Below are 72,089 nucleotides of genomic sequence, written 5' to 3' on the forward strand. Positions count from 1 at the left end.
AATCACAATATTGATACGTGAGCATTCATATCTTATCTTTTATATATTAATTGTGTATCCATGTCTAGTGCTCGAGTATATATATTTATGCATGCATGTATGCTAAATTTTGTCGTTAAACAGTTTATATTGAATCACGAATTAAATACATATATTACTGGTAAATGGTATATGATATACATGTTTTTGGAAAGCTGGCAAAAAAAAATCAATAACTTTTCATTTAGATATCAAATAATTTCGATGAACGGATTAAAAGATATGATCAACTGAATTATGATTGATGTTAATTGAAATTGCTTTTGAATCTACAATTAAGATTTAAACAACTTGTTTACGAGATTGATAAATTGGATTTTTTGAATATTACCAACCGAGTAAATGAATCCTTATATAAGGTACGTCTCGTTTTGTTAAACAACTGTCAAAATTGACTTTTTGAAACGACTTTGGATAACTTTTGTATGTCGATATCGAGCATTAGGATTGTGATACACTATGACCTGACCTAGCTTATAGACATTTATTGACCAACATATGTTCTCTAGGTTGAGATCTACGGATATTTGGTAATCTGAGTTTCGATCACATTTTGGTGAACGGCTTTATATTCTGCTAAGGTGAGTTTATAGTCTCCCTTTTTAAATACTTTAAATATTTTTGGGCTGAGAATAAATGCAATTTATTTTAAACGCAATGGATACAAGTACATACTAAATTCTACACTGAGTTTGAACCGAAAATCCCTTAGCTTTGGTAACTAGTAGATGCCGGTACATAGGATATGGACTTGTGGGCGTGAATAACAGTATATGGATCCATAGGGATTGACATCCCCGTCCGAGCTAGAGCGCTAGCCTTTTAACGGACGTGTGTTATTTGAGTTTAGGACACGTTGGTTTGCGTGTATTAAATAACCGATGAAGTATTAACTCATTTCCCCTGAAGAAATTTTATGTATATTTAATATATATGAATTTTGAAATCAAAATAAATCTTTTCGTACTAAGCTATTACGTGTGAATCTTAACTGGTAGGTACTACTCGGTTAGTTCATATTACTAATATGCAATGATGTACATCCTTCCTTAACAACTTAACCATTGTTAACTACAATCTCTGTTTCAACTTAATGAATTCCATTTCATAATAAACCAAGTGTATTCAATTACATAATTGATTTTACATTTTCATTTTCGATATACTCGAAACTTTCTAGAAAACATCATTTATATCTTATGAAGTTCATAAGAATTCCACGAGCACTAACATCATTCACCAAGGAAATATCAATAAAAATGAATAACGAAGTATTGATTACATTAGTAAAATACTCCACGAAGATTATGAAATCTTTAATGTTTTAGAGATTATTCATTTCTAATCCAGCCAAAAAAAGTAAATGAGCTTAATATGATATTAACTCATTAAATCTGTGTTACATCTGAAGAAAATATACACACATTTTCATAAAGACGGTAATAAAAATTCTTTTGTACAAAGTATTAATTGTGAAATCTTTAACGGGTAGGTAATACCCGGAAAATATATAAGTTCGCAATTAATATGTTACACTGTACATTCTTCAACTTTGATTCAAAAATTATTAACAATACTCACAACGATATACAATCGTTTTCATACAAATTCAATTACATATTCTGATATTGACGGATCAGAATCCAAGTCATAACTCTGAACCGGTGACATCATTCTTAGTTCTCTACATCTTTCAAATCTATACTTTGGCTTCAAAACTGTGCAAGATCCTTTATCGTTGTTTTTTTTACCGAAAATAACCTTGCAATTTCTTTTTCAAAGTATCCAGTTTTACCCCACTTTCAACCAGTCAATTTTGACTTTTCAGATTAGTCTTATTATAACCTTGACATATACATTTTTGTTACCGGGGAACCTTTTATGTTCCACCACATTAGCAGTAAATTTACCAACAACTTCATTGATCCTTGACCTTCCGAAAAATCCTTATACTCATTGAAACCCTATCATGTACTCATCCACATCTTGTAACGATAATTGCCATACCAACTGCCGGGAATCAGCAATCAGTATTTTGAATCTCGCAGCATTTTCTATGACAACAGTTATATATAGATAACATCTATCTTCTAGACTTACATACTTCGAAGGTGAAGTTTCTGGAAAAACATCCCAAACTATGAACTAGTTCTCTGAAATTGGAACAATGCTGATAATGCAGCAAAAACGGTAAACGACTTTAACAGTCAAAAGTTTGATGATAAAGAATAGTATGGTGGTAAAGCTAAGAAAAAGAGAAGGTTTGGAATTGAAAAACGGATTGAGCAGACCATGAAGGAGGCTGTGGACAAATCACAAAGACTAAATCTACCTTCAAAGAATCCAAATGATTCAGTGTCTGCTGAAATCATTAGCGAATACCTTGCTCTTTACTCTAAAACCTTTGCGGACAATATTCTTCATCATCATCTTATCTTAAATATTCTAAGATATCATCGTATCTCCCATTATAAATATCCTCCATATTTCTGAAGATATTTTTCGAAACCATTCTTACTTGAAATCATTACCTCTTCGCGCTATCTGTGTTACATCATAAAAGAAACTATTTTAGTTTCTAAAATCTGAAAAATTCGAAAAAATGGATGTTTTGAAGTAATGTTGGGAACTGAAGCATGAGTTAGTATAATATAATGACACTTGATCAACGTGATTATATTACAGTAAGTCATGTTGAGTTTCTAATGGAACGTGACAAAGGTTCACAGATCACACCCTCATCATAAACCATATTACATAACTCTTTCATTCTATATAATCTCTAAATATATCAAGAAAATATATTTCTTGATGATTCGGTCTTTTCAGGATATTCTGGTAATTTGACAAATCAAGATCGTGTCATTTCAATTCCTTTCTTAGAACATTAACTATGTTCATTCCGAAATCCATACCTACGAATTCTGGACCATTATTCGCTTGACTTGAAGGCGGGAAGAGAGAACGAAAGCATGAAGCTTCGAAATATAACGGAGAATATAAAGCCCGATAAAAACACAAAAAATACAAACCATGTATGTCAACAAGTATTGCAACATAAAGACACAGGAGAACTAAAAACACTATAAAGCCAAGAGTATAGTAAAAGTGAATAGATTTCTCTGGTGGTAGATGAAAAAGAAGAATGACAGATATGAAAGTTAGGAGTATATCAAGAATCAGAACTGGATGAAGCATTTTCACAATCTTTTAAAAGTATGAATTGAGGAAAAAGATGTAGGAGTGATGAAAGCAATGAAACGGAAGTGGTTAATTTATAGCAAAATATCAGATATGGCAGTCGAGACAGATTACGCGTTTAATCAAAGAAAATCCTAATTTTCGTAAATTCCGAAGAATCAAATCTGGTTTAGATTATGAAGATTTTCTATTCCTTAAATTCCGAAAATCAATCGTTATTACGTCAAGAGATAAGACGCATCTCTATTCTCCATTTCACTCTATTACGATAACTTCCCTCATACGCTTCAAGTAATTGGATTGTTTTATCCATATTATTCAAACGGTGATAAAACTCTATTTACCGACACATATATGTCAGGAAAACATTTTTATTGTTAGCCATGACTACCTCACTCAAATTTCGGGACGAAATTTCTTTAACGGGTAGGTACTGTGATGACCCGGAAATTTCTGACCAATTTAAACTTTATCTTTAAATGATTTAACGTTTCCGACACGATAAGCAAAGTTTGTAAATTTGAATCTCAAAATTCTTGAACTACTCAATTACCCTTCGATTGTTCTCAACGATTCGCGAACAATTATATGTAAATAGATACATATATATATATACTATAACTTGAAAACGTAACAAAGTGTTGTGTATATGATATTGTGCATTAAACTTATTGGTTTGATTATCTGATTGATATAATTAGATAAGTTAACTAGAACGTTTAAGATGAACCAGTAAAACACTAAATTGCTACAGTATTTTCGAATTGCTACAGTACCCGAAAAGCTACAGTGTTTTCGAAAATCACTATTTGCTACAGTAAAAAAACTTTGCTACAGTAAACCACTATTTCAAAATGAAAATGTATATATGTATATGTATATACAACTAGACGATGATTTATAGAAGCAAATAACCAAAACACTTAATTGATTAAAGCTACACTTCGAGTGACATAGTTTATCAATGATTAAGTTTAATTTTTGATAAAGGTACATGTAGCGTAACGAAAAGTACTAGTTTTCTCAGTGTACGAAAGGACGTTCGAAAAACCGGAACCGGGACATAAGTCAAGTGACGACGTACGACTTATCGGAACGAAAATTACAAGTCAACTATGCACGTGAATTTAATATAATATATAATTAATTATATAAATTAAATATATTATAAATATAATTAATAAATATGTCGACGAGGTACACGATAAAACATTGTGAGCTGTAAAACCAATCCATGCGATCGCATGGGAATTGGTCATGGGAGCCATGCGATCGCATGGTGACAGATCCCAGCAAACATCTATAAATTTCGACGATTTTGGTTCATTTGTTGCACAATTACTCCCTCTGTTATATTATTATTATTATTATTATTATTATTATTATTATTATTATTATTATTATTATTATTAAGATTAATATTATTATTAATCTTATTATTATTAGTATTATTAATAATTAGTATTATACATAAAATACTACGACGAGGTTATGAGCGTGTCACTTTCAAAAATGGGTTTTCGAGCGGGATAGAGCTAAGGAAATTATGGGCTATTGCCATGGAGGTTATGGGTAATGTTCATGGGTAATATTTGCAAGTCAAACCTAGTGTTTATCATCTCCGTTACGTCTACGTACTTTCCTGCAATATTGAATCACAATATTGATACGTGAGCATTCATATCTTATCTTTTATATATTAATTGTGTATCCATGTCTAGTGCTCGAGTATATATATTTATGCATGCATGTATGCTAAATTTCATCGTTAAACAGTTTATAATGAATCACGAATTAAATACATATATTACTGGTAAATGGTATATGATATACATGTTTTTGGAAAGCTGGCAAAAAAAAATCAATAACTTTTCATTTAGATATCGAATAATTTCGATGAACGGATTAAAAGATATGATTAACTGAATTATGATTGACGTTAATTGAAATTGCTTTTGAATCTACAATTAAGATTTAAACAACTTGTTTACGAGATTGAAAAATTGGATTTTTTGAATATTACCAACCGAGTAAATGAATCCTTATATAAGGTACGTCTCGTTTTGTTAAACAACTGTCAAAATTGACTTTTTGAAACGACTTTGGATAACTTTTGTATGTCGATATCGAGCATTAGGATTGTGATACACTATGACCTGACCTAGCTTGATTGACATTTATTGACCAACATATGTTCTCTAGGTTGAGATCTACGGATATTTGGTAATCTGAGTTTCGATCACATTTTGGTGAACGACTTTATATGCTGCTAAGGTGAGTTTATAGTCTCCCTTTTTAAATACTTTAAATATTTTTGGGCTGAGAGTACATGCAATTTATTTTAAACGCAATGGATACAAGTACATACTAAATTCTACACTGAGTTTGAACCGAAAATCCCTTAGCTTTGGTAACTAGTAGCTGCCAGTACATAGGATATGGACTGGTGGGCGCGAATAATAGTATATGGATCCATAGGGCTTGACATCCCCATCTGAGCTAGAGCGCTAGCCTTTTAACGGACGTGTGTTATTTGAGTTTAGGACACGTTGGTTTGCGTGTATTAAAACGAATGGGGTATTTATCATTATAACATTAAAGCTTAGTTACCAGGGTGCTCTGTTATGTAGAATCTATTGATAAACGTTTCTGGATGAAACAATTGAAATCTTGTGATCCACCTTTATATACAGATTATATGAAACAATAAAACTATGAACTCACCAACCTTTGTGTTGACACTTGTTAGCATGTTTATTCTCAGGTTCCCTAGAAGTCTTCCGTTGTTTGCTTATATGTTAGACAAGCTATGTGCATGGAGTCTTACATGGCATATTTTTCAAGGAAACGTTGCATTCACCAAATCATCACCATGTATCTTATTTTGACTGCATTGTCAACGGAAGTACTATTGTAAACTATTATTTACGGTGATTGTCTATATGTAGAAATCATCAGCTTTCGGAAACCTTTGATTTAAATATTCATTTATGGTGTGCCTTTTCAAAAGAATGCAATGTTCACAAAACGTATCATATAGAGGTCAAATACCTCTCAATGAAATCAATGAATGACGTGTTCGTCCATATGAATTTGGAGCGATCGTCACAACTTGGCACGATGGCTAGATCACGGAAGGTGATGGAGGTGATGATCGATTTTGATTGGCTGTTTGCTGGAAAAAGCTGCAAGGTATCCGTTGCCTTGTAGCAAATGTATCTGTTGCCCAAATTAATCCGTTGCCCAATTTTATAGTAAAATGAAAACATAAATTTTATAAATAATAAAATTTACCCACCTCTATAAATATTCGTCTCATTTCTCACAACACTTTCATAACACTTCCAACTTTTAACTTACTAAACACTCTCTAATATTCCCACTTTCTTAAACAATGTATCAAAATCCCGAAAATAATGAGCCCGATTCCGGTAATTTATACAACTTCGGGTTACCTAATACTCCCGGTTCGAGCTCAAATTTCCCACAAAATGTTCGGGGTACTTGACCCGTTAGTAATGTTTCACAACATAATCTTTTTAATGATTTAAATAATCATTTGTTTTTTTCTCAATTTCTACATCAACAACAACAACACCAACAACTTCAACAACAACACCAAAACTTCCAACAACAATTTCGACAACCTTATCAACAACAATTACCATCACAATTTTCCAGTTACTCGCAACCCGGTGTTATACCATTTCAACTTCTAAATACGAAACCATGGACACAAACACAACAAACTTTTACACCTTTAGATAACGAAGAAGTAGATGAAGTTCGTGGTGGAAATCAAGAACCACAAGTTCGGGTTCGTTCAAGTCATAAACGAAGAGGCAAAGAGGTTGCGAAAGAACCACAACATAAAAAATTGTGGACTCCAAGTGAAGAAATTTGGTTGGCGTCATGTTGGATTGATTGCTCGGAAGATGGTGTTCATGGTAACTCACAAAGAGGCCCGGCATTTTGGACTAGAATTCGTAATAAGTTTAACGATAACGATCAAGGTTTTTTACGAAATGACGATCAGTTAAGTGGAAAATGGCGTCATTTGGATAAGGCGTGCAAAGATTTTAATGCCTTATACAATGAAGAAGAAGAACGTAACCCAAGACGTAGTGGTCGAAACGAATATGACGTGTATAATTTAACGGTGCAAAAATGGCAAGAACGAGCATCAAAGCCATGGGGTTACAAGGATGTTTGGGAATTCTTGAAGAGGAAGCCGAAGTGGTATACACCACCTGCAATTAGTTAAAGTGGTGTGCGTAGAAGAAGAGGTTCACAACTTCAACTCGAAGATGAAGACGATGATGTGGTTGGCGAAAACCAGATAGTCATGTAACAACCCAACCCGTTATCCAACCGAAAACACTAATTTTTTTTATTATTATTAAACAGCCTAGTTTCAGACATATAGAGTGTAGTGACCCGAACTTTTCCATGTTTATATATATTAATTGAGATTGATATTTACATGATTAAATGTTTCCAACATGTTAAGCAATCAAACTTGTTAAGACTTGATTAATTGAAATAGGTTTCATATAGACAATTGACCACCCAAGTTGACCGGTGATTCACGAACGTTAAAACTTGTAAAAACTGTACGATGACATATATATGGTTAAATATATATTTAACATGATTTTATTATAAGTATGTATCTCATTAGGTATTTTAACAATGAGTTATATACATAAAGATGAGACTATTAATTTAAGAAACTCGAAAACGATATATATAACGATTATCGTTATAACAACGTCTTACTAGATACATATGAATCATATTAAGATATTGATACACTTGGTTAATTATGTTAAATGATAAGTAAATATATTATTAAGTGTATTAACAATGAAATACATATGTAAAAATAAGACTACTAACTTAATGATTTCGAAACGAGACATATATGTAACGATTATCGTTGTAACGACATTTAACTGTATATATATCATACTAAGATATATTATATATCATAATATTATGATAATATAACAATTTAACATCTCATTTGTTATAATAAACAATGGGTTAACAACATTCAACAAGATCGTTAACCTAAAGGTTTCAAAACAACATTTACATGTAACGACTAACGATGACTTAACGACTCAGTTAAAATGTATATACATGTAGTGTTTTAATATGTATTCATACACTTTTGAAAGACTTCAAGACACTTATCAAAATACTTCTACTTAACAAAAATGCTTACAATTACATCCTCGTTCAGTTTCATCAACAATTCTACTCGTATGCACCCGTATTCGTACTCGTACAATACACAGCTTTTAGATGTATGTACTATTGGTATATACACTCCAATGATCAGCTCTTAGCAGCCCATGTGAGTCACCTAACACATGTGGGAACCATCATTTGGCAACTAGCATGAAATATCTCATAAAATTACAAAAATATGAGTAATCATTCATGACTTATTTACATGAAAACAAAATTACATATCCTTTATATCTAATCCATACACCAACGACCAAAAACACCTACAAACACTTTCATTCTTCAATTTTCTTCATCTAATTGATCTCTCTCAAGTTCTATCTTCAAGTTCTAAGTGTTCTTCATAAATTCCAAAAGTTCTAGTTTCATAAAATCAAGAATACTTCCAAAATTGAAAGTTTACTTCCAAGTTTTCTAAATCCATTCCAAGTAATCATCCAAGATCAAGAAACCTTTGTTACTTACAGTAGGTTATCTTTTTAATACAAGGTAATAATCATATTCAAACTTTAATTCAATTTCTATAACTATAACAATCTTATTTCGAGTGGAAATCTTACTTGAAATGGTTTTCGTGTCATGATTCTGCTTCAAGAACTTTCAAGCCATCCAAGGATCCTTTGAAGCTAGATCTATTTTTCTCATTTCCAGTAGGTGTATCCAAGGAACTTGAGGTAGTAATGATGTTCATAACATCATTCGATTCATACATATAAAGCTATCTTATTCGAAGGTTTAAACTTGTAATCACTAGAACATAGTTTAGTTAATTCTAAACTTGTTCGCAAATAAAAGTTAATCCTTCTAACTTGACTTTTAAAATCAACTAAACACATGTTCTATATCTATATGATATGCTAACTTAATGATTTAAAACCTGGAAACACGAAAAATACCGTAAAATCGGATTTACGCCGTCGTAGTAACACCGCGGGCAGTTTTGGGTTAGTTAATTAAAAACTATGATAAACTTTGATTTAAAAGTTGTTATTCTGAGAAAATGATTTTTATTATGAACATGAAACTATATCCAAAAATTATGGTTAAACTCAAAGTGGAAGTATGTTTTCTAAAATGGTCATCTAGACGTCGTTCTTTCGACTGAAATGACTACCTTTACAAAAATGACTTGTAACTTATTTTTCCGACTATAAACCTATACTTTTTCTGTTTAGATTCATAAAATATAGTTCAATATGAAACCATAGCAATTTGATTCACTCAAAGCGGATTTAAAATGAAGAAGTTATGGGTAAAACAAGATTGGATAATTTTTCTCATTTTAGCTACGTGAAAATTGGTAACAAATCTATTCCAACCATAACTTAATCAACTTGTATTGTATATTATGTAATCTGGAGATACCATAGACACGTATACAATATTTCGACCTATCATGTCGACACATCTATATATATTTCGGAACAACCATAGACACTCTATATGTGAATGTTGGAGTTAGCTATACAGGGTTGAGGTTGATTCCAAAATATATATAGTTTGAGTTGTGATCAATACTGAGATACGTATACACTGGGTCGTGGATTGATTCAAGATAATATTTATCGATTTATTTCTGTACATCTAACTGTGGACAACTAGTTGTAGGTTACTAACGAGGACAGCTGACTTAATAAACTTAAAACATCAAAATATATTAAAAGTGTTGTAAATATATTTTGAACATACTTTCATATATATGTATATATTGTTATAGGTTCGTGAATCAACCAGTGGCCAAGTCTTACTTCCCGACGAAGTAAAAATCTGTGAAAGTGAGTTATAGTCCCACTTTTAAAATCTAATATTTTTGGGATGAGAATACATGCAGGTTTTATAAATGATTTACAAAATAGACACAAGTACGTGAAACTACATTCTATGGTTGAATTATTGAAATCGAATATGCCCCTTTTTATTAAGTCTGGTAATCTAAGAATTAGGGAACAGACACCCTAATTGACGCGAATCCTAAAGATAGATCTATTGGGCCTAACAAACCCCATCCAAAGTACCGGATGCTTTAGTACTTCGAAATTTATATCATATCCGAAGGGTGTCCCGGAATGATGGGGATATTCTTATATATGCATCTTGTTAATGTCGATTACCAGGTGTTCACCATATGAATGATTTTTATCTCTATGTATGGGATGTGTATTGAAATATGAAATCTTGTGGTCTATTGTTACGATTTGATATATATAGGTTAAACCTATAACTCACCAACATTTTTGTTGACGTTTAAAGCATGTTTATTCTCAGGTGAATACTAAGAGCTTCCGCTGTTGCATACTAAAATAAGGACAAGATTTGGAGTCCATGTTTGTATGATATTGTGTAAAAACTGCATTCAAGAAACTGATTTCGATGTAACATATTTGTATTGTAAACCATTATGTAATGGTCGTGTGTAAACAGGATATTTTAGATTATCATTATTTGATAATCTACGTAAAGCTTTTTAAACCTGTATTTATGAAATAAAGGTTATGGTTTGTTTTAAAGATGAATGCAGTCTTTGAAAAATGTCTCATATAGAGGTCAAAACCTCGCAACGAAATCAATTAATATGGAACGTTTTTAATCAATAAGAACGGGACATTTCAGTTGGTATCCGAGCGTTGGTCTTAGAGAACCAGAAAATTTGCATTAGTGTGTCTTATCGAGTTTGTTAGGATGCATTAGTGAGTCTGGACTTCGACCGTGTTTTCTTTAAAAATGATTGCTTAACATTTTTGTTGGAAACTATATATTATTAACATGTATATATTATGTGATATATTAATCTCTTAACATGTTTGATATTGTGTGATAGATGTCTACCTCTAGCACAAATCCTATTGACTCACCTAATAATAACGAAGATTCGAATATATATTGGACTGATTCACAAGTTCCCGAAGAAGAACCGGAAGAAGAATCAGAACCGGAAGAAGAATCAGAACCGGAAGAGGAGGAACCGGAGGAGGAAATAGAACCGGTGGGGGAAATAATAAAACGGTTAAGTAAAAGAAAATCCTCAACCAACCGACCAAGGTTAATTATGGTCAATGGTGTTTCCGCCAAGGAAGCAAAATATTGGGAGGATTACCAATTCTCCGATGAATCGGATTCCGACGAGAATTCTGATGATGTTATAAAAATTACCCCAACTGAATTTAAAAAGGCAAAAGAAAATAATAAGGGAAAGGGCATAAAAATAGAGAAATCTAATTCCAACCCCGATGAACTTTATATCTATCGTCAACCCCCGAAGCCCTTAAGTTGTAACAATGACCCGGGAACCTCTAAACCACCAGGTTTTTCTAAACCGTTGTGGAAAACGACAGCTAGTATTAGGGGAACATCATATATCCCTAGAAACTTGGAAAAACGAACCAAAACCGAAGAAGAAGAAACGAGCGAGTTGGAATAAGATAGTTATATTCGTGTGGTGTAATATATGTAATATAGTGTGCTTATGCTTTATGATATATGTAAAAATGGCTTGTATTAATAAGTATTTTTTTTATAAATCTAACTCTTGTCTATTTTACAGTTTAAAAACACAAAATGGATAGACAACCTAATATTTTAAGAAACCTACCCGGAGACATGATTGATGAAATCTTGTCTAGAGTCGGTCAGAATTCCTCGGCACAACTATTTAAGGCGAGATCAGTTTGTAAGACATTTGAAGAACGTTCCAAGAATATCTTGGTTTATAAGGGACTTTCGTTTGAAAGATGGGGGATATCACATTGGGAAACCCATAAGTTACGATGTGTTTACTTTGACGCATATATTGCGGGGAACCCAAATGCTATTTTACGCAACGGGTTAAGAAATTATTTTGACTCAATGTATCCGAATATAGGACTTCATGATTTAGAAAAAGCGGCTAACATGCAACATAAAGAAGCATGCTATGCTTACGGGTTAGTAATGTTCGCTTCTCACCAAAGTGAGAAAAAGAACATCGGGCTACAACTATTAAACAAAACATTCCCACAAGTGACGGAGTCGGTAATTGGGGTAAGAAATGAGGTTTTTAGGTTATTACGAGACTGTTGGTCATTACGTAACCCTCGTCCCTTTGACGACGTTACAACACGCTATCTTATCAACGGCCATAACGGTTATGTTCCATAAGACCAAGGATGGGAAGTAGTCCTAGTAAAACCAGAATGCATGACTTGTTTCTGGACGTATGAATTACATGTCTTTATTGCCTTTGCTGAACGACTTGTGTACTAGCTAGAATTATCTTCACAACTATCTTGTATCAAAGTTATTGTGTGCTATATTTCATGCTTTATGTAAAATAAGCGGTATTGTAGTTTGTAAAATATTGTATAAAAGTTTGAACGCGAAATATTATTATAATCAGTTTTTCATATAGAATTGTAGTAGTTGAATTGTATATTAGCTACTAAGTATGAACTTAACGGGTAGGTACTACCCGAATTTAAACTTATAAAACGCTAATATGAAGAAAAATCTTTTATAAATGAGTTCATATTATGCTACGAAATACTATTAACTACTCTTAATATTATGTATGATTAACTTGTTCCATTTGACTATTTTAAAGGAAATGGCACCGACAACTCGACACACCGTGAATATGAATGAAGAGGAATTCCGTACTTTTCTAGCTTCAAACATAGCCGCAGTACAGGCTGCGCTACATACCAACAATAACCTTGGATCTAGCAGTACAGGAAATCGTGTAGGATGCACCTACAAAGAATTCACTGCCTGCAAACCTTTGGAATTTGATGGAACCGAAGGACCAATTGGATTGAAACGGTGGACCGAGAAGGTCGAATCGGTGTTTTCCATAAGTAAGTGTACTGAAGAGGACAAAGTGAAGTACGCTACGCATACCTTCACATGTTCTGCGTTAACATGGTGGAATACCTATCTAGAGCAAGTAGGACAAGATGATGCGTACGCATTACCGTGGTCAGCATTCAAGCACTTGATGAACGAGAAGTACCGTCCCAGAACCGAGGTCAATAAGCTCAAGACAGAACTTAGAGGGTTACGAACCAAAGGATTTGATATTACCACGTACGAAAGATGATTCACAGAATTATGCCTATTGTGTCCGGGAGCGTTCGAAGATGAGGAAGAGAAGATTGACGCGTTTGTGAAAGGATTACCGGAAAGAATCCAAGAAGATATAAGTTCACACGAGCCCGCCTCCATACAACAGGCATGTAGAATGGCTCACAAACTAGTGAACCAGATTGAGGAAAGAATTAAAGAACAGACGGTTGAAGAGGCTAATGTGAAGCAAGTCAAAAGAAAGTGGGAGGAAAACGGTGATAAGAATCACCAATACAACAACAACAGCAATTACAATAATAATCGCAACAATTATCCCAACAATCGCAACATCAACAAACGGCCCAACAACAACAACAACAACAACAACAACAACAACTACTACAACAATCATCCCAACAACAACAACAATCGCAACAACAACAACAATCAGAAGCAGCTATGCCAAAGGTGTGAAAAGTATCACTCGAGGTTCTGCACCAAATTTTGCAACAAGTGTAAAAGAAATGGTCATAGCGCGGCGAAGTGTGAGGTCTACGGACCAGGGGTTAACAGAACGAAAGGAACAAATGGTGTCGGAACGAGTAATGGCGGAGCAAGTAGTGTCGGAGCAAGTTATGCCAATGTAGTTTGTTATAAATGTGGAAAACCGGGCCACATTATTAGAAATTGTCCGAACCAGGAGAACACGAATGGACAAGGCCGCGGAAGAGTTTTCAATATTAATGCGGTAGAGGCACAGGAAGACCCGGAGCTTGTTACGGGTACGTTTCTTATTGACAATAAATCTGCTTACGTTTTATTTGATTCGGGTGCGGATAGAAGCTATATGAGTAGAGATTTTTGTGCTAAATTAAGTTGTCTATTGACGCCGTTGGATAGTAAATTTTTACTCGAATTAGCAAACGATAAATTAATTTCAGCAGATAATATATGCCGGAATCGAGAAATTAAACTGGGTAGCGAAATATTTAAGATTGATTTGATACCAGTAGAGTTAGGGAGTTTTGATATAATAGTTGGCATGGACTGGCTGAAGAAGGTGAAAGCAGAGATCGTATGTTATAAAAATGCAATTCGCATTATACGAGAAGAAGGAGAACCCTTAATGGTGTACGGAGAAAAGGGCAACATGAAGCTACATCTTATTAGTAATTTGAAGGCACAAAAACTAATAAGAAAAGGTTGCTATACTGTTCTAGCACACGTCGAGAAAGTACAAACTGAAGAAAAGAGCATCAATGATATTCCCGTCGCAAAAGAATTTCCCGATGTATTTCCGAAAGAATTACCGGGACTACCTCCACATCGATCTGTTGAATTTCAAATAGATCTTGTACCAGGAGCTGCACCAATAGCTCATGCTCCTTATAGACTCGCACCCAGCGAGATGAAAAAATTGCAAAGCCAACTGCAAGAACTATTAGAACGTGGTTTCATTCGACCAAGCACATCACCATGGGGAGCTCCTGTTTTGTTTGTCAAGAAGAAGGATGGTACATTTAGGTTGTGTATTGACTACAGAGAGTTGAACAAACTTACCATCAAAAATCGTTATCCACTGCCGAGAATTGACGACTTATTTGATCAACTACAAGGCTCGTCGGTTTATTCAAAGATCGATTTACGTTCTGGATATCATCAAATGCGAGTAAAGGATGATGATATTCCAAAAACTGCTTTTAGGACGCGTTACGGTCATTACGAGTTTATGGTTATGCCGTTTGGATTGACTAACGCACCAGCTGTGTTCATGGACCTTATGAACCGAGTGTGTGGGCCATATCTTGACAAGTTTGTCATTGTTTTCATCGATGACATACTTATTTACTCAAAGAATGATCAAGAGCACGAAGAACATTTGAGAAAAGTGCTAGAAGTATTGAGGAAAGAAAAACTGTACGCTAAGTTTTCAAAGTGTGCATTTTGGTTGGAAGAAGTTCAATTCCTCGGTCACATAGTGAACAAAGAAGGTATCCAGGTGGACCCGGCAAAGATCGAAACCGTTGAAAAGTGGGAAACCCCAAAAACTCCGAAGCATATACGTCAATTTTTAGGATTGGCTGGTTACTACAGAAGATTCATCCAAGATTTCTCCAAAATAGCAAAACCCTTGACTGCATTAACGCATAAAGGGAAGAAATTTGAATGGAAGGATGAACAAGAGAAGGCGTTTCAATTATTGAAGAAAAAGCTAACTACGGCACCTATATTGTCATTGCCTGAAGGGAATGATGATTTTGTGATTTATTGTGACGCATCAAAGCAAGTTCTCGGTTGTGTATTAATGCAACGGACGAAGGTGATTGCTTATGCGTCTAGACAATTGAAGATTCACGAGCAAAATTATACTAAGCATTATTTGGAATTAGGCGCGGTTGTTTTTGCATTAAATACTTGGAGGCACTACTTATATGGGGTCAAAAGTATTATATATACCGACCACAAAAGTCTTCAACACATATTTAATCAGAAACAACTGAATATGAGGCAGCGTAGGTGGATTGAATTGTTGAATGATTACGACTTTGAGATTCGTTACCACCCGGGGAAGGCAAATGTGGTAACCGACGCCTTGAGCAGAAAGGACAGAGAGCCCATTCGAGTAAAATCTATGAATATAATGATTCACGCTAACCTTACTACTCAAATAAAGGAGGCGCAACAAGGAGTTTTAAAAGAGGGAAATTTAAAGGATGAAATACCCAAAGGATCGGAGAAGCATCTTAATATTCGGGAAGACGGAACCCGGTATAGGGCTGAAAGAATTTGGGTACCAAAATTTGGAGATATGAGAGAAATGGTACTTAGAGAAGCTCATAAAACCAGATACTCAATACATCCTGGAACGGGGAAGATGTACAAGGATCTTAAGAAACATTTTTGGTGGCCGGGTATGAAAGCCGATGTTGCTAAATACGTAGGAGAATGTTTGACGTGTTCTAAGGTCAAAGCTGAGCATCAGAAACCATCAGGTCTACTTCAATAACCCGAAATCCTGGAATGGAAATGGGAAAACATTACCATGGATTTCATCACTAAATTGCCAAGGACTGCAAGTGGTTTTGATACTATTTGGGTAATAGTTGATCGTCTCACCAAATCAGTACACTTCCTGCCAATAAGAGAAGATGATAAGATGGAGAAGTTAGCACGATTGTATTTGAAGGAAGTCGTCTCCAGACATGGAATACCAATCTCTATTATCTCTGATAGGGATGGCAGATTTATTTCAAGATTCTGGCAGACATTACAGCAAGCATTAGGAACTCGTCTAGACATGAGTACTGCCTATCATCCACAAGTTGATGGGCAGAGCGAAAGGACGATACAAACGCTTGAAGACATGCTACGAGCATGTGTTATTGATTTCAGAAACAGTTGGGATCGACATCTACCGTTAGCAGAATTTTCCTACAACAACAGCTATCATTCAAGCATTGAGATGGCGCCGTTTGAAGCACTTTATGGTAGAAAGTGCAGGTCTCCGATTTGTTGGAGTGAAGTGGGGGATAGACAGATTACGGGTCCAGAGATTATACAAGAAACTACCGAGAAGATCATCCAAATTCAACAACGGTTGAAAACCGCCCAAAGTCGACAAAAGAGCTACGCTGACATTAAAAGAAAAGATATAGAATTTGAAATTGGAGAGATGGTCATGCTTAAAGTTGCACCTTGGAAAGGCGTTGTTCGATTTGGTAAATGAGGGAAATTAAATCCAAGGTATATTGGACCATTCAAGATTATTGATCATGTCGGACCAGTAGCTTACCGACTTGAGTTACCTCAACAACTCGCGGCTGTACATAACACTTTCCACGTCTCGAATTTGAAGAAATGTTTTGCTAAAGAAGATCTCACTATTCCGTTAGATGAAATCCAAATCAACGAAAAACTTCAATTCATCGAAGAACCCGTCGAAATAATGGATCGTGAGGTTAAAAGACTTAAGCAAAACAAGATACCAATTGTTAAGGTTCGATGAAATGATCGTAGAGGACCCGAGTTCACCTGGGAGCGTGAAGATCAGATGAAGAAGAAATACCCGCATCTATTTCCAGAAGATTCGTCAACACCTTCAACAGCTTAAAATTTCGGGACGAAATTTATTTAACGGGTAGGTACTGTAGTGACCCGAACTTTTCCATGTTTATATATATTAATTGAGATTGATATTTACATGATTAAATGTTTCCAACATGTTAAGCAATCAAACTTGTTAAGACTTGATTAATTGAAATAGGTTTCATATAGACAATTGACCACCCAAGTTGACCGGTGATTCACGAACGTTAAAACTTGTAAAAACTGTACGATGACATATATATGGTTATATATATAGTTAAAATGATTTTATTATAAGTATGTATCTCATTAGTTATTTTAACAATGAGTTATATACATAAAGATGAGACTATTAATTTAAGAAACTCGAAAACGATATATATAACGATTATCGTTATAACAACGTCTTACTAGGTACATATGAATCATATTAAGATATTGATACACTTGGTTAATTATGTTAAATGATAAGTAAATATATTATTAAGTGTATTAACAATGAAATACATATGTAAAAATAAGACTACTAACTTAATGATTTCGAAACGAGACATATATGTAACGATTATCGTTGTAACGACATTTAACTGTATATATATCATACTAAGATATATTATATATCATAATATCATGATAATATAACAATTTAACATCTCATTTGTTATAATAAACAATGGGTTAACAACATTCAACAAGATCGTTAACCTAAAGGTTTCAAAACAACATTTACATGTAACGACTAACGATGACTTAACGACTCAGTTAAAATGTATATACATGTAGTGTTTTAATATGTATTCATACACTTTTTGAAAGACTTCAAGACACTTATCAAAATACTTCTACTTAACAAAAATGCTTACAATTACATCCTCGTTCAGTTTCATCAACAATTCTACTCGTATGCACCCGTATTCGTACTCGTACAATACACAGCTTTTAGATGTATGTACTATTGGTATATACACTCCAATGATCAGCTCTTAGCTGCCCATGTGAGTCACCTAACACATGTGGGAACCATCATTTGGCAACTAGCATGAAATATCTCATAAAATTACAAAAATATGAGTAATCATTCATGACTTATTTACATGAAAACAAAATTACATATCCTTTATATCTAATCCATACACCAACGACCAAAAACACCTACAAACACTTTCATTCTTCAATTTTCTTCATCTAATTGATCCCTCTCAAGTTCTATCTTAAAGTTCTAAGTGTTCTTCATAAATTCCAAAAGTTCTAGTTTCATAAAATCAAGAATACTTCCAAGATTGCAAGTTTACTTCCAAGTTTTCTAAATCCATTCCAAGTAATCATCCAAGATCAAGAAACCTTTGTTACTTACAGTAGGTTATCTTTCTAATACAAGGTAATAATCATATTTAAACTTTAATTCAATTTCTATAACTATAACAATCTTATTTCGAGTGGAAATCTTACTTGAAATTGTTTTCGTGTCATGATTCTGCTTCAAGAACTTTCAAGCCATCCAAGGATCCTTTGAAGCTAGATTTATTTTTCTCATTTCCAGTAGGTGTATCCAAGGAACTTGAGGTAGTAATGATGTTCATAACATCATTCGATTCATATATATAAAGCTATCTTATTCGAAGGTTTAAACTTGTAATCACTAGAACATAGTTTAGTTAATTCTAAACTTGTTCGCAAATAAAAGTTAATCCTTCTAACTTGAATTTTAAAATCAACTAAACACATGTTATATATCTATATGATATGCTAACTTAATGATTTAAAACCTGGAAACACGAAAAACACCGTAAAATCGGATTTACGCCGTCGTAGTAACACCGCGGGCTGTTTTGGGGTAGTTAATTAAAAACTATGATAAACTTTGATTTAAAAGATGTTATTCTGAGAAAATGATTTTTATTATGAACATGAAACTATATCCAAAAATTATGGTTAAACTCAAAGTGGAAGTATGTTTTCTAAAATGGTCATCTAGACGTCGTTCTTTCGACTGAAATGACTACCTTTACAAAAACGACTTGTAACTTATTTTTCCGACTATAAACCTATACTTTTTCTGTTTAGATTCATAAAATATAGTTCAATATGAAACCATAGCAATTTGATTCACTCAAAGCGGATTTAAAATGAAGAAGTTATGGGTAAAACAAGATTGGATAATTTTTCTCATTTTAGCTACGTGAAAATTGGTAACAAATCTATTCCAACCATAACTTAATCAACTTGTATTGTATATTATGTAATCTTGAGATACCATAGACATGTATACAATGTTTTGACCTATCATGTCGACACATCTATATATATTTCGGAACAACCATAGACACTCTATATGTGAATGTTGGAGTTAGCTATACAGGGTTGAGGTTGATTCCAAAATATATATAGTTTGAGTTGTGATCAATACTGAGATACGTATACACTGGGTCGTGGATTGATTCAAGATAATATTTATCGATTTATTTCTGTACATCTAACTGTGGACAACTAGTTGTAGGTTACTAACGAGGACAGCTGACTTAATAAACTTAAAACATCAAAATATATTAAAAGTGTTGTAAATATATTTTGAACATACTTTGATATATATGTATATATTGTTATAGGTTCGTGAATCAACCAGTGGCCAAGTCTTACTTCCCGACGAAGTAAAAATCTATGAAAGTGAGTTATAGTCCCACTTTTAAAATCTAATATTTTTGGGATGAGAATACATGCAGGTTTTATAAATGATTTACAAAATAGACACAAGTACGTGAAACTACATTCTATGGTTGAATTATCGAAATCGAATATGCCCCTTTTTATTAAGTCTGGTAATCTAAGAATTAGGGAACAGACACCCTAATTGACGCGAATCCTAAAGATAGATCTATCGGGCCCAACAAGCCCCATCCAAAGTACCGGATGCTTTAGTACTTCAAAATTTATATCATATCCGAAGGGTGTCCCGTAATGATGGGGATATTCTTATATATGCATCTTGTTAATGTCGATTACCAGGTGTTCACCATATGAATGATTTTTATCTCTATGTATGGGATGTGTATTGAAATATGAAATCTTGTGGTCTATTGTTACGATTTGATATATATAGGTTAAACCTATAACTCACCAACATTTTTGTTGACGTTTAAAGCATGTTTATTCTCAGGTGAATACTAAGAGCTTCCGCTATTGCATACTAAAATAAGGACAAGATTTGGAGTCCATGTTTGTATGATATTGTGTAAAAACTGCATTCAAGAAACTGATTTCGATGTAACATATTTGTATTGTAAACCATTATCTAATGGTCGTGTGTAAACAGGATATTTTAGATTATCATTATTTAATAATCTACGTAAAGCTTTTTAAACCTTTATTTATGAAATAAAGGTTATGGTTTGTTTTAAAAATGAATGCAGTCTTTGAAAAACATCTCATATAGAGGTCAAAACCTCGCAACGAAATCAATTAATATGGAACGTTTTTAATCAATAAGAACGGGACATTTCATAGAGCGCCGCTCCATATAGGGGCGCGCCGCTCCAAAGTGGCATGTCCACTTTCTTTTTATGCTCGTTCGTAAAACACGTTTCTCCACACTTTTAAATGAAACAATTTTTGTATCACGTCAATTATAAGTAAAACTAAGAATTTCCCACAACAAAATCGAGTTTTACAACACAGGGCCCACATCGACCCAACTTACGATAAGGTGACCATTTCGACCCAATTTTAGTTTAATACAAACATAGACCGAGCATGGCGATTGGGGATACGCTACCCAATCCTAATCAAATCCAACAGCACGTCTTCTAAAGCAAACTACGCAAGTCCACTAGTCCCCCAACTTACCCGAGCCATCCTCCACGCAAATCTATAAAAATGTAAACAACGAGAGGGGTAAGCTAACGCTTAGTGAATGCAATAATTATACATATACATATATAATCTACTTACTTGCAATCACTTACACAATACCGCATACAAGCTAGCAATTCAACAACTATGCAAACATCATGCATAAACCAATATCCGCAATTCACAATAAGCTAGCAACACCAATAGCATATAGTTCACAATTTAATATGCTAATACAAAATTCACACAACCATGGTTAACCAATCATACTAGGGAACGGTACTCGTAAAAGACCGTCGGAGTTCATAACATCCATTAGTGTTACTTAAACACCATGTAATCACTAATCCCCCGGGTGATGTCTTAAACACCGCGACTAACTCACCCCCATGACAATGTGGTGTCTTGAACACCGCAACTAACCCACATGTCAACAAAACAATGAGTGGTGTCTTGAACACCGCGAAAATTCCACTCCCATGACAATGTGGTGTCTTGAACACCGCGACAATTGCACATGTCAATCAAACTAATGAGTGGTGTCTTGAACACCGCGACAATTCCACTCGTTACGTAGAATGTGGTGTCTTGAACACCGCGACAATTCCACATTCACGCTACATAAATAAATACATTATATACGTATACGCATAATTATTCCACTCACATTGGAATGCCCGCATAAGTCATGTACAACATGATCTTCGTCCTCAAATCCTAGCAAGTAACCCCCTATATCACACATAGGTACAATATACACATAAATAGCCATTCTCTAAAAGAGAACTCGACACAAACATCCCTTAGCCGAGGGATCACACCTTGCTCGCCGAAATCCGCCCATTTAATCACCTAATGGACACAAACCAATTACCACTTCGGGTGGTAATTCAAACCAACACAACAAAATACAATTTATCCCAAATCATACTTTACACCAATTAGACCAAACCTAGGTCTTAAAACTAAATTACTATTTTGGTAGTAATCATTTCTAACGCCAATTACACCAAAACCCCAATACGTGCAATATTGACCCATATTGCTTTTGACCACGTTTGACTTATGTTAAATATCATTTTAACCCAAAATTACTTCTCGCGAGTAATTACATCCAAAAACATCATTTAACACTTAAAAAAGCGTTTAACATCCATTTAATCCAAATTAGTATCATCCTCAATTTTGACCCAATTCAAATTACCCATTTTGACCAAAGTCATAAAACGCCCCAAAATCACTAACGGCTAGTGATTATATTTCCAAAACACCAATTAACGACTATATCAAGTATTTACATACTTGATTCACTAAAACTTGACTCAATCTTAGTTTGACACTAAATCAAAGTCAACACCCATTTTGACTAGTAAACTTGCTCTTAAGAACATCAAAACACTAATATATTTATAATCTAGTGATTTACACCCAAAACCATGACCAAAATCGTCATCAAACCCTAACCCACCAATAATCGGGTTCACATATACTAACAATACCCAAAACCCCCGAATTCCACAAGGAATGGGGTTTAGAACCCTAACTAGCACAAACCTTAAACATGAACAAGAATCTTAACGATTAAATTCGGAGTTAGAACTTACCAACACTGTCAAAACGTAGCCGTTCACGAGATGAACAACTTTAACACTTGAGGTTTGCCCCGAAACACCATTCTTCTTCTCCAATGGAGCTCTCTCTCTCTAAACTCTCTCCTCTCTCTCTAGGGTTGAAGATGAGAGTGTTTGGTGGAAGTGAAATGAGGTTTGGATAAGGTTTAGATCAATTTTGAGGTCCCTAAACCGTCCATATGCGAAAGGACCATAATACCCCTCATTTAAACCGTTTTAAAAGGCTGAAACACGCATCAGATGCAATCGGAGCGCCGCTCCAAAGGGTGGAGCGCCGCTCCAGCATACAGATGCTGGCAACCGAGAAAAACAGGTTTCAGGAACTTGTTTTGGCCATAACTTTTTGACCGTAGCTCCGTTTTTGATGAATCAAATATCGTTGGAAACGTAATAAGATTTTCTTTCTAATGGTAAGGTTTTGAAACATCAACTCAAACTTTATTTGGGGTTGGAAAGGTACGTACAGACCTTGTGACTCAAACAACTTCCAGTTTTCTTCGACATTCGAACAAGCAACACGCACATGCTTGGTACACTTCTTACACGCATCGTACAATCATCTTTATACCATTATACAACCCTTCGTTCAACCCTTGTACACTATATATATATATATATATATATATATATATATATATATATATATAACATATATACATACTCGATACATATATATACATTCTTTACACATATATATATATATATATATATATATATATATATATATATATATATATATATATATATATATATATATATATATATATATATATATATATATATATATATATATATATATATATATATATATATATATATATATATATATATATATATATATATATATATTCGTTGTACGTCGTACGTGTTCTTCATATATACATCGTACGAATAAACGGGTCTTACAACTCTCCCCCACTTATTTCGATCACGTCCTCGTGATCCTAGTCACTTAACCAAATTCGAACCCACACTCTATAGTCCTCCGACACACATCCAAACTCGATGTCCGCAATAATTCCAATAATAATTTCCATTAATCCGAAGTTTTCACCACACGATAATAATCACTAGCGTGCATTACCGCAACAAGCGATATTTCACGCGCTCAACGTTCAAACTGCCCACTTAGTAAATACAGAAAACACCATATATTCCTTCAAGTTCTCTCGGCTACAACTCGCAACAAGCTACATTCCTTCAACGAAGAAATCTCGGTATCACCAATTAATCTCACTAGGGGCACAAACTTTCCCATAAATTAAACCGCACATGACCATCAGTCTCTGCATTAATCCAGGACGACAATAATACACCACGTGCCAAACAACTCACCAATACTCGACACAGGGTTTCTCCTCCAAACCCTACAACACAACCACACAAGACGACCCCCTAGTACTATCATGGAAACTATTCGCGTACTAGAATCCCGTCAACAGTGAATTATCATCACAACAAATTCACAATTCGCCACACGACCCACAAAATATTCACCAACGCCGGGTGAATCCTCCTGCCTAGACCGTCCATTAAGAATGACCTCGACATTTCAATGCAACCAACGGGTCACATCACTAGGGCAAACACCCTCACAAACAAACAACATATGCGCGTCTCTATGTGAGACAATAGGAACCGGCACTCCGCGCCTCACAATCGTCCATAAAATGGAATAATCCACTGACGATTTCCACGATCACGTTTCCCGAAAGGGAAAATATAGTATCCATACCGAAATCGAACTCGTACCTACGCAACAGTACTATCCGGGTTTCGCACCAACCCAATCTTACATCACGAGAGCACCCAAAACGATGGTTTCATTCTCTGACTCCGGGATCTCAAACTTCACATTTGGTCTCATACCGCACATTTGTACCACACGACCACTTTTCTTAAAAAGACTTACACTCCATTCGATCCTTTCATCACGATTCTACACATAACATTCCGAAATTGTAACCCTCAATCGTAACACACGATCTTGAGTCGACACTAGCAACCCGTCATTCTTCGTCGTTAGGAACTCCAAATCCCTATTGAGGCCTAGCACGGTACACTACGCCACTTCTCTTTACATAACACCACCGGAGCTTCCTCGTGCGGTAGTAAAAACTCCCCCACTTAGGATTTAGCTCCACATTCTCACCGCCAAGACGATAATATCCCGCAGAATTACCATTCCACAACACAAACATGATCATTCTCATCATTGATCATAATCACCGAATCACCGCAAATTTACCTTAGCTCTCAGAGCCATCATACACAATCACTAAAGATGTCGTACACGCGACGACATCGCACCTTCATACCACAAATCACAACTAATAGCCCTTCATCATTCGCAAAGCGAACTCCACCAAAGTCCTACATATGCCTCTAAGCCTAGGCATATGTCACTCCGCTTACTTACTCGTGATTCTCAATAGAGATCACCCGACCTTCCACTTAACGAATCGTTATCAAAAATTGCTCACTCTCATGGATAAGAGTGACCAATCCGGCACAATAATTGTGTCGACCACAATATCAACACTTCATCACAAACCTTTGGCTTAACCGACCATTAAGTCCATCACCGGCTCACCGGTCATATTTACCCGTCTAACACTTAAGAGTAACAATATTCGCTCATCCGCCACTTCCTAAGAAGTAATTACTGCAATGCTCTTAAACTTCGACTTTCGCAACCGTCGAATCACTATCACCCGTCGATCACTATTTAAAATCTTCGATGCTTCCAAGGGTATCTCACGGGCACCCTAAGCACAAAGTGATCACACCATCACCGGAGTTGAACATTACACTAGCAGATATAAGAAGGCACCTGACGTCGTGTCATGCAGACTCCCACCACAATCAACCGAATTTTAGAAACTCGATCTTGAGGTTCCATACACCCGATGTCACCCATCTCTCTATAATAGTAACCCGCAGTCATACCTACCCGACAAACCTCACGGTTTATTTTCTTATCAAAAGTTCCTAGCGATCACACGCTACCCGCAAATTTCCACAAGGCCAATCGATATAGCCTAAATAAACTTTTCATCCAACACTAAGGAGATGCTTGGCAACACCAAGTCTTACATCCTTCCACACCTCAATAAAACCACTACTACAAGGGATATTCCATTAGGAACGTTACCCTATAACCCACAACACACTAACGCAATCAACATTATACGGGTCTCACTCCCATGAGTTTAACGACCCGAAGACTCCTCGATTTTGCCAATTCCAAGGCGACTCACAACAAGAATCCTAACACGATTCTCTAACCACACACTCTACCGAGTGTAACTCAAAACTACAATCATTAGACTTATTGCATTCCATTACGGAATTCAAGTCTTCGCCGCACACACGCACAAGTAAATCGGTCATCCTAGTTACGATGGGTAACTAAAACCAATAACAATCTCAACAGTGCACCACTACTTAGGGTGACTAAGCACGCACCAAACTCGTGAGTTGCTCACTCACCTTAGCTAACCGAATCCACCGTAACACTTCCTGACTCGTAAAGAACTCGATGTGACAACACGCACATCACTCGAGACCACTATATCCTAGGAACCAATGAAAGATTCCTAATTCGTCCCGTTCTACCCCAACCATGCCACGTTTCCTCCGTTCGGTACTTGTCATGTCATGCTTGGTGTCAAGATACGCGGTTGTAATAATGGTGATCAGTCACTATTACAATTGCGTACCTTACCATTTTCGCATGGTCACGCAAAGTACTTTACCCGGACTGACGCGACATTCACACAAAATAACACGCGATAATCCTAGTACCCGAATGACCAAAGTCCTTACAGTGAACTTGATCACTCAAACCGCCAAACATGCGAATCTCTCCAATAGATTCGTCTCTAGGACACCGCAACAAAAGATACATGTATATACACAAATATACAATATAATAATAAACGTACACAAGTACACCACAGCAACAAGTCAACCTACAACCTAGGTGACTATCACTAAAACAACGTCCAAATTTGCCTACTTACATTAGGCACTAGCAATCTAAGGCACTAATTTACACACGAAATAAGGCCCCACAAAAATCCCACGTTGGACAAACACAAGTCCTAGTTAGTCACCTACTCTAAGGCACTAACAATTCTCAATCTGGCCTGTATTCCTACAAGTCCCGCAAATAATGCATAACCGCCAATAAGTCTAAGACTAGGCACCTATACCAAGGTCACCTAATTCCCTTAGACCATGCTCTGATACCACTTGTAACAACCGAACCCGTTATCCAACCGAAAACACTAAATTTTTTTTTTATTAAACAGCTCAGTTTCAGACATAGGGGCGCGCCGCTCCATATATGGGCGCGCCGCTCCAAAGTGGCTTGTCCACTTTCTTTTTATGCTCGTTCGTAAAACACGTTTCTCCACACTTTTAAATGAAACAATTTTTGTATCACGTCAATTATAAGTAAAACTAAGAATTTCCCACAACAAAATCGAGTTTTACAACACAGGGCCCACATCGACCCAAATTACGACAAGATGACCATTTCGACCCAATTTACGTTTAATACAAACATAGACCGAGCATGGCGATTGGGGATACGCTACCCAATCCTAATCAAATCCAACAGCACGTCTTCTAAAGCAAACTACGCAAGTCCACTAGTCCTCACACTTACCCGAGCCATCCTCCACGCAAATCTATAAAAATGTAAACAACGAGAGGGGTAAGCTAACGATTAGTGAATGCAATAATTATACATATACATATATAATCTACTTACTTGCAATCACTTACACAATACCGCATACAAGCTAGCAATTCAACAACTATGCAAACATCATGCAAAAACCAATATCCCCAATTCACAATAAGCTAGCAACACCAATAGCATATAGTTCACAATTTAATATGCTAATACAAAATTCACACAACCATGGTTAACTAATCATACTAGGGAACGGTACTCGTAAAAGACCGTCGGAGTTCATAACATCCATTAGTGTTACTTAAACACCGCGTAATCACTAATCCCCCGGGTGATGTCTTAAACACCGCGACTAACTCACCCCCATGACAATGTGGTGTCTTGAACACCGCGACTAACCCACATGTCAATCAAAACAATGAGTGGTGTCTTGAACACCGCGACAGTTCCACTCCCATGACAATGTGGTGTCTTGAACACTGCGATAATTGCACATGTCAATCAAACCAATGAGTGGTGTCTTGAACACCGCGACAATTTCACTCGTTACGTAGAATGTGGTGTCTTTAACACCGCGACAATTCCACATTCACGCTACACAAATAAATACATTATATACGTACACGCATAATTATTCCACTCACCTTGGAATGCCCGCATAAGTCATGTACAACATAATTTTCGTCCACAAATCTGAGCAAGTAACCACCTATATCACACATAGGTACATTATACACATAAATAGCCATTCTCTAAAAGAGAACTCGACACAAACATCCCTTAGCCGAGGGATCACACCTTGCTCTCCAAAACCCGCCCATTTAATCACCTAATGGACACAAACCAATTACCACTTCGGGTGGTTATTCAAACCAACACAACAAAGTACAATTTATCTCAAATCATACTTTACACCAATTAGACCAAACCTAGGTCTTAAAACTAAATTACTATTTAGGTAGTAATCATTTCTAACACCAATTACAACAAAACCCCAACACGTGCAATATTGACCCATATTGCTTTTGACCACGTTTGACTTATGTTAAATATCATTTTAACTCAAAATTACTTCTCGCGAGTAATTACATCCAAAAACATCATTTAACACTTAACAAAAGCGTTTAACATCCATTTAATCTAAAATAGTGTCATCCTCAATTTTGACCCAATTCAAATTACCCATTTTGACCAAAGTCATAAAACGCCCCAAAATCACTAACGGCTAGTGATTATATTTCCAAAACACCAATTAACGACTAAATCAAGTATTTACATACTTGATTCACTAAAACTTGACTCAATCTTAGTTTGACACTAAATCAAAGTCAACACCCATTTTGACTAGTAAACTTGTTCTTAAGAACATCAAAACACTAATATATTTATAATCTAGTGATTTACACCCAAAACATGACCAAAATCGTCATCAAACCCTAACCCACCAACAATCGGGTTCACATATACTAACAATACCCAAAACCCCCAAATTCCACAAGGAATGGGGTTTAGAACCCTAACTAGCACAAACCTTAAACATGAACAAGAATCTTAATGATTAAATTCGGAGTTAGAACTTACCAACACTATCAAAACGTAGGCGTTAACGAGATGAACAACTTTAACACTTGAGGTTTGCCCCGAAACACCATTCTTCTTCTCCAATGGAGCTCTCTCTCTCTCTCTCTAAACTCTCTCCCCTCTCTCTCTAGGGTTGAAGATGAGAGTGTTTGGTGGAAGTGAAATGAGGTTTGGATAAGGTTTAGATCAGTTTTGAGGTCCCTAAACCGTCCATATGCGAAAGGACCATAATACCCCTCATTTAAACCCTTTTAAAAGGCTGAAAAACGCATTAGACGCAATCGGAGCGCCGCTCCAGCATACAGATGCTGGCAACCGAGAAAAACAGGTTTCAGCAACTTGTTTTGGCCATAACTTTTTGACCGTAGCTCCGTTTTCGATGAATCAAATATCGTTGGAAACGTAATAAGATTTTCTTTCTAATGGTAAGGTTTTGAAAAATCAACTCAAGCTTTATTTGGGGTAGAAAAGGTACGTACACACCTTGTGACTCAAACAACTTCCAGTTTTCTTCGACATTCGAACAAGCAACACACACATGCTTGGTACACTTCTTACACGCATCGTACAATCATCTTTATACCATTATACAACCCTTCATTCAACCCTTGTACACATATATATATATATATATATATATATATATATATATATATATATATATATATATATATATATATATTCATTGTACGTCGTACGTGTTCTTCATATATACATCGTACGAATAAACGGGTCTTACAAGTCAATCTCGGGGAAGATCGGTTAAGCAACCTTTAGGAGCTATTTGGACCCTATGCGATTCAACGGCCAATGGGAAGAGAACGATCAAAGAAGGCTGCTAAAAAATCTGGTTCGTCTGATGCGGGTACTTCATCACGTGGTACGAACTCTTCCAAGTCTTCAAGATTCGACGAGTTGGCTTCGAGATGGTCAGACAATAAGGAAAAGGAAGTGGTGAGGCGAAACAACATTATGGATCAAATTGTAGAGGAAGAACGAACACGATCTGTAGTGGAGGTCATAAAATTATTTAAACTTAATTTAGAAGATATTGCCGATCCGAAAGAAAGGAAATCCGCTTTAAAGTTCAAGAAAAAGATGGCCGAGAAATACAAAGGTTATATCGAGCTTTCAAGTGACGACGAGTAATTTATATTATGAACTACGTTTTAAGTTTTAGGAATTAATAAAGTAATTATATTAGGATTTATAAATTATCGTACTTTTTAATTTTTAGGACTTTAATAAATTGTAATGGTTTGTATTTTATTAATTTAAGTGTGTTTTTATAAATTTTTAATATGTATTATTTTTATTTAAAAAACAAACAAGTTAAAAAAATAAATCAAACTAAATGAAAATTAAATTAAAATGGTGGGACCAATTTAACTCATCACAAAACTATCACGCCCACCACTACAAACTCCATCATGCCATCATCTTTCCCAAATCAGCACTATACCCCACAAAAACACTCCATCACGCCTCATCACCCCGTCACCACTGTGAATGGTCTAAAACGTTATTTTCACCTTTTTTTTTTAACGGCAAGCTTACATCAGTGTATCATTTATTTCAACGACACTCATCATTTGCACACACACACGCGTTCGGGAGGAAACTCGAATCGCATTACAGGAACTCGATCCTTTAACCATCCTGAGAGACAGGCGGACCGGGTTTGAATCCTGAATAGATCCGGGAGAAAACCCCCCTGATGTCAATCTGAACATCCATATTTCAGGCAGATTAATTAATAGGATGGGCAGAGCGAGACTCGAATCCATGACCTAACCCTCAGCCCTAACACTCAAGGTGAAGGGGATGTCGTTGAATCAATGCTTCATTGGCTATTTTCACTTCTTTCATTTTCATTATTTTTATTTTCATTACTTTTCTCACATCATGTGATTAAATCAATATCTATTCTTCATAAATTAGAGGTATTGAATAGCCAACATTTTCAATCCTTGGGTTCTATAACCAAACACAAACAAAGTCACTTGATTTGGTTAACAAAGGCAAAAGCAACAACAAAATCACAATTGCCATTTAATCGTCGGTGTCGGAAGATGAATATCATGAACTCCGTTACCGTTGAACTCCGGCGATAGTGGATGAACTTCGGCGGTACTGGATGAGCTCCGGAGGTGGTGGATAAACTCCGGTGGTAGTGGATGAACACCGGAGATGAACCAGTCTGCAAATTTTAGATCTGCACCATCAATTTTTTAGATCTGCAAATTTTATATTTTAATTTTTATTGTAGATTATAGATCTAGGGTTTGTAGGTTTATTGTGGGGAAGGAGGTAAATCTAATTTTAGTAAAATGCTTCATATTTTGCTTCGACTTTGCCTCATCCTTTTACTGCATGTTTTGATGAACACGAAATAAACCCATATAAATTTAAAGGACCCATTAAATGAATATCAGATCAGCTTGTTTCAGGTTGTTTCATTTGTTAAAGGATCCATTATAAAAGAACTTACAGGCCCATGCTTATTGATATATGATTTTTAATATAAATCTGTTGGACTCCACGAGCTATTAAACGTATACATATATATAGAGCATATATTATTGAAGTAACTTTAGTGTTACCTGACAACAATCTTTGGTAAGTGACATAAATGATGTGTCAATACCCTTTAACATATGACGTAAATTGAGTGGGTGTGAACGAGAATATGTTTATGTTCAGATTCAGATCGATAATAAGCTTTAAATTAAAATAGTAGACTTGTAATGATGGATTTAGACAAGATGAACAGTGATGAAATGCAGTTAAGGATTGATGTAGCAATTTACACTTTTAAAATTAGAGTTCTTATTATTCTTTTTTTTTATGAACATGAGGATGTGATTGGAGGAGATTGAAGAAGGTATTCTTGAAGATGAAGATGCTTTTGAAAATGTTGAAGGTAATACTCCCTCCGTCCCAGATTAACTGTCCCCAGATAAAAAACACACAGTTTAAGAAATGTCATTATCACACTGTACTTTTTCTGTACTTTTTTTATACTTTACTGTTTTACCCTCAACTAATTAATTAGAAATCTCTCTCACATTTGTAACTCACCTTTGTAATTTAATTAATTCATTAGGGACAATATTATAAACTTTATCAAATTTACTTTCCATATTTGGAAGTGGACAATTAATCTGGAACGTCCCAAAAAGGAATACTGGACAATTAATCCGGGACGGAGGGAGTAGTAGAGTTAGATAACACTTAACAGAAAAGTTTAAACAACATTAAGTCTAGGGACCAACTTTTTTCACATATTACCTGATACCTTATCTACAGGTTACATCGTACATAGAATAGAATAATTATAATAGTTGAATGCATACATAGAACTTTTTTCACATATTACCTGATACCTTATCTACAGGTTACATAGTACATACAATAGAATAATTATAATAGTTGAATGCATACATAATAGATTTAAAAGTTAAGATCTATACAATAGAAATTTGATAATTTTCCCTTTTCCTCCATATTCAACTTGAGTCCATATTCAACTACTCAAGGTGCTTTTCGAAAAAAAAAAAATATTCAACTACTCAAGGTAGGGCCTATTTTTCCCTTGGGCTTGGAAGCCAAATTTTTCTACAAATAATAATTCTAATCAGATTATTAATCTAATATTTATGGGCCTAATATTGGTGGTGTCCAACAGTTTAACAAATCTCGTAATGGTGGGCTCTCTTGGCCTTTTCCAAAGAGTAACTATCCACGTGCTTATACTAATAGTGCCTCTTTAGGGTATGTCACCACCAAGCAGTGGCGGTACTAGGATTTTTTCTCACCGGAGGTAAAAAAGAAATTAAAACCGTAGCAATATTTTTAGCAAAATATGGAGGTTTTAAGACAAAAAATTGAGGTTTTTGGGCAAATTATGAAGGTTTTGGATCAAAATTTGAAGGTTTGTGGGCAAAATTTGAAGGTTTTGGGGCAAAATATTTAAGTTTTGGGGAAAAAAAAATCCACCGGAGGCAAAGTTGAAAAATCCAAAATTTTAACACTGAAAATTGCAAATCCACTGTGGGCGGCCGCCCCCGCTTGTCCCTTCATAAAATCGCCCCTGCCACCAAGCGATGACAGATGGTGCATGGATACTGAAGCCAATGCTTACTTAGCCTCGAACTCAGTAAACTCAATACTGTTTTTAATAATAACATTATTTCATCAATTATCGTCGGTGATGGTTCCACCATACCGGTAATAAATTCTGGTAATGCCACTTTACCCAACCACTATCGACCCCTACACCTTCACATTATCCTTGTCACGCCTAATATCATTAAGAATTAAATCTTTGTGAAACAGATCAACGAAGATAACAAAACCACACTTGAATTTGATGACTTTGGTTTTTTTGTGAAAGATGCTCGAACCAGACATACACTCCTCCGATGTGACAGTGATGGTGACCGATATCCTGTTACTCCTTCCAACCTCACAAAGATAGCCTTACTTTCTTCAAGTCATCCGCTTTGGCACAACCATTTGGGACATCCCGGCGATCATACGCATCTCAGTTTCTCGTGGTTCCTTTAATTGTAGTAAAGCTCCGACTAATACTTTATGTCATGCTTGCCAATTAGGAAAACACGTTAAATTACTTTTTTCTTGTTCTACTTCAATTGCTTCTAAATCTTTTGAGATAATACATTCTGATTTGAGATGATGTGAGTGTCGTTTACCTGTCTACTAACCCCCGTACAACACCAACTCACCAAATATATCGAGATCGACATACATTTCTATTTTATTCGTAGAAAAGTTATTTAATATAATTATTTAATTAAATTAATAATAATTAATAGTCGTGATAAATAAACATTACATATGGATAGAAGTTATTAGTGAGGTAAAAAATATTATTCGTACAAGAGTCATGAGAGGTTCATGGATATATATTTTACCTGCGACAGATAAAATATGATTCGTGAATTCGTGATTCGCATTTGAACAACTCGCGAGTATATCCGTTAACTTGCGTACTTATTAATTACACATTATTAAACTTATAATTTCTAAAAATTTGCATGTACTTTTTAGTTTTTGGGTTAGCTTTTATGATTATTTAAAAGTATATTTTATATTTAACATACAGGTTTCTTGTGGGCCGTGACTATTTGCAGGTCACGAACATGGCCGAAAACATTAACCGTATACACGCATTAACGGATGAGGAATAAATTATGGTGGACGGGTCGTGGATATAAGAGATTCATACCCCTCGCCCGCATGTATCATCCATATACACAATTAATACTACTTATAATTAATTTTTATAGTTTACACACTTCATATTAATCATGGTTATCAAAAGTTATTATAAAAGACTACTTTAACATTTAACTCATATTTAAGTCCTGCGGTTATAAACTAGTATCACTATAATTAACGGTTTGGATTTTAAATTGATATTCATCTAATGATTAATATTAAATTAAGATTTTGACGACTTAAATAGAAGGTTACTTTATAAAGTTTTTATATCTATATATTTAAAAAAATATTAGTTAATAAAGTTTTCATATTATATAAAAATAGAGATAAAAATAAAGATAAAGATAAAGAAGAAAGATACATTTTAAATAGAAATATAATATGTAATTATACATTAAATATCATATAAAAATAATTAAAGTATATAACTGAAAAGTTCGTTTATATTCATGAGATTTTTATTAGAAGTCGATATAAGAAGTTGAAACTCGTTTATTAAATTGGTCCAAACTATGTTCAATTTTAAACTTAAGCTCGTATAAACTCAAGTGGAGTCGAGCTTGAGTAGCTAATGAGTAACTTGACTTATTTACATAGTAGGTGAGTTTAGCTATATAGACACAGTATTTTCCATAATTTAAATTCTGTCTAATGAAGCTCTTTGGACTTCCCAGTCATTATTACAGGAAGTCCAAGAAGTCGTCTAGAAGTTTCAATGTATTCAAAATTGGGAAATATTTATTTGCATCCTTAATTTCTTTTGAAATTTAGGGAATAAATCTCAGTCTTTGGATCGATATAATCAATGGCTAGTATTAAAAATGCGGATCCATCACATGTGATTGAATCTTACAATCACATGTGATTATAAAATTTAATCACATGTAATTATAGAGATTTCAAGCGAAATTAATGATTCAAAAGAATTTTTCTCATATTCAATATTATTAAAAGGAACCAACGAAATTAATGCATACAGTGAATACTAATAAAACCGAGAAAGGATTCAAACAGTTAAAAATAGCAATCACTGAGTCTTGTACTATTCACATTATTCTAAAACCTCCAAAAAAAGTTTCACTCATTCTCTTGTTTTAATTTCTAAAATCATGGCTGCTACAATCACCAACGAGTCCAAAATTTCTATAAAAGTAACTGTTGACAAACATAAAAAGAAGGTGGTGTATGCTGAAGCTGATCACAGTTTTGTTGATGTTCTGTTTAGCTTCATGACATTGCCCATGGGTGCAATAGCTAGACTACTAAATAAACAGTCTGATGGAAAGAATGGTGAAGTACTTAAGAGCTTAAACAATTTGTACCAAAGTTTGTTAGATCTTCCCGACCATATTTTCATGAATGAAGAATGCAAGCATACCATTTTGAATCCCAGAAGTCCAACTTACCGTCTCTGCAGAAAGCTTAAAGTGAATATTGATGAAACCAGTGGAGGATCCAAAAATCATTTTCGATGGGGGCGTAAAAAATGGTTAACAAATTATAGCGCAATTTTTTTTACTCGAAAAAATTATAATCGAAACTTTTGTAAACGTTGTTGTAATTAAACTTCAATTATATAAGCATTGATGTAATCAAAACTTATATTTTTGTTAAGTTAGCATGCAATAATAATAAATAATAATACTCAAAATAAATTTCTAAGAATGTTATTTTAACTATTATGTGATTACTTTAAATTACATTGGGACATACGGAGTACTTTATAAAAAAGTAGCATTGTTTCATAGAAATATTGAGATTTTTATGATAAATTATGTAATGTTGAGGGTCATTTCGTTACTTCTATTATACATGAGGTATCAAAAGTGCATTTTTTTTTTATTTTTTATTTTTAACCTGGGTATCCAAACGGTCAACTTGACTAATCCCAGGGCGACTACTCGCTACGCGAGCAGCCGGAGTCATTGCAGGCGAACCTCCGTGGCCATGAGTGGATAACTGTGGGTGCCTGGAACCGAACGCTTGACCTCCACTATGGAAGGCCAGAAGAGTAATTAAGTCAGACCCATCTTCCTCGTTTTACTTTTCCTTCTAACATTGCAGCTAAAAATGGATTTCACTGATCGGAAAATGATTTTTTTTCATTCTCTTAATGTATAAATATATAAAAACTTAATTTTGATCGTTGGGGGCGTCTGACCCCGGTTGCCCCAATGTAAATCCGCCCTTGGATGAAACTGAACCGAAAAAATACTTTGTATGCCAAAGTGTAAATTGTGTTTGAAATAATCGAAATTTCAGTAACTATAGTAAAGCTAGTTGCTGTCACTGTGTCCTGACAATGAATCAAGAAGTCTGTTTTAAGGGCGTCAGGTCGATGATAATATTTGTGTTGGAGATGATGTATTTGTTTCTGACGCTGAAACTTATATTGTTACCGATGATCTTCGTGTAATGCCCTATACTCCTGGATGTTGTATTCAATTGCTCGTAGATCTCGGAGTTAAAGATGCGGGTCATATAGAGGTTAACAGTTGATCTTGGTTATCAACAGGTAACATTTATTGATCTAATTTAATCAAATATGATTTTTGACTTATGTAATGATTTTAGATGTTTCATTTTTTTCATTTCAGATTATTGATCTTCTAGGATTGTCATTGTCATGCGATTCTCCGTTAACATTTCTAGTTTTATATCCTTCTCGAGATATAATTATTTCTCAACAAGGTATTTTTGATCTTTGTACATCGGCCGAGGAAAAAGATGAACCTAATTTGTTGTTTCAAGTTTCTTTGCAAAAGTCAACTGGAAAATTCTTATTTGCAGAAGGAGACGGAGATTTTGTTTCTGGTTTCTTAGCTATCTCCTTAGGAACTGTAATTGGTAATTTCATCAATGGTAAAACTTCTCTGTTCTGTACGGACAATATTTATAAAAGCATTTAGGATATTAGCGTTGTTAAGTGTAGAGAATATTAGAGAATGATATTATTGCTTGAATGCCTCTAGCGTACATACACCAGAACTTATATAGAACATAAACCTAATGTAACATGGGCTAAGAGGCCCACTGAACTCAACATAATAATCGTCTAATAGCCCCCCGCAGTTGCAGCGGGAGCATTACGAACGCTTAAACTGGTCCTGAACTCATAAAAAAGAACAGTAGGAAGGCCTTTGGTGAAGATGTCGGCATACTGATATCGCGGTGGAACATGAAGAAAACGCGCATGTCCTTGCGTCACAAGATCCCGCACAAAATGAATATCAATCTCTACGTGTTTCGTGCGCTGGTGCTGAACCGGGTTACCTGACATGTATACTGCACTCACATTATCACAATACACAATAGTGGCGGAAAATAAAGGACACTGAAGCTCGCGAAGTAGATTACGAAGCCAACATGTCTCAGCAACAACATTAGCAACCCCGCGGTACTCTGCTTCGGCACTAGAGCGAGATGGCATCAACTGTCGTTTTGAGGACCACGACAGGAGGTTATTACGCAAAAATACACAATATCCTGAGGTCGAGCGGCGAGTACTCGGGAATCCAGCCCAGTCAGCATCTGAGTAGGCTGTAAAAGATGTGGTAGATGATGCAAAGAGCTGTAGGCCAAGATCAAGTGTACCTTTAATATACCGAAGAATCCGCTTAAGTGCGGAAAAATGTTGCTCTCGTGGGTCATGCATGAATAAACATATCTGATGTACTGCATAAGCAATGTCTGGTCTCGTGAAAGTGAGGTACTGAAGAGCCCCGGCTAGGCTGCGATACAAAGTCGGATTAGTAACAGGTGGACTTGACGTACTAAGCTTGGAGCTAGTTTCGACTGGGGTTCTGCTCGGGTGACACCCTGTCATATCTGCGCGCTCTAGAATCTCGGTAGCGTATTTTTTCTGAGATAGAAACATTCTCGAAGAGGTACGAGTAACTGAAATACCCAAGAAATAGTTCGGTGGGCCAAGATCGGTCATGGAGAACTCCCGATGTAGAGAGGCAATAACCCGCTGAAGAAATTCGGTCGATGAGGTAGTCAGATAATATCGTCCACATATAATAAGAGATAAGCAGTATCGGTACCCTGTCGATAAATAAATAAGGATGTGTCGCATCGGCTTTGTTGAAAACTGACACTCTGAGCATAGCCTGTAAATCGCGGGTACCATACTCGTGGAGCCTGCTTCAATCCGTAGAGGGATTTCTTCAAGAGACACACATGATCTGTTCGTGAAGGATCACGAAATCCTGGAGGCTGATGCATATAGACAGTCTCAGAAAGATGACCGTGAAGGAAAGCATTCTTGACATCTAGCTGATGAACGGGCCAGTGTCTAGAAATGGAAAGACTGAGAACGGTCCGAATGGTGGCCGGTTTAACAACCGGGCTAAACATCTCATCACAATCAATACCAACTTGCTGGTTGCGACCATTAGTAACTAGTCGAGCCTTATACCTACTCAAAGTACCATCAGCATTAAACTTATGCTTAAACAACCACATGGAGCGAACTATGTTCGTGTCCGAAGGGCGTGGCATAAGGGTCCAAGTACCATTTTTAATTAAAGCATTATACTCTTCGGTCATAGCGTGTTGCAAGTTAGGGTCTTTAAACGCGTGAGAGTAAGAGGTAAGAATGGGAGATGTAGTCGACACATGAAGATTTAGACGTTGTACGGGTTTAGTGGTTGATATGGCCAAAACAGACGATTTTATTTGTGCGGTGTCGTTAGGTCGCAACACGTCAGAATCAGCTACCAAAAGAGAGTAAGGGTTTTATCATTTATATTTAGCTGGGGTTTCTTAGCTATAACTCACCTACTTGTCTTCCTTTTAACGAGTAAGTGGTAAATATAACGCAGGTTCGTATTTTTGTATGTTTGCTCAGTAACGTGGGACAAAAGTGCCTATATAATTAACCCTAGTGACAAGAGGTGATAGATTAAGATTAACTAATAACACAGTAATTTAACTTGTAAAGATAAAGATAGATAGGTATGGAGAATAGAATTCTGATGGGGAATTATTACAAGAGTTCAACTTCCTAGAATAAGCACTAAACCTTAATCAACTGGGCTATGAACCTAACAGATTTGTCACTAAGAGTTTAGGCTTTGAAGATTATGGCAAAGACAGATATCCCTACTCCCAACGTTAACCTAAAAGGGTTTAAACGACCTTATGGATAGAATCCTAGGTACATGAACAAAGTGGTATATCCCTAAAGGAAAGTCTCAGCTTTTCTTAATCCTAGTTGGTCTAACTAAAGCAATATTCCACCGCTTAACACTACGCTATGCCTTAACATTAACAGACATGCAATCTTAGATGTTCTAAGCTACTACTAATTGGATTAGAGGTCTTTCCTTTGCGATCACTTATTCAACCCCGGATCATCTTACAACATCTCAAGAACGTTGCTTCTGACGCGAATCATGCTTTTGAGCAAGCTAGTGTTTACTGAACTCTATGTTGCCTACTTTAATCACAACTTAAATGGTCAGCTCTTCTTTGACGAATAAATGGTTATTCGTGTCATACCCCATCCTAATCCGTCTGGACGAAGTCACCAACATCTGGTTCCATTGCGATGATCGACTCCAAATAATGTCTTTACAATGAGCAAATGCACAGCGGAAGATTTCTTTCATACCTGAGAATAAACATGCTTTCAAGTGTCAACCAAAAGGTTGGTGAGTTCATAGGTTTATCATAAAACAATAAAATTCATCATTTTGATAGACCACAAGATTTAAATCCTGCATGGTACAAATGGACCCGAATCCTATACCCACCTGTAATGTACATGCGATATCTTTTAAATACAGTACACATTTCTCGTGTACGAAATCATCTTTCATAAATCTTAAGTAGTCGTACACATATCTTGTGCACAAAATAACATACACATAACCTGTGTATAAAATCATTCTCTCGATACATAACATTCATATCAATTGGTGGCAATTATCATGTCCACATAATTCAATGGTGGCAATTATCATGTCCACGTATTTCAATGGTGGCAATTATCATGTCCACATAATCCAATAATAATCCGCAGAACTTCTGTCTGCATAATAATTCATTCGAGGAATGTTTTACTTGTGTCTATCTCGTCAAACATTTATAAAAGCATTTCATGTATTCACAGTTCAAAATATATTTCAAAAATATTTAATAAAGCAGTTGTAAAAATAGCGCATGTATTCTCAGTCCCAAAAATGTAAAGAGTAAAAGGGAGCAAATGAAACTCACGCATCAAAATATTGTAAAACAGTTAATAAAGCATTTGCATGTATTCTCAGCCCAAAAACGTAAAGAGTAAAAAGGGATCATATGAAACTCACCTAATGTATTTTGTAGTAAAAATACATATAACGATATTGAACAAGTGTAGGGTTTGACCTCGGATTCACGAACCTATATCATTTGTATATATGTTAATACATATACAGGAAATCACAAAATTTTCCTTTATTAATTATATATTATTTATGTGTTTGTAGTTTATATAATTTATATTAAATTCCATTTAAAATATATACATATATTATATTTTAAAGTATATGTTATATTTACTTATTTTATCTATATTTAAAATGATTAAAATCTATACAATTAGTTATATTAATATATCCATATATATATACATAATTGTTTAGTGTTATATTTATAAATTAATAGTTTGTTATATGTAATTATGTGAAATACTAATATAAATATAGTATATGAAATAAGTATATTTAAAAAAATAATAATAATAGTTTCGATATAATTTGGTTACTACTACACATAATAATAACTTTATTAATGATGGTAATAATAATAACAATAAGTATTATTTTTAATGATACTTATGTTAATAATGATAATAATAATACTAATAACTATAAAAATGATACTAATACTAATATTTAAGGAAAATAATAATAAATTTTATTATTTTCAAACTACTGATAATAATAACAATAATGTTCCTAATTATGTTAATAATAATATTAGTTATATTTAGTAACAACCATAATAATATTACTCTTAATTATTTTAATAAACATATTACTAGTATTTATAATAATAACAACTAATAATAACAATAATATTCACAATAATAATAATAATACTAGTAACAATAATACTAATTAAAATCATAATAATAATAAAAATGAAAATATAATTGTAAAATGGTATACCCTCTTTAAAAGCCTTTCTCAAAAAGAATTTTCGCGACGGGGATCGAACCCGCGACCTCCTGAAAACCCGCACACCCTCATAACCATTGCTCTGCTGTTACATTTCTGATTTATTCCGTAATCTATATCTATTTATCCTAATATTTCTGTCTACCTGTTTCTCAACTAAACACTCGACCAAAGACAGGAAATCAAACATAGCATATGCCAACTGAATTAATTTTTGGATTCATGAATTTAAACAAAAACGCGTCATTTGTGGTGTTCTTGTATTAACAGCAACCGAGAAAAAAAAAATTAAAATAAAACTAAACCTGCTGCTATTCGCAAAAAAAAAAAAAAAAAAAAATATAAATATAATATTTGATCTTGAAATTTGAAGGTTTTGAGACCTCACTTCCTTCATACAATATCTTTCAAATCGACCTTAAAATGCATTAGAATCCTTAATTGATCTAAAATTTTTGACACTGATTCGAATTTCGCTAGAACACATCGTTTGACCTTTTTGAGTTTAAAAACTTTGACCTCAAGATTATAAATCAATAGGAAGAATTGAAGTTAGAAATTTTACAGAAAGTTCGACTAGAGGTTTCCTAATACTTCTTCATTATTAGATTTTGAAGTTAAATTCATAATTGATCTTTTGATAAAGAGCTAAACGAACAGGGGTAGCGAAAATAAAAAAAATAAATAAAACAGTTTGATTCTTTCCCTAGTATCCTGTGGAGTAGGTGTATTTGAATGGGATGATGGAAGATTAAATGATTTGTTAACAATGTAAGAATCAATTATATACAGCAGACATCGACAGGATATTCGAAGCATACAAAAAAAATAAAAAAAAATTGAAATTGATAAGAATCTGTAACTGAACTTGTCTATATCTGTGTTGGAATTTGATTCTCATAATAAAGTGATAGATAGAAAACAAAAACCAATATATTGATCGTACTGAATTTTGATTCTGTGACTGTGTTATCCCGAAATAATTTGTCCTAAATAAATAATTATATTATTAATACAAAATATTACTACGTAATTTTTATATTGTATCTGGATATATATATACATACATATATATATATATATATATATATATATATATATATATATATATATATATATATATATATATATATATATATATAGGTATAGCTGTTTTTATTTATCAGTATTTGTATCTCAATGTAAATATCTGTTTATAATTCTTAATTTTTGGAAATTAACAAGTACAAATATATTAATACTGTTAATAATACTACTAATAATATTATTGATAAGAGAATTAGTAATAAATGAATTAATAATAATATTAATACTAATAAAAATGATAATATTAGTAATAACAATATAAATGATAGTTCTTATAATGTTATTTATATAAAAAAAAATAATGATAATTATTAATAACAATACAAACAATGAAATTCTTTATAATAATAATAACTAATGATATTTAAATTATAACTAGGTTATATTTGTAATTTATTCTTACAATAATACTTATACCTATAGATTATAATTAATCTTATTAATAAATGTAAATACATTAATAATACTCATTAATATAATTGTATTTCAATTATAATAGTAATAGTAATAGTAATAATAATAATATTATTACTAATGATAATAATAATAATCATTATATAATATATAACAATAGTATTGTTATTAACAATAATACTAATTATACTAATAACATATATATATATATATATATATATATATATATATATATATATATATATATATATATATATATATATATATATATATATATATAAACCTATTTTGAACATTTAATTTTTATATCTTACAACAATATAATATTTATTTATAGAAATCATACATCTAGATTCATAGTTAATAATATATATTTATGTATATATATATATATATATATATATATATATATATATATAGTAACTTATTTATTCTATTCATTATTTTATATTTTTGATTCTAACTGATTGAAGTGTATCTTATTTAGTCAAAATACTATATATACATTTATATTTATATTCATATCTCTATATATGTATTTACATATTTATTTACAAACAACTGTTCGTGAATCGTCGGACATAGTCAAAGGTTAAATGCATTCATGCAAATTGTTCCAAAGTTTTGTGACTCGTCTTTACAGACTTTGCTTATCGTGTCGAAATCATATAAGGATTAAGTTTAAATTTGGTCAAAAATTTTCGGGTCGTCACAGTACCTACCCGTTAAAGAAATTTCGTCCCGAAATTTGAGTGTGGTTGTCATGGTTAACAATAAGAATGTTTTCATGACTAATATGAGTTGTTAAATAAAATTTTATCACAGGGAGTAACCTGGATAAAATAATTCGATTATTCGAAGAGTACGAGTGAAGCTATCACTAAATAGTGAAATGAGTAAATGCAGTTCCATCTTAACCGGTGACGTAGTCACGATTGATTTCTGGAATTCAAGGTATTTAAAGAAAAGCTTGGAAATCTATAAGATCTGATTCTTCGGGATTTATGGAAAATAAGATCTCTATAATGAAATGCGATCATCTGTCTCGATTGTTCTGTCTGGTATTTTTACTATAAATGAACTTCTTTCGTTCTATAACTTCCCATCACTCCCAATTTCTATATTTTAATTCATTCTTCCAAATCATCAACCAATATGCTTCATCCGGTTTTAATTCTGGATATATTCCTGACTTTCATATTGATCATTCTCCTTTTTCATCTACCACCGGATGAATCTGTCTACTTCTACTATGCTCTTGGGTTTATAGTGTTTTTAATTCTCCCGTGTCTTTATGTTGCGATAAACATTGATATACACGGTTTGTAATTTCTACGATGTTGTTGGGTTTTATATCTTCCCTTATATTTCGATGTCCCTGCTTCTGTCTCCTATAATCATTGTCATTCATAGTTAATGCTCTCTCCTATTTGCTGCGATTTATACCCCCTTTCTCTTTCGGAACTTCATGCTTTTGTTTTCTTTTCGCAAGTAATGGTCCAGACTTCATAGGTCTGGAGTTTCGAATTATCATAGTATATAAGGTAGAAAGGAAAAGTAGTAGCACGATTTGATTTGTCAAATTACCAGAATCACTGAGAATAGAACTATCAAGAATATATTTTCTTGATATGTTCAGAAGTTAAGTAGAATGAAAGAGTTATGTAACATGACACATGATGACGTTATATCCTGTGAATCATCGCGTCCCATTAGAAACTCAGCATGACTTACTGTAATATAATCACGTTGGCCAAGCATCATTATATTATACTAACCCATGCTTCAATTCCAGACACTTCTCCACAATTCGTTCATAATTTATACTTAGATTTTACAGAAGTTTCCAATATAATGAAATACAGAAAAATACGAAGAGATATATAATTTCGGACAAGAATATTTATGAAAATATCCTCAGAAATATCGAAGATATTTATGACGATATTTTGGAGTTTCTAAGTTCGAAAGTTGATGAATGAAAGTTTTCCGCAAGATTTTAACATGACTTTGGAGCAAGATATTCTGTAAGGATTTCATCGGATTCAGAATTACCTGGATTCTTTGAATATAGGGTTTGGTCCTTGCATTAGTCCTTGGTCTCCTTCATGGTTAGCTCAATCTGTTTTTTTTAGTACTAAATTTTCTATCGAGTGTTCCTAACACTCATTTCTTTATCATCAAACTTTTGGTCGTTTAGACCATCTACCATTTTTTTTCCTCTGCATTTAATGCTACGATATCTGAATCATTCGTTATCAATTCGAGGTGGTTTCAGAAGAATTGTGTTTTTAGATGATTAAACGCTGATGGTAATATGGTGGAATATAGAATGGTTCTCTGGTAACAATAAATGAGCACGCATATATATCAAGGTTATAATAAGGTTGTTTTGAATGAAAAGTCGAAGTTGACTTGTTGGAGCTGTGACAAAATTGGCTAATTTGGAAAGAGATTGCAAAGTTATTTTCGGTAATAATAACGCTAAAGGAATTAACACAGCTATGCGTTAAACGTTTACTCAGTTTTCGAGAGTTTTCAGGTGCATAACTATATGCATCGATCTTTTCTTCCGTAGATGAAGTGCGGTTGGTTCATCCTATCGATTGAAGTGTTTTCAAGAGTCATGAAAGGTTTGAACACAGATTGTAATCGTCAAGTTACAAATGAGGTTTAAGATGAAATCAAGTGGCAAACTTGAAGAATTGTTTAGTTTCATATGTTATAGTCAATATTTTAATTCATTTTAATTGTCCAATGTTGGTAGTCCACAGTTGATAGTCCACAGTTAGCAATTCAACAATTCATATATAGTTTAATATATAATATTCGAATTAATTAATACGTATCGTGACCCGTATTCGTCTCAGACTCGATCACAACTCAAACTATATATATATATTGTAGAATCAACCTCAACCCTGTATAGCTAACTCCTGCATTACTGCATATAGAGTGTCTATGGTTATTCCAAATAATATATATAGATGCGTCGATATGATATGTCAAAACCTTGTATACGTGTCCCGATATTTAAAGTGCGTAAAATAAATAGCAGGAATTAAATGACGATAAATAATGTGCGTAAAGTAAATAACAGAAATTAAATGACAATAAATAAAATTGCGAGAATTAAATTGCGATAAAATAAATTGCGATAATTAAAATGTAATAAGGAATTAACAGTTAGCTAGGAACAGTTAGCTAGGATTTTTGTTAGCGTGAATTCTTAACAAAATTTCTCATAATTAATTTGTTGGTTTCTAACAAATTTTATTTTGTCCAATGTTTTCTTCATTATGCCACTTGTTGGATTCTGATAAATCAAAATCTAAATATGAAATTGAATGAAAATAGTTATTCTGTGGTGAACAGATTCGTATATCTGTGTATGTTGGTAGAGTAGTAAATGACTGTTGAATCGGAATTGAAAGAATGTACAGTGTAACTTATTAATGTGAAATCTAAATATTCCTTGGGTATTACCTACCCGTTAAAATATTTTCACCATTAACAATTAGTACAAAAGAATTTTTAATTACAATCTTTATGAAAATATACTTACATATATATTTTCTTCATATGTAATCATGGATTTAATGAGTAGATATAATATTAACTCATTTGATTTACCGTTAGAACTAGAATACATAATCTCTGAAGTATTAGAGATTACATAATCTTCATGAAGAACGAAGATAACCGATGTAGAATGATACGTAGAACGATGACTATACTCGAGGTACATAATGAGATGTTGGGGCATGGATTGTTGATGGTACTGGTGCTGTTTATTAATGGTACTGTTGGTGCCGATGATGTTGCTGAAGCTGGTAAATTTTGCACCATATTCTCCAAATTTATTAATCGAGTACGAAGTTCGTTGACTTCTTCTATTATTCCGGAATGATTGTTGGTAGGAACGAGCAGATGAATAAGGTTTAGAATTGTGGATAGAATATAATCGTGTCGAGCTACTCTGGAAATGAGGGTGAAAATGGTGTTTCGGACTGATTCGCCGTAAGTGTCTCAGGTTCATCGTCAAGAGGGAAATTTGGCTGGTGGAAAGGAATTGCCTTCTTCTCGTTTCCGTTGATTAAGTCGACTACGAACTCATCAGATGAATTGGGGATGGATGGTTGATTGATTCATTCTGGTGACACTGCTTTCGGAGCTTAGGTGAAACTCCATATCGAAATAGCTGTCGGAATCCGAGGAATTCGAACTGGTTGAGGGATTCATCTCGTACGATCAGATGAAGGATTTTCGATAAGAAATAAATTATAGGATGTAGATTAGTACTCTGCAATACATAATTTACATATGCATATATAATACTAAAATCCCATAAGTTACAGAGGAATCTACGGAAGCTGTCAGGCAAAGGTAACAATAACAGATACGCTAAGATATGAATTTATCTATACACTGTCTATGCAATAGAGGCAGTAAGACGTGTCTAGACTAAAAATGATAAGGAAGTGATTCCCTAAGAATGATAAGCAGGTAATTTTCGACACGAAATGATAAGCAAAACTTTTGACATGCAGACACGGTCGAAGTCCAGACTCACTAATGTGTCCTAACAACTTATCGGTTAGACACACTAATGCAGACCTGATTCGCTAAGACCACAGCTCTGATACCACATGTCATACCCCATCCTAATCTGTCTGAACGAAGTCACCAACATCTGGTTCCATTGCGATGATCGACTCCAAATAATGTCTTTACAATGAGCAAATGCACAGCGGAAGATTTCTTTCATACCTGAGAATAAACATGCTTTCAAGTGTCAACCAAAAGGTTGGTGAGTTCATAGGTTTATCATAAAACAATAAAATTCATCATTTTGATCGACCACAAGATTTAAATCCTGCATGGTACAAATGGACCCGAATCCTATACCCACCTGTAATGTACATGCGATATCTTTTAAATACAGTACACCTTTCTCGTGTACGAAATCATCTTTCATAAATCTTAAGTAGCCGTACACATATCTTGTGCACAAAATAACATACACATAACCTGTGTATAAAATCATTCTCTCGATACATAACATTCATATCAATTGGTGGCAATTATCATGTCCACATAATTCAATGGTGGCAATTATCATGTCCACATATTTCAATGGTGGCAATTATCATGTCCACATAATTCAATGGTGGCAATTATCATGTCCACATAATCCAATAATAATCCGCAGAACTTCTGTCTGCATAATAATTCATTCGAGGAATGTTTTGCTTGTGTCTATCTCGTCAAACATTTATAAAAGCATTTCATGTATTCACAGTTCAAAATATATTTCAAAAACATTTAATAAAGCAGTTGTAAAAACAGCGCATGTATTCTCAGTCCAAAAAATGTAAAGAGTAAAAGGGAGCAAATGAAACTCACACATCAAAATATTGTAAAACAGTTAATAAAGCATTTGCATGTATTTTCAGCCCAAAAACGTAAAGAGTAAAAAGGGATCATATGAAACTCACCTAATGTATTTTGTAGTAAAAATAAATATAACGACATTGAACAAGTGTAGGGTTTGACCTCGGATTCACGAACCTATATCATTTGTATATATGTTAATACATATACAGGAAATCACAAAATTTTCCTTTATTAATTATATATTATTTATGTGTTTGTAGTTTATATAATTTATATTAAATTCCATTTAAAATATATACATATATTATATTTTAAAGTATATGTTATATTTACTTATTTTATCTATATTTAAAATGATTAAAATCTATACAATTAGTTATATTAATATATCCATATATATATATATATACATAATTGTTTAGTGTTATATTTATAAATTAATAGTTTGTTATATGTAATTATGTGAAATACTAATATCCTGTAGAGTAGGTGTATTTGAATGGGATGATGAAAGATTAAATGATTCGTTAACAATGTAAGAATCAATTATATACAGCAGACATCGACAGGATATTCGAAGTATACAAAAAAAAAAAAAAAAAATTGAAACTGATAAGAATCTGTAACTGAACTTGTCTATATCTGTGTTGGAATTTGATTCTCATAATAAAGTGATAGATAGAAAACAAAAACCAATATATTGATCGTACTGAATTTTGATTCTGTGACTGTGTTATCCCGAAATAATTTGTCCTAAATAAATAATTATATTATTAATACAAAATATTACTACGTAATTTTTATATTGTATCTGTATATATATATATATATATATATATATATATATATATATATATATATATATATATATATATATATATAGCTGTTTTTATTTATCAGTATTTGTATCTCAATGTAAATATCTGTTTATAATTCTTACTTTTTGGAAATTAACAAGTACAAATATATTAATACTATTAATAATACTACTAATAATATTATTGATAAGAGAATTAGTAATAAATGAATTAATAATAATTTTAATACTAATAAAAATGATAATATTAGTAATAACAATATAAATGATAGTTCTTATAATGTTATTTATATAAAAAAATAATGATAATTATTAATAACAATACAAACAATGAAATTCTTTATAATAATAATAACTAATGACATTTAAATTATAACTAGGTTATATTTGTAATTTATTCTTACAATAATACTTATACCTATAGATTATAATTAATCTTATTAATAAATGTAAATACATTAATAATACTCATTAATATAATTGTATTTCAATTATAATAGTAATGATAATATTATTATTACTAATGATAATAATAATAATCATTATATAATATATAACAATAGTATTGTTATTAACAATAATACTAACTATACTAATAACATATATATATATATATATATATATATATATATATATATATATATATATATATATATATATATATATATATATATATATATATATATATATAAAACCTATTTTGAACATTTAATTTTTATATAAAACAGGTTTCAGCAACTTGTTTTGGCCATAACTTTTTGACCCTAGCTCCGTTTTCGATGAATCAAATATCGTTGGAAACGTAATAAGATTTTATTTCTAATGATAAGGTTTTGAAACATCAACTCAAACTTTATTTGGGGTCGGAAAGGTACGTACAGACCTTGTGACTCAAACAACTTCCAGTTTTCTTCGACATTCGAACAAGCAACACGCACATGCTTGGTACACTTCTTACACGCATCATACAATCATCTTTATACCATTATACAACCCTTCGTTCAACCCTTGTACACTATATATATATATATATATATATATATATATATATATATATATATATATATATATATATATATATATATATATATATATATATATATATATATATAGTAACTTATATATTCTATTCATTATTTTATATTTTTGATTCTAACTGATTGAAGTGTATCTTATTTAGTCAAAATATTATATATACATTTATATTTATATTCATATCTCTATATATGTATTTACATATTTATTTACAAACAACTATTCATGAATCGTCAGACATAGTCAAAGGTTAAATGCATTCATGCAAATTGTTCCAAAGTTTTGAGACTCATCTTTACAGACTTTGCTTATCGTGTCGAAATCATATAAGGATTAAGTTTAAATTTGGTCGAAAATTTTCGGGTCGTCACAATTCGTACGTAGGTACTATATCCTTATTGTGACGTTAGGCACACATAACTACTTACCTTGTATCCTAGGGTTGATCAGGTCCTAATACTAGGTTATAGCCACGTGAATAAACGGAAAGGGTGATCCGTAAATTAAACTTCTAAACCGTCAGGGTTTCATCATAACAATAGGATAAGTTTCAGATAAAGTATTCAACATATAATAAACATTTGTAACAGATAGATAGGCATGCAAGATGAAAGCAACTTAAGATAACAAGATGACTTTATTAAATTAATTAAAGCGTTCACCGTTTATAGACGAGATCTGGACCATTACAAGTGCTGACATCCTCTAGACTGCTCCTATTACAATCTTCGGCGTTCGCCTCCGGGTACTTAATTTCCCGATCGAAGGTGAGAATGCCTTGAAATCTCTAGTGAGAGAAAGTGTATTGTAGTGAGAGAGTGAGGAGAGGTGTATTGAAATTGGATGACAAAAAGCCTTTAAATAAACTTGGATTTTGCCTGCAAACGGCTGGCAGGCCGTTTGACAGGCTGTTTGCAGGGGCCGTTTGCCAGACCAGCCCGTTTGCAGGGGCCGTTTTCCCTGGTCGTTTGGCAGGCCGTTTGTGAGCCATGCAAGCCGTTTGGCAGGTCGTTTGGCTTGCCTGGTCAGCTGATTTTCCTGAATCGTAACTTGATTTATTGTCTTTCACCGTTTTCGCTCTAGAGTCTTCATTTTAGCTCCGTTTCTCTTGATTCTTCTTGCATCGTCTTCGTAATTACTTTATCTACAAATTTAACCGAAAAAACGATTATTTTGCCGACAAAGTTTTGAACTTTATGCTTTTGGGACTCAATATCGGGGGTAAAAATATGACTTTTTAGCCGATATTAAATATCCCACACTTAGACTTTGCTTGTCCTCAAGCAAACTTCCGAACCTTAAACACTGAAGACTTTTATTCGTAGTGATCAAGTAGTTTTTGTTCCGCAAGACGGAGGAGTGAAAACTTAGTTTTTATTCTTTTTGTTATTCTCAAACCTTTTTCCGCAAGCATGAGAGGGGGTTACATAACTGAGGCTATCTCACTCGGGCCACTCATTTCACTAAAATGTTTAGGGTATCCTATAGTTATAAGAAATGAAATTGCTCTTCGCCAGTCATGCTCACATTCATCGTCATAGGCTTGACAAGACTCAAATCTCCTTCGCTTATTTAAGAGAATTTTCAGTTATTGACTCAGCTTGGATCGTGAAGAGATGGTGATTTGGAGGTTTCTGGGGTGCGAAGGGTTTTGATAGATAGGAGTTTCTTTTGAAAGATCGAATTTCAGTGATCTTTTCAGCTTTTTGTCAGGAATTTCACGGTGATCATCCTTCTTTTTGACTGCCAGGAGTTTCTTTTTTCGAATCTTTTCTGGTTCTGCTACTTTTTTCAGAACCTTTATTCATCGAAATGTTTTTTTTTTGGCAAGCATCTTTCGCTTTTCTCTTCGAGGTCTCCTTTCATTGGTGGTCTTCTTTGATAGTTGGCTCGGATGCTCGCATTTTTCTAATGCGGTTTTATAGAGGGTTTCCCGAAAGGAATGATTTTGTCTGGATTTATTTCTTTATTTATGAAGCGAATAGAATAAATAAGTAGTGGTGGATGGAATTGTGGGATGAAGATGGAAATGAAGATGTGTAATGGGGGATGTTTTTGTCTTCACGAATAGCCGAGGTTCTAACTTAGTCATCCTTGTCAAAATGTGTGATTCCAAAATGTAGATCAAGAGCAAGTTCTGATTCCGAGATGTTATCATAGGCGCGCTCAACGAAAGTATAGTAGAGCACTAAAAATGAGTGCTTATAAAGCCTTATTTGGGGGTGCCTCACAGCAATTATAATGGGTCGAATCGCGCCTTTCGTTATGCAATGCTCTTTTGGAAAGTTTGGTTTGATTTTCGCAAAAAGTTTTTTAACTTGTTTTACTCTTTAGTCTATTTTGTAACAAAAACTTTTTGATCTTTTATAGAATTTTATAATCTTCAGTGCTTATAGTTCGGAAAGTTTTAAATTTTGTGAAAAATTTAGTTTACCAACACTTGAGGGTTTTACAAGAATCGTTATGTGCAACATTTGCTATCCCACACTTTAAAATAACATTGTCCTCAATGTTAAGTATACGGCGTTTCCCACACTTTAAGTTTTAAAAGAGGCGTTTTGTTATTAAAAGTTTATGTTGATGGGGTTGCCAATCCCACACTTAGTTTTCAAAGTGGTATAGTAGTTTTCATATATTCTATTTGAAAAAGTGGTGAAGACGTAGTACTCCCCTATGGTTGCTAGGCGTGTAGTCGGATGGTGTGCTAATTATGGTTTCTTCAGTTCTCGTGCTAGCGTCATCTTTGTTTAGCGTGTCCTTGCTCCAAGTCGTGCTTCCATCTCGCATGGTCTCTATCGTCGTTTGTTTGTGACGTTTTATTCATGCAATTTTATTCTAAATATCATACATACTCAAAAACATAAAGTAGTTATGCTCGAGATCGGGCGTAAAAACATAGAGTAATAAAGTATCATAAGTAATTATCAAAATATTTCAAAAATAAGGACAGTTATGGCTGAGGTGGTGGGTACGGAAGGGAGTAAGATACACTGGTGCGCGACCTCGTCTGGTTTCTCAAAGCGGACTGTGCCTCGTCATTCATCTCCTCGTCTGTAGTGAATTATTGTGCCAATTCTTCCGTGTTCATACCTGAGGATATCCTGAACTGCATCTCATCCGATCGCGCGATCAGTCCTGTGAGCGATGAGGTGCTCGTGTGAATCATAGGCCCTGTACGCCAACCCACACCTTCCTGCAGATCCCTACCCCACTGTGGGTTTACACCCATACCGTCTATACCCTACATGACTCCCTCAATCGTATATCGGTTCGCAGCCTGATCCCATACGGAAGCCTGAGCGTCGTTGGATGTATCTCTGAGTGCTCATGTGAGATGTGTCGAACAGGTTTTCGACAAAACTCGCGGCCCCTGTGCTATGTTCCCTAAGAGGAGATGGGATGACTGTATGTTGCGTGTAATGATGCCGAGGTGGAGATGGGGGTCCTGTATACTGATGGCTTGGGCCTGCGCCTCTGTGGTCCATTTGGGATACTAGTACCGGATACTCATGTGGATATGGCGGGACATTAAGATGTATGCTTGCATAATGTGTAAAATGATCTAGATTCCAAAAGATCGCATGCTGAGCAAACCAACTCTTATGTCTGGGCAGATCTTCCATGTGATAGTGGTACAGCGGAAAGCGCGGCCTATCCCCTTCCCCAACTGATGAGTGTCGGCGGGTGTCAGTGGGCCGTCCCTGTGTGGTGGGATCATCCTCATCCCGTTGTTCCTGAGAACCTCGCCGTCTCCGACCATCTCTTGTCATCGTATCAGGCCTAAACCCTGTTACTCTTACCCCTGGCACTGTCCGGTCCTCTGAGTCAGGTATTGCCGGATTAGCTGCAATGATTAACTATTCACCCTCGATACGAATGTACTCCCAAGTGTTCAGTAGCTTATACCCTATCTCTTCTGACTCGGCTCCGATCTTATACCCAAATCTCTCAACACTCCCCAAAGCATGCATCCTACGAAGGAGCTTGGTAACAACGGTTCCCAAAACCAGCACAACTGTTCTCGCGGCATTTCTTTCATTGGTGAATGCCTGGGCTAGAAGGTGTGAAACTTGCATATTCTGGTTGTTGATCATGGCGTGCATCAGGCGCATATCATTAATGGTAACGGTACCACCATGCTGGGTTTTCGGGTGAAGTGTTTTGGCAATGAGGTGGTGAAGAATGCGGTGTACGGGATTGGTGAATTTTGAAGCCTTTTTACTCGACCTGCATGGTTCATTATTGGAGGTGTAGGCGCGCCAGAAAGCTTGATGGTCAATGTTGTTCAGGGTGGTGTACCCTCTCTTGAATACAGAACGGTTAAGGTGTGATGTCTTGTACAGTTCCAGATACCTTGCGAACTGCGCAAAAGATAGGTGATACGTCTGATTTTGATGGCGGAAATGGATGCACTCATGGTCATTGTAATCCTCCTGATCAACGTTCGACTCGAATCTCCAAGTTGCCATATATTCTGCGTATGGATCCTCATACACCTTTTCATTTATTTCAAACGGCTTTTGCCAGGCTCTATTTGTTTTCCCGTATGCTGTAACGTTCAAAATTGCTCTAAGCTCATCGGTCCATCCACACTGTTCCATTATTACCCAGTTAATATATTTGATGGCCCCTTTTTGCCGATTATTCCAGTTTCTTATAAAAGGTTCATTGTCTGCTGGATCATCCTGCCCGAGAAGGTAGTGGGGCAACTCATATTCCGCTGGTATATAATTAGCCGTCTGCAAAGGTCAAGTAACATAGGTTATGTTCCAAAATATTAAGACTTAGAATAACACTTAGAATTTAAAAATGCATAGATTTTTCGAAAAAAAATTCGATATGAGGGCTTTAAAAATGGCATTTTTCAAATTCCTGTTATAGTTAATTATAGCCAAAATTACTGCAAAAAATATCTAATCTTACTACAAACTTATTTTCAAGCAAAATTCAAAGCGTACCCGTGATTGTAATAAATAATGCTAAAAATAATAATTATAGCGAGTTAGTCGTAATAAGTAATTTTGATTAAAATGTGATGATTTTTAAGCATACAATGATTCTAATAACCATTTTCGATTACCTTAAATATTTTTAATCATCAATCTTTAGCTATAACATTCTTAAGTCAAGGATTAAGACCGTTTTACCGAAAAATAATCATTTTGCTAAAAACGTACAAAATAAGGAAAATCAAAGACTAAGCTACATTTTCATTAGCAAGTCAATGATATCTTCATAGGGGCTAGTTTTAAGGCAATCCTAAGTTTTAAAAACGTTTTAACTATAGGAATAACCCTAATCCTAATTAAGTGTAGTTTTATCAAAATGTCAAATTCCAGCAAACAAGCCTACATTGCTCCAAAATTAATTTCTAAGAACTCTAAATTAATCACTAAGCCTAAATAAGCTAGCAAAACATCAATTTTCCAAAAATTTCACCAATTCTTAGCCTAAAACCTCAACTAACAAATCGAGAGCTAAAAACTATCCAAAATGCTTCAATCGAACCTAAAAACTAACACATAACAATCACATTATCTAACTAAGCATAAAGAAATTCAAAATTGGGCATAAAACACAATTTTTCTCAAAAGTCAAAAATTTGACTTTGAGTGAAAACTCGAATTTTAACCGTGAAAGAGTACCTTTTACACCTAATTGATGATGGAAACGTGTTTAGGAGGCACGAGAGAGTCGGATTTGAGCTTGGATTTGTCAAAAATGGTCAAGTTTTGAGCTTGGTGTGGTGATGGTGGGTGCGTCGGTCGAAGCTCAGAGAAGGAGAAGAAGAAAAAGAGAAAAGGGAAGGAGAAAAGGAAAGGAGGAGAGAAAAGAAGAAGAAAAAGATGGGCCTGTGCGGCTCACGGGCTTATTTCCCCGACCCGACTTGTGAATTTTTAACTTTTTAAAATTTTAACTATGTTAATAAAAGATAAATAAAATTTTGCTTATAATTTTAGTCCGGTTATTTTATTAAATAAACTAAAATTTAAAAGAAAAAGACAAATGGACGGAGTAAAATTAAAATATTTTATTTTATTAAAAACATAAATTACACACAACTAAGTTCCAGAAATGACGCGGGAAGAAAGACAAGTTTAAAGCTTCTTTGACCATCCAGAGTAAATCAGCGGAGTGTACTGAAAATATTTCAAAATCACTTAACATTTTGCACTCACGCTTTTGTAAATCTCCGATATCGTCCATAAGTTTAACCAAAGTCTTTCTAACTTTTTTAATGTTCGAAATTCCATCCATTGGTCCAGTATCTCGATAATTAAGTTCAAAAAGAAGTTTTGACACCGTGTCTTGAAATAAAAGATCTTCCACGCAGTCAGGATTACCGATAGTAAATTTAAAATTTTTAGATATTTCCCGAATGACTTTCTTTGCGGAGTTGTAAATGGAAATTTTGACATAGTGAGAATTTGTACGACTTAAGAATATATTTTCTTTCTTTTTGCGAAGAAATTCTGATGTATTCTTTCCTTGGTAGAATCCGGAAAAACTTCAATTAATCTTTTGATGAGAAATGAGGCTGGATCAAAGTAAAAGAAATATCGATCTCCATATTTTGAAATAGGGTTAGGTTTTTGCTTTCAATCCAAAATTCTGATTTAGAAATCTTTGCGGCAACATAACAGTTTATATGAATTGGAGAGACTTCCTTATTGCTGAAGTGAGGGAGAAACTGACGAATGACTCTAAATCGAATTTGAAATCAATTTCCGCATCCCGATACTTGACAAAAATATCATCCCCACATTCTTTTAACAGTTTGTGAATAAAACGAACTTGAGAACGCAGCTCTTTTAACAGATTGATTTGAAATATTAAGAACGGGAAGTCTGAGGAATAGAGGTGCCTAATGAATTCTCTCTAGACGTTTAACCTTCTACTAGGATTTAACATATTTCCAGTAAACGGAGCATTTGTTTTATCAATGTGTCGTTTCTCTTTGGGATTAAATTCAAACAAGTCTAGATAATTGAAAATAGTTGGATATTCTTCCCGTATTTCATCTTCCATAATCAGGAGTTCATTAAGACCGAGCCTCCCTTTTGAATCGTGAAGAGGGTTGAATCCTGGTTCATATGAGTAAAACTTATCCAAAAGCAATGAAATCTCTAAGTCAGATGAAATTATCCGGCTTCTTGGACTACAAGGATCAAGAACTAATTCTTGATGAGATTCATCAGGTTTTAGATTTTTTTTGGTTTTATAAAGAAAAACTTCGCCGGTTTCCGAAGTCGTGGGAGAGCAACTGCCTTTCGCACTTTCTTCGTAGTCGGTTAAGTTTGAACTGGATTCTACAAAAATTAATACCATAACTAGATTCGGAAGCCCGCGCGTTGCTGCGGTTCTCAATGTTTTTGTCATAACGTTTTTGCAATAACGTGTTTTGACAAAACATTTGTTGTACGCATTTAGCGTTGATTATTTACTCATTTATCCCCACTATAAATTTATAGACATTTATTTTTATTATGTTTTTAAGAGAAAAATATATGAAAAATGAAAGGATTTATACTCCGTAATATTGCAGTATTTTTTTGATTAAAAAAAGTTAGAAGATGCAACGGCCAACTGGACTTCGTATTTGGTAGCCACATGATTTGGTCAACAATTACTTTACTACTTTGTCTTACCCCTTTACTCTCGATTAATCGAATAGGTGGTTTCGGTCGTGAGATAAAAAATTAGTTTTCCAACCCGATATCATATTTCGCTGCGGGATGATTTTGATCGGTTAACGATAAGTTAATTATACGTAAAAGGAAAACGGTTACCGGTAATATTAACATACTCTAAAGTTTATATAGAGTATAATATAAGAATTTAATTTAATTGATGTTCGAAATATAAATCTTTACAATTTTATGTAGGTTCAATGTTTTGTGTAACACATATTGAAGCAAAAAAAAAAAAAGAATTTAAAGTGGTAATGTTTATAACTTAAAGGTTCAGTTTGTCATTTTCATCGTAAATGGGGGTGTAAATAAAAAAAAATAAAGTAAAATGGGTTGATTTCATCCACATATCCATCCTACCCTTCTTTAGTACTCCGTATTCTCTCCTTTAACAGCTTATTATCCTCTCCACCGGTCTTCCCCAATTTTCCATTCTCATTTTCACTACCATTATAATATCTTACACTAAAATCATAAAAAAAAAAATCAAGAAAAATTATATCGATGGTTGCGGTTGACTCGGTGGTTTCCAGTAGTTCCGACCACCTGAACTCGATTTAGTTTTTGGGTTTTTCTAACACCCCACTCTCAATAGAGTTGTACTATTTGTATGGTTAGTTGTACCGTGTGCATATTTAGTTGTAATATATATGTGAATAGCTAGTTGTACTCAAGAATGCAGGTAAGAAAAAAAATATTATTTTTGATGTTTTTTTTACAATAGTAAGGTGTTGGCCGACGGTGAAGGTCGACGGCGGCGTCGGCTGTTGTGATCGTAACTGTTGCCGAAAGTAGTTTTCCACCGCCACTCTCGTGGTGTGTTGGGCTATTATAGTTGTTCTCCTACAGGAGGTCCAGCGCTTGACATTTATCAGAGCCACGGTCGTGAAAAACCCGACTCAACAACTTGACTTTTCAGGTATGTGTTTTTTCTAACCACTACCAAACCGTCATAAGTTCAGATTTGTTTATTGATCGGTTGATTTTTAGATTTGTTTTTGTTCCTTTAATATATATGTTTATCGTCCCCCCCCGCTTAAATCAGACAATTGGGTGGACTCGTTAGGTATTTGATATGCTGGGTGTCTTTTAAGTTTTCAGGTATGTTTATATATTTCATCAAACACTAAATTGCCCTTTGTTCCGGAAGTTTGTCTCATGTGTGGATCTGGATATTTTTTCTTTAGATCAGATTTGATGGTGGTTGAAAGTTGTGGACGGTGACGGTCGTAGCCGGCCGTGAAATTGGCGGTGGTAGGTGGCAGTGCATGGTGGTGTAAAGTGGCTGATGGTGGCGGTTGCAGGCAGTTGGTGGACATGGCATACTGGTGTAGATGGAAAAGAGACCCAAAAATTAATAAGTTCATGGTTTTTTTTTTCTTTTTTTTTGAATATATGTAAAAAGGCGAATATTAACTGGTGGTCGTTGTATAAAATCAGAAGATTAAATAAATTATCTCCAAAAAAAAAAAAAAAAAAACTACTGTAGCTACAGTGAGCTACAGTAGCTACAGTAGCTACAATGTTTTTGGGGTATGTGGCGGGTTATGATTGGAGGGTGTTGTCCATATTTAGTATATAGTATAATTAATATTTTATTTTTATAGTTTTGAAAAGGGTTTACTATAATGGCGACTTTAAATCCTATACCGACAAGCTCTCTGTTTGTTAAGCATGTGTGTTTCTTATCAATTTATCTTTGACACAAGTGGCCAGGCAGAGAACGGAGAGGCAGGATCCTTTTGGTTCCAATATAATTGGAGACTGTTCGGAAAATCCAACAACCAAGTCCCTGTATAATTGTCTTTCTTAGACACCACTCAAGAGTCTAAGATATTTTGACAGAATCAACGATTACCTTAACAGACAGAAAATAAGTCCCTGGCAGCGGCACCAAAAACTTTACTTCTACGTATGATATGGCCAAAACGGACGATTTTATTTGTGCAGTGTCGTTAGGTCGCAACACGTCAGAATCAGCTACCAAAAGAGAGTAAGGGTTTTATCATTTATATTTAGCTGAGGTTTCCTAGCTATAACTCACCTACTTGTCTTCCGTTTAACGAGTAAGTGGTAAATATAACTCAGGTTCGTATTTTTGTATGTTTGCTCAGTAACGTGGGACAAAAGTTCTTATATAATTAACCCTAGTGACAAGAGGTGATATATTAAGATTAAATAATAAAACAGCAATTTAACTTGTAAAGATAAAGATAGATAGGTATGGAGAATAGAATTCTGATGGGGAATTATCACAAGAGTTCAACTTCCTAGAATAAACACTAAACCTCAATCAACTGGGCTATGAACCTAACTGATTTGTCACTAAGAGTTTAGGCTTTGAAGATTCTGGCTAAGACGCATATCCTTACTCCCAACGTTAACCTAAAAGGGTTTAAACGACCTTATGGATAGAATCCTAGGTAAATGAACAAAGTGGTATATCCCTAAAGGTAAGTCTCAGCTTTTCTTAATCCTAGTTGGTCTAACTAAAGCAATATTCCACCACTTAACACTACGCTATGCCTTAACATTAACAGACATGCAATCTTAGATGTTCTAAGGTACTGCTAATTGGATTAGAGGTCTCTCCTTTGCGATCACTTATTCAACCCCGGATCATCTTACAACATCTAAAGAACGTTGCTTCTGATGCGAATCATGCTTTTGTGCAAGCTAATATTCACTGAACTCTATGTTTCCTACTCTAATCACAACCTAAATGGGCAGCTCTTCTTTGACGAATAAATGGTTATTCTTACGTAGGTACCATATTCCTTTTGTGACGTTAAGCACACATAACTACTTACCTTGTATCCTAGGGTTGATCAGGTCCTAATACTAGGTTATAGTCACGTGAATAAGCGGAAAGGGTTATCCGTAAATTAAACTTCTAAACCGTCAGTGTTTCAGCATAACAATAGGATAAGTTTCAGATAAAGTATTCAACATATAATAAACTTTTGTAACAGATAGATAGGCATGCAAGATGAAAGCAACTTAAGATAACAAGATGACTTTATTAAATTAAGGAAAGCGTTCACCGTTTACAGACGAGATCTGGACCATTACAAGTGCTGACATCCTCTAGACCGCTCCTATTACAATCTTCGGCGTTCGCCTCCGGGTACTTAATTTCCCGCTCGGAGGTAAGAAGGCCTTGAAAGCTCTAGTGAGAGAAAGTGTATTGTAGTGAGAGAGTGAGGAGAGGTGTGTTGAAATTGGATGACAAAAAGCCTTTAAATAGACTTGGATTTTGCCTGCAAACGGCTGGCAGGCCGTTTGCCAGACCAGCCCGTTTGCAGGGGCCGTTTTCCCTGGCCGTTTGGCAGGCCGTTTGTGAGCCAGGCAAGCGTTTTGGCAGGACGTTTGGCTTTCCTGGTCAGCTGATTTTCGTGGATCGTAACTTGATTTCTTGTCTTTCACTGTTTTCGCTCTAGAGTCTTCGTTTTAGCTTCGTTTCTCTTAATTCTTCTTGCATCGTCTTCGTAATTACTTTATCTACAAATTTAACCGAAAAAATGATTATTTTTCCGACAAAGTTTTGAACTTTATGCTTTTGGGACTCAATATCGGGGGTAAAAATATGACTTTTTAGCCGATATCAGTGGTGCCAAGGCGGTGACGGGTGACCATAGGATGAGTGGAGGAGGTGTTAGTAGTGGTTGGAATTGGTGGATTTTCTGGGATATGAGGTGCTTGAGGTGGTGGTGAGGGTGGAGGTGTAGGGGGTGTGGCATCTTCGGGTGAGGGAGGTGTGTGATCAGATGTAGGTGGTGATGATGGAGTGTTATTTTTAGCAAATCTACGAGAGAACTTGTTAGGTGGTGGATCTAGGAAGTCGTAGGAAGTGGTGGGAGCAGGTGAGGATATAGAGGAACCGTATGGAAACGAATATTCATGGAAGGTAACGTGGCGGGATAAGATAACTTTGTTGGTGGATAGTTCAAGGCATCGATAGCCTCGATGATTGGATGGGTATCCAAGAAAGATTCATAGAGTAGAGCGGGGAGCGAGTTTGTTGGTTGTGTTTAGATAGAGTAACAGAGGCAACCGAAGACACGTAGTGTGAAATAGGTAGGTGGATTTTTGTAGAGTCGTGTGTGAGGAATATCGTAGTTAATGGCGGAAGATGGAAGAAGATTTGAAAGGTAGGCAGCCATGTGTAGTGCCTCTGCCCAGAAAGTTGGAGGTAGGTTTGCTTGAAATAGGAGGGTGTGGATAAGATTATTTATGGTGCGGATCATTCTTTCAGATTTGCCATTTTGTTGGGAAGTTTGGGTGCAAGATAGTCGAAGTTGAATGCCATTTGATTGGAACAATTGATGAAGAGGGGTGTTATCGAATCCCACCCCCCCCCCCCCCCCCGGGGATCACATTGGAAAGCTTTAATTTCAGTGTTGAATTGTGTTTTAACGAATGCCCGAAAGTTTACAAATACATTGAATACTTCAGATTTATTGCGCAATGGAAACACCCATAAATAATGCGAATAGTGATCCAAGAATATAACACAATATTTAAAACCACTAAGACTTAAAACTTTAGAAGTCCATAAATCAGAATGAATAATGTCAAATGCAGAAGTAACATGCGAACTAGAACTACTGAACGGAAGTCTCACGTGTTTGCCAAGTTGGCATGCACGACAGAACTCGGGAGGCTTCGTTTTATTACAAGCTATGGAATTATTAGAAACAAGATGACGAAATGATTCAACGCTGGGATGACCGAGACTTTGATGCTAGGTAGTGGTTTGAGTCTTCAAAGTAATTAAGGATTTAATTATGACAAAACATAATTTATTTGCACTAAAATGTAATGTGCAGCCAGCACAAGTTTGTTTATGTATAGACAACAAATATTGCTATGTCAAGTGTTTAGTATGCTGCCTAGTCTACCAGCACAAGGTAGATAGTATTCTTCGAATCAGCACAGGATGTGTACCCAGCAATTCAAGAATATCAAGTGACTCATCATAGAAGAACCAGCATACCTGGTAAGCAGCATACAACACAAGACAGCTATGCTCCATTACAAACATAGTAGTTTCCTGAGTGGTTTACATCAATTGTACTATTCAACAGAAGTCGAAGACAAAGTTGAACAGAAAAGGACACGCGTCGGCGGCTGACAAGTGACCTTACAAGACCACGTGGGAATGCGGAAGTTTAACGCATGTGCAGATATGGGTTATCCTTTGTCAACGCCTAGGGAACACAACATTCTATTTTTTTAATCAAATAGTGGTGCCAAACCGAATTGGAGTGTTCCTGCAAATAGCTACCAAAGAGGAAAGAAGGGAGCACACTCTCTGACACAATTTTCCCTTCAAGTACAGACATCCTATGTACCAGTGGACAATGGAACAATTACACGGATAATAGCACTACTATAAATTGATGTATCCACTATTGTAATAACTAGTGGTGTGGGTTTTATTATTTAGAGTCCAAACGTGTAATAGCTTTAAGTTTATCCTGATAGCTATAAACTAGGTAAATCTGTATCAACCATCTATCATTCTGCCAAGGATAGTTGTAATTCTTTGTGATTCAATCAATAAAGAATAAATTGTTGAAAATTACCTGTGACTCTACTTAATTTACCTGCTTGAATACTAAATTGTGTTTAACTGTTAAGTTAATTAAAAGGAATTGTATTCAACCCCCCTCCCCCCTCTACAATACTCCTGTTGTTTATCAAGGGACCAACAACTGGTATCAGAGCTTCAGTCTTGATAATTTAATATCTTGGATCTGAATTCTCACATGGTTGCATATTCAAATACAGCTTACCTTGAAAATGGCTCATTCAATAGACCACCCAAATTTAATGAAGAGGAGTATGAAACTTAGAAGGCAAGGTTCATGCTTCATCTTGAGTCTATTGACCCAGTCATGCCTGACATTGCCACAGATGGTCCATTTGTCCCAACCGAGACTATTGCAAGTGTTCCAGCTACTGCTGACGCTCCTGCCATTCCTGGCAGAGAGGTTGTTCTCCCTCCATCTGAATGGGATGCTGAGGACAAACGTCGTGTTAGACTTGACCCTAAGATCAGAACCATGTTAGCTATAACATTACCTAACCCATTGTTTAAACTGATTAAGGGAAAGCTGAATGCTAAGCTTATGATAAACTATCTAGACGTTACCTATGAGGGCATGGGTTAGGTGAGGCAGAATAAGATTATTGCTTTGAAAAGAGAATATGAAATGTTCTTTGCCTATAAGAGTGAAACCCTTAAGCAGACCTTCATTAGGTTTAACTCCTTAGTTGCTGACCTGCTTACTTTGAAAATCACTTATACTGATTTCGAACAAGTAAACAAATTTATTGACTCATTGCCTGCTAAATGGAAACCTGTTACTGACCCATTAAGAACCACCAAGACTTTAAAGAATTTTAACATGTCTTCTCTCTATGGTACACTTCGGAACCATGAGAAGGCAGAAACAAAGTTTGAACTTAACCTAAAAGAAAATTTTAAGTCTGCCCCCACCACTTCAAAATCTTCGAAGTCAGATGATACTGCTCTTATTGCTGCTGCTAAAAAGAAAGCTCAAAAAGCTTTACTGGTTCAAAATTTGATGGCAGAAGAAGAGTCAGCTGAAGATGAGGTGGATAGTGGTACTAGGTCTGAAGAAAGCAGTAATGATGAAGATGATGTGGAAGGGTTTGCTGAAGGTATGGATTTGCTGGCTAGGCAGTTCAAAAGGTTCAATCGTAATAGAACCAGCAAGTCATACAAAGGGATTAAGAAACCGAGTACTGGGTATAGAAGCAAATCAGTCAAGGGTCCTAAATCTCAGTGTTACAATTGTGAGAAGGTTGGACATTTTGCTGCTGAATGCATGTCCAGGAAACCTTCAACATCACATGCTAACTCCTTCTCAAAAGCTGATAAGTACAAGAACAAGTACAAAGCTATGAAGGCTCAGATGAAGGAAAGTGCAAAGGCTGATAAGAAGGGAAAGAAGCCAGAAAAGGTTCTAGTTGTTGAGCATCCTAATTGGGATGAAACCAGCTCTTCTTCATCTTCTGACAGTGATACTGATGATGATTGTGCTGGTTATGCTTCTGGTAAAAAGTTGTGTTTAATGGCCAAGGAGGTCGAGGAGTCTGATGAGGATGATAATGGTAGTACGTTTATGGCTGATATGAGGGAAGCTGATCTGAAAAAGGATTCACCTTAATGGAAATCTGAAATGCTGTATAAGGTTGATAATTTTCGAACTTATACTGATGATGAAAAAGTTGAAATGTTTGACTACCTAAGAGTTGATTTATGCAGAGGCAGTAAACGTGAAGAAATTTTGAAATCTGATAACAAATCTTTAAATGAAAAACTTAAAGGCAAAAATGATGAAATTAAAATCTTGAAAGATGAAATTCAAAACTTGAGAAACAAAATTTTGCTTTAAAGTCTCTTCACGTTGAGGCAGCAGATGTCAAGAACCAGCTAAACGATCTCAAAAAGGTTGTTGCTTCATGGTGTACATCTGCTTAACGCACAGCTAAATGTGTAAATGAGCAGATGCCTGCCCATGTTGAAGCCTTATTTGCTGGTGACTATGCTGCTGCTGCTGCTCTTGCAGAAGTTGCTTTTATGGACCCCATTCTTGAAACTGATCCTGAAGCTATCTTGCCAAATACTTTTGCTAAGATAGTTAAGGGTAAAAAGGTCTTAACAAATAAGTTTGTCAGACCTACAGAGACCCCACCACCATCCATGAAAGAAATTTTGGAGAGTGAAGCTAAAGCTAAGGAAATCAGTAATTCAATTGATGAAACTACTGATCCCTCAAACAATTACTATATGACTCCCAAAGAAAGACAAATCAAGAAGGAGATAACTTAGAATAACAAGAGAAATCTAAAATCAGTTATGCCTTCTAGCTGCCTCAATGCTGAGCCTGCTGCTGTTATTCCTGCTGGTCAACCAGTAACTGCAGACGAACCAGCAAATCCTGATGCTGGTAAGTCTAAAGTGATTTCAGCTGGTAAACCAGCAACAGCAGATAAACTAGTAACTTCCCACACTAGTAAGTCAAAACCCAAAAACAAAGCAGCAAACCACACGAATGGTACTGGTTCCAAGCTAAAAGCTGCCCATAAGGGAAAAGCTAAGAAAGTAGAGTTAAATACTAAAACATCTATTGCTGAGATACTAACTGTGAAGCTCGACCGACTGCTACTGGCTGTTACTCAAAGCTAGCAGCAGAACCAGTCACCCAGTACATCTACTGCCAACCAACTACCGAGACCAAAAGTGAGAAAATGCTACAAATGTGGCAGCAAAACTCACTTGTCCCATCCGTGTACCAATGTTATGAACCCCAATGCTGCTACCCCTCAAACCAACCAAGCAGCAAGGAAGAAAGCATCTAAGATGACTCTTCCAGAACCCATCCTTAAATGGGTTCCCAAAAAGAACTAATCTTTTAGCTGCTGTGCAGGGCATTCAAAACAAGCAAATCTGGTATCTCGATAGTGGTTGTTCGAGACACATGACCGGAAGTAAGTCCCTGCTAATGGACTATCAAGAAAAGGATGGTTAAGTTGTTTCGTATGGAGATAATTCGTTGGGTTACACAAAGGGTTTTGGTACTTTAACAAATGGGAATGTCACTTTCTTAAATGTGGCATATGTCGTTGGGCAAAAACACAACTTACTCAGCATAAGCCAACTGACAAGCAAGAATAAGATAGTCCAATTTAGAAGTAAAATTGGTACTATTTTCGATAAGACAGGGAAGCCTTTGCTGACAGCAAAAAGACATGAAAACATGTATCAAATTGACATGAACACAGCAGTCACAACAACTGATACTTGTTTCTATTCAAAGGCAGCAGACAACCTCAATTAGTTATGGCACAAGAGACTCTCACATCTCAACTTTAAAGATATTTACAAGTTATCTAGTAAAAGTTTGGTGTCTGGGCTACCCACTATGTCTTATGTGATGGAAAGATTGTGTCCTAGCTGTGAAAAGGGAAAACATCACCATGATTCATTCAAATCAAAGCAGATCTCATCTGTTAAAAAGCCATTTCATTTACTTCATATGGATCTTTTTGGTCCTGTTAATGTAGCCAGCTGTAGTGGGAAGAAATATACACTGGTTATTGTTGATGAATATTCCTGATACACTTGGGTATTCTTTTTGAAGCAAAATAGTGAAGCTGCTGATGAAATTATTAATTTTATCAAACGAATGGAAATTTTGAATGGGCAACTGGTGAAATAGCTAAGAAGTGATCATGGTACAGAATTTAGAAATGCTACACAGGAAGAATTTTGTGCTGATAAAGGTATTTCACAGAACTTTTCTGTTGTGAGAACACCTCAACAGAATGGTGTTGCAGAAAGAAGAAACATAACTCTCATTGAAGCAGCAAGATCTATGTTGGCTGAGTCTGGGCTGAAAAATTCATATTGGGCAGAAGCTGTGAATACTGCCTGTTTTACCCAGAATAGATCTTTAATTGTGAAAAGACATCATAAAACTGCTTATGAAGTTCTTAAAGGCAGAAGACCCTCAATTTTATTTCTTCATGTATTTGGTACTCTCTGTTACATTCTAAACAATAGGGATCAGCTGGGAAAGTTTGATGCTAAGGCTGATGAAGGTATATTTCTTGGATATTCTAACATGTCAAAGGCATATAGGGTCTACAATAAAAGAAGGGTTTTTTTTTTTTGAAGAATCCATTAATGTTACATTTGATGAACCTGCCCCTACTTCATCTTCTGGTCATGAAGATGAGGAATTATTGTTTGAAGAGCCTACTCAGCAAACTCTAGAAGATGAAAAAGAACCAGCAGCACATCCATCACCAATCCATATTGCTGGGTTCTCTGATGATGAGATGGAACAATCTGTTCCATCTGTGTCCAAACCATGCAGACCTACTGGCTCTACTGAAGTTCTACAACTTGAGCATAGGTCTGCTGGTTCTGAAAGATCACAAGTTGGTACTGGTTACACTAATATTGAACAGTTGTCTCCTATTGATGCTCATACTGCTGAACCAACTAATGATCAAGATGATGTGTGTTCCACAACAAGCTCACCTGTTCATAACACTAGGTGGACAAATGAGCATCCAATTGAGCAAGTCATTGGTAATCTGGCTAGTGGTGTTAAAACTAGAAGGCATGCAACCAGCAATTTTTGTATGCATGTAAATTTTGTGTATACTATTGAACCCACATGTCCTGAAGAAGCACTTAAAGATCCTAGCTGGGTAGGAGCAATGCAAGATGAACTTACTCAGTTTGATAGGAATAAAGTATGGAAATTGGTACCTGAGCCAGAGGATAAGACAAAGAAAATCATTGGTACCCAGTGGGTGTTTAAGAACAAGATGGATGAAGATGGGATTGTGATCACAAACAAAGCTAGATTGGTTGCTCAAGGTTTTAGATAGGAAGAAGAAGGGTTGGACTATGGGGAAACATATGCACCAGTGGCTAGGATGGAAGCAATCAGATTATTCTTGGCATATGCTGCTAAGATGAACTTTAGGGTATTCCAGATGGATGTTAAATCTGCATTTCTAAATGGGAAGCTGTATGAAGAAGTTTTTGTCAAGCAGCCACCTGGTTTTGTAAGCAGTAAATATCCAAACCATGTCTACAAGTTAGACACTTAATGTGTATCTCACTGGTTTAGGTTTTAAAGTTGGAACAATTGATACCACTCTGTTCTCAAAAGAGATAGATGGTGATCTCTTGTTGGTACAGATATATGTGGATGATATTATTTATGGTTCTAAAAATGAAACACATTGTCAAGAGTTTTCAAAACTTATGTCAAAGGCATATGAAATGAGTTTACAAAGAGATCTGCAATACTTTATTGGATCGAAGATCAAACAACTTGATGATGAGATTTTTATAAGTCAAGATAAATATATCAAAGATATGTTAAAAAAATTTGGTCTGACCTGTTTAAAAGATATAGGGACCCCAATGGCAACATCCATTAAAATAGATGCTGATCTCAATGGTGAACCAGTCAATATCACTGAGTATAGAGGTATGATTGGATCCCTACTTTATCTCACAGCCAGCAGACGAGATAATATGTTTGCCACATGTCTCTGTGCCAGATATCAAGCTGACCCTAAAGAGTCACACTTGCTAGCAGTAAAAAGGATATTTAGGTACCTAAAAGGTACTACTAAACGTGGTCTTTGGTATCCCAAAGACCAGGATTTTGAGCTAACTGGGTATTCAGATGCTGACTTTGCAGGGTGTAAAATAGACATAAAAAGTACTACTGGTGGTTGCCAGTTACTGGTGGTAGGCTAGTCAGCTGGACAAGCAAAAAGAAAAATAATGTGTCCACATCTACTGCTGAGGTAGAATATGTCTCTGCTAGTAGTTGTACTGCTCAAGTACTATGGATGCAAAGCCAGCTGAAGGACTATGGTGTTCATGTCACAAAAACTCCAATTTACTGTGAAAACACCAGTGCAATTGCCATCAACAACAATCCTGTGATGCATTCAAGGACTAAGCACATTGATGTTTGATATTATTTCATAAGGGATCATGTTCAAAAGGGAGATGTGGAGCTACATTTTATTTTAACAGACCAGCAGTTAGCAGATCTCTTCACAAAGCCCTTAGATGAGAAACGTTTTAATTATCTCATCTCTGAGCTGGGTATGCTTGAACTCTAAAATAAAAGACAATTTTGTTGGTGTGATGACTCTACAACATGTAGGGCAAACCAGTAAGTCACATCCATTTACTTACTACCTACATGTCAAACAATCAGCACAACAAGATCTTTTACATAATGGTTATTCAAAGTCTAAAATGAAATAATAAATAGCTCACTACTAAAATGATACCTTAAACCTGAAACTCATTTACTTCCAATGATAAAAATTAAATTCATGACATATTAAATGTGACAAAGAATTTTTGTATTTAATACAAACTTTATTTTGTGGTTTTTTAACTTCATTTTGAATTAAAACCTGCTGCATTTAATGCTTAATGGGAGGTATGAGTGTTCAAGCCGATTATACGTCATGTCAACAGTCTTTATCCCCTTAAAAACATGCCAGTCTGTCACATCTGCCCACGCGCCTGCAGATGACAGTTGCCAATCTTCTCTCTCATGCACTTTTACACCAATCAGAACGGATAAAAGAGTGATTCATTTTCCATAATACCTTCGGTTATTAATCTTTCAAAAACACACTCTTCTCTCTAAAATCACCAAATCTTCATATCTTCAAACATTCATCTCTTCAATTCATCAATGGCAGACCAACAACAATCACCACCCATCGAGAACTAACCAGAGGAACCACAACAACAGAACAACAACATCAACCGGCACCAGAGGAACCGATTGCACAAACACCACTGTTCAATCTTCACCCAAACCTGGTCAGGGCTGCTAATGTACCAGATCATGTACTAATTCGCCTATCAAAAGGCAATGTTGCTCATGCCCTTTCAATTTCAAATTCCAAAGCCAACATGGGCTATGACACTATCATCGATTACAGTAGGCAATCACCACTCACTCGAGAAATCACCGGTGTTCCTTCACGACTGTATCCAGCCTGTTTAGCCAGATTCTGGTACACTGCCACCATGGCCACCACTCAACAGAATGCTCCATATATTCGTGGCATGGTTACTGAAACCCTAATTGTTCGATCACCGTTGATGCCATTTGACGAGCCCTTCAATTGCCAAGTGGACCATTTGTTGATTCACCAACAAGTGATGAATTCAGTAGGGAGGTGCTAGAAATCATTGGGTTTACTCGACCAGTGGCTCATACGCCCTTAAGGAAGCATATGCCATCACTTTGGTATTACTTCTTTGGATTGCTAACACACTGCATCAGCCAGAAGTCTGGTAGTTTTGATCAATGCTCAGATTTTGAGCTTAAGATTGGTCATGGGTTGCTGTTCAACCGATATATTGATTATGCCGGTGAAATTTTCTTGAGGCTAAGGGAAATGGTGCTTGCACCCAAAAGAACACACTTAATCCCCTTTTCAAGGTTCTTGAGCCTTGTATTTGAAAACGAGTTGGGTGATGCTTACCAGCAGATTACTGATGAATCATTTGACCTGCCCATGAAACAAGGGGGAATGACAAAAGATGCTCTTGCTGCTCCATATACTGATTTGACACCAGGAATGCTCGAGTATCTTGCTGCTCGAAGTGGAGTTCACCAATCGACTGCCTCTGGTATTGCACCAGCTGAGTGGGAGGGAAATCAGCGCAAGCCAGCTACTCGTAGGAAGCATCCAGCTACCTCAACTAGAACAGTCACCGTCTCACATACTGGTAAAGCAGTAGTTGTATTAGAATCTAGTGCTCTCTGATCATAAAGAAAAGCCCTAGTCTTATATACTGACTACCCATTTCTAGTATTGGAATCCGTTGCTCATCTATTTCTTGGTAACAGGCAAATCCAAACGTGCTAAAGCTGGCTCCAAGCAAGCCACAGGGGAGGTTGCACCAGTCTCAACTGCTGCTCCTGCAAAGGATGTTGCTATGGAACCTGGTGCGTCTCTAGACCAAACATCAGAAATCTCTAACTTAATTAAAAATATTTTAACTGCTGACTTGAAAAATGAAAGTGGAGTTAAAGGTATAACCTTGGCTCCTAAGCTGACTGGTTTTAAAACTAGTGTTAAGAAGAGTAGCAACCCATACTCTTTTAACCAGGCACTTCCACATCTTTCTAAATTCTACTTCATGAAATATCCTCTGTTGACAGTACAACCAACAGAGAACATAACTGACCCCCAAAGCAGACTTGAGCTGGCTCCTCATCGTGTTGAACCAACTCAGGCTACTGC

General features: G+C 35.1%; 2 protein-coding genes across 2 annotated transcripts; one reads left to right on the forward strand and one right to left on the reverse strand.

Annotated features, from left to right (window-relative positions):
* The first annotated feature begins 35,738 nt into the window (after positions 1 to 35,738).
* LOC139902152 (uncharacterized) lies at positions 35,739 to 37,538 on the forward strand. The gene is made up of 3 exons (XM_071884803.1): positions 35,739 to 36,108; positions 36,956 to 37,116; positions 37,227 to 37,538. Exons 1-3 carry the CDS (start codon positions 35,739 to 35,741, stop codon positions 37,536 to 37,538), a joined length of 843 nt encoding a protein of 280 aa, XP_071740904.1.
* A 146-nt stretch (positions 37,539 to 37,684) lies between these two features.
* On the reverse strand, positions 37,685 to 38,569 carry LOC139902153 (uncharacterized mitochondrial protein AtMg00810-like). Its single transcript, XM_071884804.1, has one exon. The coding sequence runs from the start codon at positions 38,567 to 38,569 to the stop codon at positions 37,685 to 37,687; it is 885 nt and encodes a 294-aa protein (XP_071740905.1).
* Between the last annotated feature and the right edge of the window lie 33,520 nt (positions 38,570 to 72,089).

Source organism: Rutidosis leptorrhynchoides, chromosome 3 (genome assembly GCF_046630445.1).
Source record: "Rutidosis leptorrhynchoides isolate AG116_Rl617_1_P2 chromosome 3, CSIRO_AGI_Rlap_v1, whole genome shotgun sequence".
Lineage (NCBI taxonomy): Eukaryota > Viridiplantae > Streptophyta > Magnoliopsida > Asterales > Asteraceae > Rutidosis > Rutidosis leptorrhynchoides.

What these genes read in the sequence shown, in the direction of transcription:
- LOC139902152 (XM_071884803.1), top strand. Translation starts at nt 35,739, where the DNA reads ATGGCTGCTACAATCACCAACGAGTCCAAAATTTCTATAAAAGTAACT. An exon ending in AAATCATTTTCGATGGGGGC is followed by an intron (nt 36,109 to 36,955) that starts GTAAAAAATGGT and finishes GTCTGTTTTAAG; the next exon opens with GGCGTCAGGTCGATGATAAT. An exon ending in AAGATGCGGGTCATATAGAG is followed by an intron (nt 37,117 to 37,226) that starts GTTAACAGTTGA and finishes TTTTCATTTCAG; the next exon opens with ATTATTGATCTTCTAGGATT.
- LOC139902153 (XM_071884804.1), bottom strand. Translation starts at nt 38,569, where the DNA reads ATGACCGATCTTGGCCCACCGAACTATTTCTTGGGTATTTCAGTTACT.